This window comes from Helianthus annuus, chromosome 1, assembly GCF_002127325.2.
Source record: "Helianthus annuus cultivar XRQ/B chromosome 1, HanXRQr2.0-SUNRISE, whole genome shotgun sequence".
In the NCBI taxonomy this organism is placed as follows: domain Eukaryota; kingdom Viridiplantae; phylum Streptophyta; class Magnoliopsida; order Asterales; family Asteraceae; genus Helianthus; species Helianthus annuus.
In genome coordinates, this window is record NC_035433.2 from 70,288,852 (window position 1) to 70,360,940 (window position 72,089).

The 72,089-nt window shown below is 37.4% G+C and overlaps 5 protein-coding genes, 1 long non-coding RNA gene and 1 pseudogene across 6 annotated transcripts; 5 read left to right on the plus strand and 2 right to left on the minus strand.

Annotated features, from left to right (window-relative positions):
• Window positions 1–15,258: 15,258 nt before the first annotated feature.
• Window positions 15,259–20,125, plus strand: LOC110868366 (annotated as a pseudogene).
• Window positions 19,704–20,496, minus strand: LOC110868359 (17.3 kDa class I heat shock protein). The gene has a single exon (XM_022117494.2). The coding sequence runs from the start codon at window positions 20,483–20,485 to the stop codon at window positions 19,841–19,843; it is 645 nt and encodes a 214-aa protein (XP_021973186.2). The 5' UTR covers window positions 20,486–20,496; the 3' UTR covers window positions 19,704–19,840.
• Window positions 20,497–43,627: 23,131 nt separating this feature from the next.
• On the minus strand, window positions 43,628–44,668 carry LOC110904671. Its single transcript, XM_022150540.1, has one exon. The coding sequence runs from the start codon at window positions 44,666–44,668 to the stop codon at window positions 43,628–43,630; it is 1,041 nt and encodes a 346-aa protein (XP_022006232.1).
• Window positions 44,669–45,954: 1,286 nt separating this feature from the next.
• On the plus strand, window positions 45,955–46,973 carry LOC110904749 (F-box protein At3g07870). The gene has a single exon (XM_022150638.2). It carries the CDS (start codon window positions 46,035–46,037, stop codon window positions 46,971–46,973), a length of 939 nt encoding a protein of 312 aa, XP_022006330.1. The 5' UTR covers window positions 45,955–46,034.
• Window positions 46,974–48,634: 1,661 nt separating this feature from the next.
• Window positions 48,635–52,408, plus strand: LOC110868372. Its single transcript, XR_004866078.1, has 8 exons — window positions 48,635–48,811; window positions 48,980–49,148; window positions 49,221–49,281; window positions 49,426–49,583; window positions 49,655–50,263; window positions 50,609–50,963; window positions 51,046–51,131; window positions 51,804–52,408. It is a non-coding gene; the product is annotated as an uncharacterized LOC110868372 (long non-coding RNA).
• Window positions 52,409–63,144: 10,736 nt separating this feature from the next.
• On the plus strand, window positions 63,145–64,430 carry LOC110936867 (L10-interacting MYB domain-containing protein-like). Its single transcript, XM_022179284.2, has 3 exons — window positions 63,145–63,150; window positions 63,444–63,776; window positions 63,854–64,430. The coding sequence occupies exons 2-3, from the start codon at window positions 63,462–63,464 to the stop codon at window positions 64,391–64,393; spliced, it is 855 nt and encodes a 284-aa protein (XP_022034976.1). The 5' UTR covers window positions 63,145–63,150; window positions 63,444–63,461; the 3' UTR covers window positions 64,394–64,430.
• Window positions 64,431–64,579: 149 nt separating this feature from the next.
• Window positions 64,580–66,012, plus strand: LOC110905022. Its single transcript, XM_035987934.1, has 2 exons — window positions 64,580–65,207; window positions 65,431–66,012. Exons 1-2 carry the CDS (start codon window positions 64,580–64,582, stop codon window positions 65,892–65,894), a joined length of 1,092 nt encoding a protein of 363 aa, XP_035843827.1. The 3' UTR covers window positions 65,895–66,012.
• Window positions 66,013–72,089: the final 6,077 nt, after the last annotated feature.

Sequence of the window (72,089 nt, forward strand, 5' to 3'; positions counted from 1 at the left end):
GATAGAGTGCCATTATGTCGCCCTTGGCTTCATACTGGCCGTTGATTTGGCCTGCTACTAACATGGAGTCCACATGTGCTTCGATGTGTCGGACCCCCATTTTGATTGCCAAACGCAAGCCGGCCAGAAAGGCTTCGTACTCTGCTTCATTGTTTGTGCTCTTGAAGTCTAGGCGTATGGCGTATGTGAACTCATGTTTGTCAGGGCTTACTAGTCTTAGCCCTGCGCCTGCCCCATCTTCGTTGGATGCACCATCTGTGTACAGTAGCCATGGCTCTTCTGTTTGTTTTTTCTCAGCTTTCTCCATTGCCTTGCATTCTCTGTCTTTGTCGTCTGGCACTTCTGTCATAAAATCTGCCAAGACTTGGCCCTTGATTGATGGACGTGGTCTGAAAACCACATTGTGTCCCCCTAGCTCTATTGCCCATTTGGCCAACCTTCCTGATACTTCTGGCCTTGCTAGGATATTCCCAATATTGTAGTTTGTTAGCACGTGGATGACGTGATTGGCGAAATATCTGCGCAGCCTTCTTGACGCGTGAATCAGTGCAAGGACAAGCTTTTCCATGATTGCGTATCTGGTTTCTGGGTCGGTCAAGGTTCTAGACACATAATACACAGGTGTTTGGACACCTTGACGATCAACAAACAGTACGGCTCCGACTGCCTTGTCGGAAGCTGAGAGGTACAGGACCAAAGGTTCTCCTTTGTTTGGTGCGGTTAGAGTTGGCAGCTTGATGAGACAGTCTTTCATCTCGCGGAACGCATTTTCTGCTTCCGGAGTCCATTGGAACTGGTTTTTCTTCATGCAGTTGCGCAAGGTCTTGATGAATGGGAAAGATTTTGCAGCGTGGTTAGCTAGGAACCGATTGAGTGCTGCCAATCGTCCTGCAAGCTTTTGCATGTCTTTGACGTTTGCTGGTGAAGGCATCATTTCTATGGCCTGGACCTTTTCTGGATTCACCTTAAAACCATCTTTAGTGACTACGAAGCCCAAAAACTTTCCTTCTTCCATTCCGAATGAGCACTTTGCTGGATTCAGTTTGATGCTTACGCTGCGCAGCGTGTTGAAGGTCTTCTGGATATTTGCCAGCATCGCGCTCTCCTCCTTGCTCATGATTACCAGATCATCCATGTACACTTCTATGTACTTACCGATGGCGTCACTGAATGTTTCGTTCATCAACCTTTGGTACGTTGCACCTGCATTCTTTAAGCCGAACGGCATCTTGGTGTAGCAATACAACCCTGTTGGCGTGCGGAATGCGGTTTTGTCCTCATCTTGGACGGCCATTTGGACCTGGTGGTACCCTTTGTAGCAATCCAAGAAACATTTCCATCGGAATGTTGCCAAAGAATCGATTTTCTCATCTATATCTGGTAAAGCGTAGCAGTCACGGGGACATGCTTTGTTCAGATCCTTGTAGTCAACACACATTCTCCAACTACCGTTCGGTTTCTTTACCATTACTGGGCTTGCTACCCATGTTTGGTACCGGACTTCCCTGATGATTCCTGCGTTTAGCAACTCTAGCACTTGTTCTTTCATGGCATCGTGTTTGATGTCGCCTAGATGTCCTTTGGCGTGCACCACTGGCTTTGCATCTTCGGAGACGTTTAGACGGTGCTCTGCTATATGCCGTGGAACACCCACCATATCAGCCGGTGTCCAGGCGAACACGTTCATGTTTTCATGCAGTAATTTCTTGAGCGCCGCGCGCGTCAGGTCGGACATGGCGGGCCCCAGAGTGACTGTTTGTTCTGGGTACGCGCTATTCAATACCCATTTCTCTGCTTCTAAGCGCGGTGCTTGTTTGCTTGATTTTGCTGGCCTGATTTCGTCTGTTGCCAGCACTTCTTTGCTTGCATATATCAATGCAACGCCTGTTTCGGTCGGGAAACCTACGACGGAATGTGGTGCGGAACAGATCATGTTGAAATCTCCTTGTGATTCTCTTCCTAGGAGGATGTCATGCCTTGAGTGTGCCGGCAGTACCATGAATGTGACTTCTTCGGTTCTTGAATTTCTCCCATCGGAAAGTAATACTGGGAATGATATTTGTCCTAGGGGAAAAACGGCCTCGTTGCAGAAACCAGTTAATGGGTAATCGACTGGCTTTAGGCGCGCCTTGTCCTCTTGGTCAAATTGATTGAAGCACTGTTCATATATGATGTCCGCAGTGCTTCCGGGATCAATAAAGATGTAATCTGTCTGGTAGTGACCAATCACCCCTAGAATGACTATTGGCCGCTTTTCTCTTGGACCCCCTCTGACAACTGGGAAAACCACTTGTTTCTCGCGCCATGAATCATCTTGCGCGCGCTTGTTGTAATGTTTTCTTGGTCGCCGTGGACCTCCCTGCACCATGTGAGTTTCTAACTTTTTGAGCTTCTTATTGTCTGGCCTTTCGTCTCTTCTTTGTATCTGGCGGTAATCGCGCTTTCCACCTTTGACTAAGTGGGTGAGCTTTCCGTCTCTTAGAGCTCTTTCGATTTCTTGCTTTAGGCTAAAGCAATCATCGGTTAAATGGCCCGTATCTTTGTGGAATTCACAGAAGAGATTTGGGTCTTGACCCCTTTTGTTGCGCATCTGCAAGGGTGGTTTGAACTGATGGTTCTCAGTGGCTAAAACTTCAGAAGGTGTTTTGGTTAGTGGAGTCCACTGCTTTTCTCTATTTTCGCGCTTCACTTCTTTTCGATGGGCTATCTGATTGATCGTATGGCGTGCATCCTCCCGTGGGGGGCTTCTTTCTCTGTTCCCAGAAGCCCTCCAGGGTTGATTTCTGCCCCTTCTGTTGTTTCGATCGTTATGGTTGTGTGCGCGCTGACGGTGATCGTCACCGGTCAGTTGCCTGTCTGTCTTCGCGATAGTCTTGGCTGCTTCGATGAAGGTTTCCCAGTCTTTGGGTCCTCCATCTCGCCCTTTGATTCTTTTAACCAGATCGTCGCACTTGACTGCTCGCATGAAGTGTGCGCGCATCATTTTTTCTGGTATGTCTCCGATCTCTAGACATTCTTTGTTGTACCTTGTAATGAAATCTTCTACGCTTTCATAGTCTTTTCTCCATATGTTCAGACAATCACCCGGATCTCTGGCTTGTCTTCGCTGCTGAGAGAAGTGTGCTAGGAACTTCTCTCGGAAATCGACCCATGATTTGATTTTGCCAGCCGGTAAGTTGTCGAACCAAATGCGCGCCGCGCCAACGAATGTCTGAGCAAACAGGTGGCACCATGTTGGTAAGTTCCATCCGCCTGTTGCTCCTGCACCTTTAAACACCTGGAGGTGATCGTCTGGGTCCGTCAACCCGTTGTATTTACCCACGTTGTGTGGTAATTTCGTTTTGTCGATGGCCGCGCACGCGATTTCTCGAATGAATTTTGAATTTTCAGCCATGTCCTCAGGACGATAGCTCAAGGTGTAATCATGCTCTGCTTTGGGGTTATACCCCGCGCGCTTGGTTGGTTTGTATGCTTCGTGTTCCGGAGGAAGTCTGCTAAATACTGTGGATTCCCCCTTGTAAGTTGGGTCGTCTTCCTCCTCTTCCCATTCCGTATTCATGTTGCGCGCGCCCAAATGGGTTTGGATCGGCCTTCGTTGTAGATTGGAGGTTTGAACGAAGTTGCTCTCTGTTTCAGCATAAGTATCGCGCGTGTCTTGTACGCTAGGTCTTCTTACATTTTGCACTGGTCCTCTTTCTGGTCGTAAGTTCCACGCGTTTGTCTGCTGAGCCGTGTGTGTACTCAGAGACCTTGGTTGTGGAGTTACGAATGCTGATTGGTTAGCCTGTGCTTGGAGCAAGGCTTGTTGTGCGCTGAGCTGCGTATAGACGAGGTTTATGGACGCCATTTGTTCGGCATACCAGGAAGCCAGAGTTTTTCCCACGGGTAGCCCTAAAAGTGCAGAGTAGTTGAGTTGTGCTTGTTCCGATGGAGCAGAAGGGCCTGCTCCATGGCTTACAGTCTGCATCGGCGGAGGTGTTTGGTGTAATATCCCCGTTGGAGATTGGAGAGCAGCTCCGTTTGTGGTTTGAGTGATGATTCTTGCTGGTGTTTGGAAGATGGGTCCAGTTGTGGTTTGGCTAACAGCCCTGGACGCACTTCCAAAAATGGGTGGAAACTCGTTGTTCAGCTGACCCTCTTGGATGGTCTCGTTCCTTTGACCCCTTTGGACGTGTGCCGTGTCCGAAACGAGTTCAAAGGAAGAAACTTCTCCGTCAGCTGGGTGTGAATGATTTTGGTCTGCCATTTTCACGAGTGTTTTTTAGAAGAGAAAAAGAGGTGAGAGTGGTCTTGCAAAAAAGCGGATGGCGCCAATGTTGAAACAATGGTTAACGCAAGGATAACCAAGAGGATCGTTTCACTTATGGGTTCAACCTCTTCTCTTACTCGTATCGTTTCACTTGTGGAGTTACGCAAGGATAAACACCGTTAGTCTCGTTAAGAGGGGGGAAGGGGGTTTTCCCTCTTAACCAGGCTCCGGCGTGAGAATAAGTACTGCTCTGAGAGGGATAAAACAGCGTGTGTATAGAGTGAGTAAAGAGAGCCAAGATCCCGAACCTGAATGATGAAGGGTCCTATTTATAGCCGGAGGGTGAAGAAGGAGGAAGCAGCTATGCCAGCTGTGGGTGCGCGCCAGCTGTCCGACCAAGGGGAATATCCTCTTGGTCTGCTCTGTCGCGAAGGGTGTAGTGGTACACGTGGCGTCCTTGTATTCGCCTGTGCTGGGTACCTCGTACTGGTCATGTCAGCCCTGCTCCCTGGATTGTCGCAGGCCTATGTGGCCTTCTGTCAATGGTGACACGTGTTGTCCTTTATGTTGGGCAAAGCATCTTTGATGCCAGCTGTGAACCGCCTAGATGTCTTCTGGAAGCTTCTAGAATGTTCTGGTGACATGGATGCCTTGTGTGCACAAAAGTGGTGTGGTCCCTGCCATGTAGGCAGGGAATTGGGACCATACCTCTTCAGCGGGCGTGGGGGATGAGCCTGAAGGGATGGGCCTAGGGTGTGGGGGATGAACCCCTTTATATATACATATGTAATTATGTATGTATGTATAGTTGTGTGTGTGTGTGCTGGATATAGAAGTGAGGCCCCAGCAAGAACGTCTAGGGGGCGACGGAAAGCACGGGGACGACCGGGGGGGGGGGGGGTGCAGCCCCGTCGCCGCACCAGGCCGACCCGGGAACGGCCCCATACCGTCCAGCCTTAGTGTGTTATCAATTTCATGATTAAATGTTGAGACCAAAATACTTGACTAAACCATGATTCTTGAAATTTGAAACTTGATATTATATATATATCCACGTTGAGTAATGGTGGCCTTTGTTGATCCTAACCGTTGAAATTAGTCAAAATCGCTCATAACCACCCTAAGATTCAATCTCAGCCGTTTAAAGCTGGCAGTTGAGCCAAAATTTGGCAGTTATGTAATACCGTTTAGAGGTTACCTGCGGCTTCAGTAGTTATCTGTGATTCCAGGCCTCCATCGGTTGACTAACGTCTCCTCCTCACCCATAAAACTATTGTCCCATCCAAGAGCCTATCAGAATGGCATCAATCCTAGAGCCTTTTTAACCTGTAAGTACAATATATTTCTATTTATGGACCTGTTTTTGTGTATCTCGTTTATTTCCGAATCCATCACATTTCATTTGTTTTAATTTGATTGCAGCGTGTTCTACACAAATAATAAGTAATATTTCAAGCTCATATTCTAAATTTTCTCTGACATCTTCAAAACCTAATTGAATTATTACTTTGTTATTTGAAGCAAATTGTTGTTACACTTGCTAACTTTCAATATACTTGCTAAGCTTTTTGGCAGACAATTTGATTCCGTTTTCATCGTATTACATTGAAATACCCGGACAATCGATGGGTATAAAACTAGTTTCTATAGTTAATTGTTGATAACTAGTGGGTATCCTCGCGCTTCGCGGCGGGTTTCAGTCGGTGTTGGTTCGATTCGGTACCGTATCGATACGGTACAAACACTCTATATAGCAATCAACATGTGTTTTACGTCGATCAAAAACCAAAAAATCAAACACCGGTACTGGTACTGATATTCTCACGCTATCCATATTGTTGCTAGGAGAAGAGATGATGACATTCTTAGCAATACCCTTGTCAAACAAAAGAAACCCAAGCAATACCATGATCATAAAACAATTATAACCTAACAAACTACTAAAACAATGTACAACTCAAGGATTTAGTTTAGACTTAAATGGGGCAACAGTCTTGTCCTTAAAAAAGACACGAAACCACTCGAGTATTATCGTGCCACCAGCGGAACCATCCGATCATATCCATCTCTATTAGGCAATAACGCCTATACATCAATTCAGGAGGAAACCTAATAAATTTGGGAAAAACTCCTTTTGTGGGAATCGAACTAAGGAACTAATGGTCCCTAAGCCTTATCTCACCCTCAAGATGCCACTAAGCTACATTGTTATTAATTTCGTAATTGTTCATTTAAAGCCTTTGTTAACTCATTTTTTCTTGTTTATAATTCTTGCTTTCATTTGTTGTTGTATCCTTCTCAAGTACTACTCTAATTGTATTCTTATTATGAGTATATACATACACCTTTAACTCTTTAAGGCACACAAACATACATCTATGGACTTTAAAGCAACAAATATTCAACTAAATGCATTCTCATCCCAAAAAAGTTGGTCTGCCGGCCATAAAAAATATATATATATATAACAGAACCTGTAGTGTTTATAAACAACAGAACGTGTAGTGTTTATAAACAAAAGGGTTTTTTGGTGTAGTTGGTTCGAGCCCACGATAAGCCGTACTTTTTTTTTTCTTATTTTCAACTTCCTTTATATCCCTAAAAATATCTGGTAAGGAAATCGATATATTGGAATAAACAGCCTCAGTTTACGAAATTGAAAACCAAGGACTCTATGGTAACAATATAAAACTGTTAAAATTAAGTGCACATGTTAATTCATGTTGCTACATATCATATATTATTTTAGTTGTTATAAAGTTGTTACAACAGTTTTATCTCTGATCTTGTGAATGAGTGCAGTTTATATTACTTGAAGGGCTGAGTTGTAATATCTAAGGGGATAAGCTGTACAAGTATAAACTAGAAGGTTGATATTGAAAATTAAGATATTTTCAATATAAAAGGCTTCAACAGTTGCGTAATAGTTCATTCGGGAAGCTGCTGTCTCTCTCTCATCAGTCAAGCGATTAGGGTTTTGTTCAGATCAGTTGTGATCTGTGGTGTTTGTATTTGATTGATCTCTTGTGAGATCTAATCTTTGTATTGTTTTAGTTGTATAGATCAACTGATTTACATCAATTGATCATCTTCTTCATTGTATTGTTACAGATCTCACCGTTTGTGAGATCTAGGGTTTCTGGGGGGTTTTTCTTTGGTTTGGGTAATAATAAAAGTTTTGTCACCTTTTGTCGCTATTTCTTTGTGTTCTTGGTTTATTATTAGTTTTATACCATTTTTACATGGTATCAGAGCTGTGTGCTCTTGATTTTACGTTGTTCCGCTGTAGTTTGCTTATTTCTGATTATTGATTGATCTTGGGTTATTTGTTTGTTTTGAAGGTTTCTTATCTCAGAAACTGTTATCTTGTGAGTTGTTTAAATCTGAAGGTTGGAAACCCTAAATTAGGGTTGTGGTGACTGAAGGTTCTTTGCTGGATTATTGAAGATCGGTGTTGGTCTCTGTAACCCTAGAAGGATACAGAGCAAACTGACCGGTTTTGTTAGTTCTCTTGTCTTCTGATCTGTAACTATAGCCCTAAGTGAAGGTTGTAGTTCAGATCTTGCTTTGGAGTATTTTTGCACCCTCTGTAAGATCGTTTCAACTCTGTCTTTGTTTTTTATTGATTGGTTGAATAGTTGAAGTCGGGGTAGTGAGGACCGGCACTTTTGATTGCTTGTTATTGTTGATTGTTTGTATTTGTTTTTTGTCTGTTGGTAGTGGCTTCTGAGTTAAGACATGTCCAGGCACCTGTGAGTGATGAACCTGGAATCTTGACACTGACTCAGTTTCGCCTGTGTGTGAGTGTGTTATTTTTTGTGATTGCTTGATTGTTACTTGTTGATAGTTGTTCTGTGATATACGTGCTTTGGATAATTGATTGTGTAATTCTTGCTTGAAAATGGCTGGTGATACTGATACTAGTAGTATTTCTCATACTTTAATTGGGAAGTTGGATATAGGTGATCCATTATATCTACATCCTAGTGATTCAAGTGCCTTGACAATTGTTAGTGTTAAACTAAAAGGAACAGAAAATTATTCTGTGTGGTCTAGTGCCATGAAGTTGGCTTTAGAAGCAAAAAACAAGTATGGTTTTATTGATGGAAAATGTGTTAGGTCTGAGAGTGATGCTGTATTAGCTGGTCAGTGGGATAGATGTAATTTTGTGGTTCTTACTTGGTTGTTAAATTCTATATCTGAAGAATTGTTTTTAGGACAAGTGTTCTCTAAACTTGCTTCAGAAGTTTGGACTGATCTTAAGGAGTCATTTTATAGGGTTGATGGTTCAATTGTGTATGATTTGTATAAAAAGATTAATAGTGTTTCACAAAATGGTACTTCAGTTGCTGAATAGTATAATAAACTTACAACCATGTGGAAACAATTTGATGCCATGTTGCATCTTCCTACATGTTCTTGTCAGGCTGCAAAAGATTTTAATGATTTTTCAACCTTAATAAAATTAATGCAATTTTTAATGGGACTGGATGATGTTTATCAGTCGGTAAGAACAAATCTGTTAACAAGAGAACCATTACCCACTGTTAAAGTGGCTTTCTCTGTTGTGTCTAGAGAAGAGTCACATAGGTTGGCTAGTACTGGGTCAAAAACTCAGAATGTTGCTTTTGTGTCTAAAACAAATCAATCTTTTGATCAAAAGAAAAGGTTTAACAAAGGATCTAATTCCAGTCTAAAATGCACACATTGTAATATGTTAGGGCATACTGTGGATAGGTGTTTTGAGATTATAGGTTATCCACCTGGTTTTAAAAGGAGAAGTAATAACAGTAGTCAGTCTAGTCAGTCTGGAAGATCTAATATGTCAAATGGTAGTAAAAATAACACTGTTAATAATGTTACTTCATCTGTGGGTAGTTCTGGTTTTCCTTTTACCAATGAACAGATTGCAAAATTGTTGAGTTTAGTTGGAGAAAAAGGTGGTTCAGATAGTCAGAATCAGAATGTAGGAGGTGAGTGTGTTAATGTTCCAAACTTTGTTAGTTGTTCTAGTTCAGTTGTTTTTAATATGAATGGATGGATTGTTGATTCAGGGGCTAGTCAACATATGGTTAAAACAGACAAAGATTTAATAAATAGTGTTGATGTTTCAGAGTTTAATATAACTGTTAGTCATCCAAATGGCACTAATCTTAAAGTCTTAAAAATTGGTGATTTAAAGTTAACAAATGAGTTAGTGTTAAAAGATGTCTTTTATGTGCCAGGATATAGTGTAAATCTGTTGTCTGTGTATAGATTGTCAAAAGATAATCAAGTGAATGTTGTGTTTAATGAAACAAGTTGTTTTCTACAGGATTCCAGTTCAAAGAAAATCCTGATGAGTGGTAGTCAAAATTGTGGTCTGTATTTTGTAGGCAATTCTGGTAATTTGTTTAATGCCTGTTTCAATAGTTCTGTTCAGTCTTTTACTTGGCATAGCAGGTTAGGACATCCTTCTGATCAGGTTTTAGCAGTGTTAAAACAAAGTCTTAAAATTCATTCAAGTGAACATGGTCCATGTGATGTTTGTCATAGGGCTAAACAAGTTAGGGTTCCTTTTCCTTTAAGTGAACACAAGTCTAAGGGTCTAGGAGACCTGATACATTTAGATGTATGGGGTCCTTATAAAATAACCAGTTATGATGGTTATAAATATTTTTTAACTATCGTTGATGATTTTTCTAGAGCAGTCTGGTGTTATTTCTTAACTAGTAAAACTGAAGTTTTTGAAAATTTAAAGATATTCTATGAACTTGTGCTAACTCAGTTTAAAAAGAGAATTAAAATCATTAGAAGTGATAATGGAACAGAGTTTGTAAACAATCAAATGAAAAGTTTTTTTGAAACTAAAGGTATCTTGCATCAAACAACGTGTTCCTATACTCCACAACAGAATGGAGTAGTGGAAAGAAAACATAGACATTTGTTAAATACTGCTAGAGCCTTGATGTTTCAGGGTGGACTACCTTTAAGGTTTTGGTCTGATTGTGTTTTAACTGCTGTGTATCTTATTAACAGGTTGCCATCATCTGTGTTAAATGGTAGAAGTCCTTTTGAAATGATGTTTACTTTTAAACCCTCATTATCTCATCTTAGAAACTTTGGATGCTTGTGTTTTAGTACTATATTACATGATTCGGACAAATTTTCATTTAATGCTGAAAAATGTGTTTTTCTTGGTTATTCAAGTTTTAAAAAAGGGTATAAGTTGTGGAGTTTGGATAATAAAAAAATATTTTTTTAAAGAGACGTTAAGTTCTATGAAAATGTATATCCTTTTAAAATTAATCAAGAACTCACTGTAGATAGTCAGCTGAATCATGTAAACTTTTTTGATAATATTGTATCTGAAGTTTCTAACATACCCGATGATGAAGAGGGTACAAATGGTGCTCAAGATCCTATTAGTGATGATCAGCAACCATTGTTTCCCTCTACATCAGCCCCTGTTTCAGATGCTGAATTGACTCTGCAAACTGAACAGGAGGGCAGTAGTGGACAGGATACAAATGAGAGGGCAGAGGACACTATAGGGTCAAATGTTGAGACCAACCAATCTGAGGGTACTAGTGTTAGAAAATCTTCTAGAAAAATTGTTTTACCTAAAAAATTTGGTGATTTTGTTGTTGAGGGTAAAGTTAAATATGGGGTTGAAAAAGTTGTGAATTATGCAAACTTATCTTATGAAAATATGTGTTTTGTTGCTTCGTTGAATAAAATAGTTGAACCTACTTGTTATGATGAAGCTGCTAAAAATGATAAGTGGATTGATGCTATGAATAGTGAAATGGAAGCCTTGTATAGAAACAATACTTGGGTTTTGGTTGATCTTCCTAAAGATAGAAAGCCAATTGGCTGTAAATGGGTCTATAAGGTTAAGTATAAGGCCAATGGGGAGGTTGAAAGGTATAAAGCTAGATTGGTTGCCAAAGGGTTTAACCAAAGAGAGGGGCTTGATTTTGGTGAAACTTTTTCACCAGTTGTCAAAATGACTACTGTTAGAATAGTATTAAAGCTAGCTGTTAATAATAACTGGCCCTTGTATCAAATGGATGTTAACAATGCTTTTTTATATGGTACTTTGTTAGAAGATGTTTTTATGACACAGCCACAAGGCTATTGTTCAAAAGATGATAAAAAAGTATGTAAACTTGTAAAATCTTTATATGGGCTTAAACAAGCTCCAAGACAATGGAACGAAAAGTTAACTTCTGTGTTAACTGCTATGGGTTTTGTGCAACGTATTTGTGATTATTCATTGTTTGTATTGTCAAAACAAAGTGTGTTTGTTGTTTTATTTGTATATGTAGATGATATTGTTATAACCGGAAATAACAAGTCTGAAATAGAAAATGTTAAACAAAGATTAAGAGACAGTTTTCATATTAAGGATCTTGGTTTACTTAGATATTTTTTAGGAATTGAAGTATTATATGGTGATGGTCATATTTGTTTGTCTCAGCGAAAGTATTGTCTTGAATTACTAAATGAGTTTGGTTATTTGGGTTGCAAACCTGTTGCAACGCCAATTGAGCAGAGTTTTTTTAGTTACAAGTAAATGTAAAAGTGATCAAAAAGTTCTACAAAATGTTAATGGTTTTCAAAGGCTTGTAGGAAAACTGATTTACTTGTCTTTAACTAGACCTGATATCAGCTATGCTGTTCAGTTTTTGAGTCAATACATGCATAGTCCTACTCAAGTTCATCTTGATATAGCTTTAAGGTTATTGAGATATTTGAAATTATCTCCTGGAAAAGGAGTTAATTTTAAAAGGTCTGAAAATATGGAGATAACTGGTTTTGTGGATTCTGATTGGGCTAAATGCCTTAAGACCAGAAGATCAGTTACAGGTTATGGTATTTTCTTGGGAGAAACACTTGTTTCTTGGAAAAGCAAGAAGCAAAATGTTGTCTCAAGATCAACTGCAGAAGCTGAGTACCGAGCTATGTGCTCAGCTACCTGCGAAGTCATGTGGATTATCAACATCTTAAGTGAATTAAAGAATTCTTGTAAGTTGCCTGTTAAATTGTACTGTGATAGTAAATCTGCAATTTCAATCTCTCAAAATCCTGTATTTCATGAGAGAACTAAGCATTTTGAGTTGGATTTACATTTTTTAAGAGAAAAGATTGCTGCAGGTATTGTTGAGCCTGAAAAAGTCAGTACAGATGTGCAGGTAGCTGATATATTCACAAAGGGTTTGAATGCAAACCAACATCAAATTCTTTGTGAAAGTTTGGGACTTTATGACATGTTCGCCACATGAATCATGGGGGCATGTTAAAATAAAGTGCACATGTTAATTCATGTTGCTACATATCATATATTATTTTAGTTGTTATAAAGTTGTTACAACAGTTTTATCTCTGATCTTGTGAATGAGTGCAGTTTATATTACTTAAAGGGCTGAGTTGTAATATCTAAGGGGATAAGCTGTACAAGTATAAACTAGAAGGTTGATATTGAAAATTAAGATATTTTCAATATAAAAGGCTTCAACAGTTGCGTAATAGTTCATTCTGGAAGCTGCTGTCTCTCTCTCATCAGTCAAGCGATTAGGGTTTTGTTCAGATCAGTTGTGATATGTGGTGTTTGTATTTGATTGATCTCTTGTGAGATCTAATCTTTGTATTGTTTTAGTTGTATAGATCAACCTGGGAGGTTTTTCTTTGGTTTGGGTAATAATAAAAGTTTTGTCACCTTTTGTCGCTATTTCTTTGTGTTCTTGGTTTATTATTAGTTTTATACCATTTTTACAAAAACCATCTCAAAACAAAACAAATTCAAAGATCAGTTCGACCCGAGGGACTACATCCAAGCGGAAAAGAAGAAAACTTTTGACCGATCCTTATCGAAAAGGAGACATGCAGTTGAAGTAGAATTTACCAGAGTTTGGTAGCCTTTATCACCAGAGGGGGCACCTAGGGTTTCTAATCACCATCAATCTTCAACAAACATCACTACCGTCACCTGAAAGGTAAACCGACACCGCCAGTTGGGCTGCGTCTAGTGTCCACCCAAAAACCACCATCACCAAACTTCCGGATCTGCAACCCCACGATATCGCCGCTACTGAACCCTGTAACCACCTTCACTGTCGCTCTCCATTTAGTCTGACACTTCCCGTGCCGGTCATCGTCCTCATCCTACCATATTACCCTTCTCCCGTCGGACCCTAGAGCTTCGCCGTATAGTCGAACGTGAGCGATAATTCGGAACTCCGCCACCGTTATTGGTTAGTCCGCAACATCCTCATCATCGAGCTGTAGGTCTCTTCGGATCTGCCACCGCCCGTCAGTCACTAACGTCACCGAAGAAGGGTGGCCGGGCTCCGTAACCTTTCTTAGCTGCTCTCTCTCTAGACTTGTGGGTAGATGTAAAAAAGTCATCGACTCTTACTCTCTCTGTGCATAAAAAGTGATGAAAGGATAGAAGTCAAAAAGCTTGGTGGCCAGAAGATAAAAGTGAAAAGGTTAACTGGCGCAAACTCATGTTGTTAATTGATATATATAATAATTAGATGCTAATCATATGTTACTTGCTTTGATTTGAATGTGTATATAAGATATTATGCAAAGCATAAAATATCATAAGATTCCTATCACAATACTGGATCATGATTATAGTTAAAGATAAATAAACATATCAGCATGTGAGATGCATGAAAAGTAAAATATAAGTAAGTCAACATTTTTTTAATACACGAGGAGTTGGCTAGCTGGAATCATATAAGGGTAGCCTATACACCTTTAGTAAATATCCAATACCCAGTGGTGAAGCTTGATCAAAAGTTTCGAGGAGGCGTAAAGTGATGGGACCCAAAAGAAAAATTCATATCGTTATGTTTCGGGTCGGGTCGGCTATTCGATTCAGGTCGGGTCAAATAATAATAGTTCCAAATAAAACTAAAAAAGTTCATTTATTCAAAGGACCTCTTCTTGCACATAGAAAAATTAAATATTGTATAACAAACAAAAGACCTATATATATATATAATGATACGAGTTAAATGGAATCTGGACGAAGAATTACAACTTAGCCCGGAGACCTTTAAGATTTTTGAATTCATCAATTATGTCTTCCAAATCAAACTTATCATCAATTTCTTTTTCTATGTAAATCATAAAGCTATTTGTGAGATATTAAGTTTATTGTATGGTGGGTAATCTAGAGTTAAACAAATAAAATAAGAGTTAAAATATATTTACCAAACTACCCATCATTTAGGAAAAATAATCGGGAGGACGACCCTATATAATTTTAAAATTTTCGGATGAAAAATTGGACCATATACACTTCTAACCGAAACATTGGGGTGGGCGGGTGCACCTCCGGGCACCCATTATACTTCGCCTCTGCCAATACCTATTTTAGTTTTTTAAAAAAAATTAATAATAACAATGAGCGGCAAAAAAAAAAAAAAGTTTTAAGTTATGTATTTCGTTAAGGCCTAAGGGGCATGTTTACCTGGGCTCGTACAAGGAACCTAAATTCTTAGGACCGGTCTTGATGATTTGGTTCATACCCGTGATAGTCAAACCCATGTAAACATCAAACATGTAAGACGAAATGTCATGAATTGGGCCCTCACGGAACCTAAGATTGTCATGGCCTTGTTTTATGATACATAAGACATATAAGAATGTCAAAGGATGAACCCAATCTTTAACCTAGTGAAACAATTTCGCTCTTTCTCGTTCTTCTGGTCCTAAACTTCAACCATCCGACCTTATGTTCAGTACCCGTCTAGTAAGAGTAAGAGTTATGAATATAACATGTATATAATATGTAAAACCCTTGTAAGATGTTAATTATCTGTTGTTAAAATCAACATATGGAATATTATTTAAAATTCCAAAAGATAGAAAGACAAAAAAGTATATATGAAAAAGTCAACCAGGTCTTAGAAACATGTATAAATGACTAAAAATGTCTTAGAAAAGTAGATATGCACTAGCTAAGATTTGTATTACAACAAATAAAAATAAGACCAAATGTCTAAGAAATTGCCACCAACCATCCAAAATTCAACTTCTCTAAGATTATTTATAAGAAAGAAAGATATCTCACGCATCATACAACAGAGATGGCGGATAACGGCAGAAGACGATGGCGATTAGTGTTGGTAGCAAGTCCACTTCAAGGCCACATGACACCCATGCTCCAACTGGGCACTTACCTTCATTCCAAAGGGTTCTCCATAACTATTGGAAATCAACCCGCCTGATTCTTCCAATCATCCTGATTTCACCTTCCTCCCTTTGCCCGATAACTTATCGGGCCCTGGCAACTTTACCAGCTTCCTCCGGTTCTTGCAGGCTCTGAATGATAACTGCAAACCGCATCTGCAAGAATATCTTGTTCGTATCATAAACACGAAAAAAGAAGAATCTGAGAAGGAATCGGTTGTTATAATCTATGACAACCTCATGGTTTTTGGAGGATCGGTTGCCGTTGATCTGGGTCTGCCGTCTATCATCATGCACACCAGCGGTGCGGCTTTCTTTCCTGCATACAAGATTATCCCTCAGCTACATCGAGAAGGCCGGTTTCCAGTGCATGGTAATTTCTATCTTCCATAACATACATACAAAAGCTCAAAAAAGTAAAGGTTAGAATAACATCATAATTGATTTTTTTTTTTTAAATTTGAATGATTCATATATAAAATTTAAATACTATGTATATATATATTAATTATGTATGAAATAAGTTTTGAAATATGATATCTTGGTATGTGTTTCATTATGTTACTTTCATGATCCGGCTACAACGTCTAACAATCCGTTTGAACTTTCCTTGAAGATTCTTTAATGCAGGAAATAGTTCCAGAGCTCAAACCCTTGAGATACAAAGATCTACCCTTTATTAACCTCCCAATACAAGACGCCATTGAATCGGCCAACATGATCACCCCCAAGAGACCCCCTTCCGCCTTCATTTGGAACACCCTTGAATTTCTTGAACCATCGGCACTGACCCAAATCCGCCAATAATACCAAGTTCCCATTTTTACAATCGGTCCATCGCACAAAACAGCCCCAACCCCTTCCACTAGTTTTCTTGAAGAGGACATCGGTTGCATCTCATGGCTAGATAAACAAGAACCCAAATCAGTGATTTATGTGAGCTTGGGTAGTATAGCTAACATGGATCAAAAACTAGCAACTGAAATGGCATGCGGTCTAGCCAACAGTAACCAGCCGTTCCTATGGGTGGTTCGACCAGGTTCGGTTCAAGGGTACGAATGGGTCGAGTTTAGGAACGGCTGGTTACTGTTGGCTAGACCGCATGCCATTTCAGTTGCTAGTTTTTGATCCATGTTAGCTATACTACCCAAGCTCACATAAATCACTGATTTGGGTTCTTGTTTATCTAGCCATGAGATGCAACCGATGTCCTCTTCAAGAAAACTAGTGGAAGGGGTTGGGGCTGTTTTGTGCGATGGACCGATTGTAAAAATGGGAACTTGGTATTATTGGCGGATTTGGGTCAGTGCCGATGGTTCAAGAAATTCAAGGGTGTTCCAAATGAAGGCGGAAGGGGGTCTCTTGGGGGTGATCATGTTGGCCGATTCAATGGCGTCTTGTATTGGGAGGTTAATAAAGGGTAGATCTTTGTATCTCAAGGGTTTGAGCTCTGGAACTATTTCCTGCATTAAAGAATCTTCAAGGAAAGTTCAAACGGATTGTTAGACGTTGTAGCCGGATCATGAAAGTAACATAATGAAACACATACCAAGATATCATATTTCAAAACTTATTTCATACATAATTAATATATATACACATAGACCAGCCGTTCCTATTAGATGAAACAATTATTAAACTTAATTTATGATATGTATATGTATTCGTATGATAATATGATAACTAGAACTCGATATGTATATATGATAAGTCAAGGTGGATGTTATAAGCGGGTAATTTAAACTGCCAATGACAGTTTCCCGCTTGAATTAACCGCCAAGTTTGACATGTATATAAGTGTAAGGACCGGCATCATTTACCGGTACCAAGACACTCAATTTCCTTTCGTTAATTGTCTGTCCATTCGTTTGTTTATTATCTGTTAATTATGTCAAACAAGTCCGCTGCAAACCATTGTTTGAATCATCTGCAAGATGATGATGTTCAGATCAAACCTGTGTTAACCCCAACATGTGGTATCAGAGCCACGGGGACAACACTTCCCTGTCAACACTGCAATGACAAAGAATCCAGACGACCACTGAAAATGCATCGAACAAAATTATGTTATTATTGTCATCGTCCAGGCCATTTCATATACGACTGCAAATCAAAGGAGAATGATGAAAATACACAACTGATCTCTCAAGCAGTAAATGCAGGAATAAGAAAACAAAGAGTATCAGTGGAAGAAAGAAACGAGATGATTGTGACTGGTTCAGAAGGCGGTACATGGGGAGACATATGGTATGTTAGTCTTTCGTTTACACAACACTATGCCGGTAATCTAAATGTTTTTAAACGTATCAAACATTTAGTGGGGGTTGAAACCAACTCGGGGGAAAATGATTTCTTGTTTATGAGGGGTATAGGGATTGTGGAAGTCAAATCCAATAACGAAAAACTGTTAATTCAGGGTGTCTTATACACACCGGAATTAGACAGAAACGTACTCAGTCTGAATCAGTTAACTATGCAAGGCTTTACGGTTAAGAAGGACGGAGATACTTGCAAAATATTTCCTATGTTCTCATCTCCAATTGATAACACAGTAAATGAAATAACGGGGTTAACGAAGGAAGATGAACTAGGCCTAAAGGAAAAACAAAAGGTCATACGGCTAAATGATGTAAATGAAAAATATAAAGAGGAATATCTTAATTCCTATTTCGAAGATTTACATGTTTCCTCCGATGAAACGGATTGGAGTGTGATGATCATAAGGGCTTTGGAATTCAATGATTTCAAAGATTGTGTGAATCTGTTAAATATGTTAGAAGATAGCAAGTTTGTGTTCCATTACAAGTACGAACTCGAAAAGAAATTCGACGAAATGGTGTCTTGGTTTCTTATAAGTTTCCTGGGTATAACAACAAGGCCAATGCCTCCGGTTATGACCGAGAACAGGAAAGTGGATCTGCTGAGTTTATACATGATTGTGGAACGGGATGGGGGTTACAACAGTGTAACCGAAGATAATCTCTGGCCGATTATCGCCAAAGACATGGGCTTTGAATACAAGGATGGTGAATACATGCGGACAGTTTATGCCATGTATTTAGACATCCTTGTGTACTATTATAAGTTTAAAGCTGTGCAGACAAAAGCCAACGATTCAGAAAGGATGAAGGATAAGCAAGATGCACCTGAATGCAGTCTCGAAAGGAGCACAAGTGCTGAAGAAGTCAAGAATGTAACTGAAGTGGAATCCTTTGCGCTGTATGCAGAAAATAGTTGGGAAGGAGCATGGAATGCACACAAGAAACGAAGAAAGTTTAACTTTGATCATGCAAGAAAAGCGGTTGAAGAAGCAAATGCAAGCGTTCTCAAGGGTGTTTCTAAACGTAATTAAGTTTAGGGGGAAGTATTAGATGAAACAATTATTAAACTTAATTTATGATATGTATATGTATTCGTATGATAATATGATAACTAGAACTCGATATGTATATATGATAAGTCAAGGTGGATGTTATAAGCGGGTAATTTAAACTGCCAATGACAGTTTCCCGCTTGAATTAACCGCCAAGTTTGACATGTATATAAGTGTAAGGACCGGCATCATTTACCGGTACCAAGACACTCAATTTCCTTTCGTTAATTGTCTGTCCATTCGTTTGTTTATTATCTGTTAATTATGTCAAACAAGTCCGCTGCAAACCATTGTTTGAATCATCTGCAAGATGATGATGTTCAGATCAAACCTGTGTTAACCCCAACATAACATGGATCAAAAACTAGCAACTGAAATGGCATGCGGTCTAGCCAACAGTAACCAGCCGTTCCTATGGGTGGTTCGACCAGGTTCGGTTCAAGGGTACGAATGGGTCGAGTTTTTGGAAGAGGGTTTGGTGGCAGAGATTAAGGTGAGAGGTTTGATTGTGAAATGGGCACCCTAGAAGGAGGTTTTGTCGCATAAAGCGGTTGGAGGATTTTGGAGCCATTGTGGTTGGAATTCTACTATGGAAAGTGTTTCCGAAGGGGTTCCAATGTTGTGCCAACCGTTTAGTGTAGACCAGTTGATGAATGCTAGGTATTTGAGTCATGTGTGGAAGATGGGTATTGAAATTGTTGTGGGGAAAAGGGAGATTGAAAGTGCAATCAGAAGACTATTGGTGGATAAAGAAGGGGAAGAAATGAGAAAGAGCGCTATGGAGATTCAAGAAAATGTTAAGTTGGCTGTTAGCCATGGTGGTTCTACACAGAACTCTTTGTATAATTTGGTAGAATTCATTTTGTCATTATAAGTTTGTAATTCTGTATGTAATTTAGAAGCTAAATAGCATTTTATTTATCACCAAGTTCGAACACATTGTAGACGGACACAAACACTTTACATCAAAGAAAATCGGACTCGAGGACTTCATAAGTCCATAACATTTGTAAAATCAAAACACTATATTAACCGGAGATTTCAATAGACTTGACATCAGGTTTCTTCGCTTCTTCTTTAGGCACCGTAATTGTGAGCACTCCGTTTTCCATGGCCGCCTTCACCTGATCCATTTTAGCGTTCTCCGGTAACCTGAACCTCCTTGTGAATTTGCCGCTGCTTCTTTCAACCCGATGCCACTTATCATTCTTATCTTCTTTCTCCACGTTCTTCTCACCGGTGATTTGTAAGATGTTTCCGTCTTCCACTTCCACCTTCACTTCTTCCTTCTTGATCCCAGGAAGATCGGCCTTGAACACATGAGCTTCTGGCGTTTCCTTCCAATCCACAAGGGCGTTTACCAATCCAGAAGTTTCCCTTGAAACATCAGATGAAGATGAAATGGGGAAGTCTCTGAATGGGTCCCAAAGGTCGAGGGAAAAAGGGTCGAAGGCGCTGCTCCGTCGGCCACCGAACAAGCTGGGGACGATCGACATTTTCAAATGTTTTACTGAAACTGTGGAAAGAGTGAAGAACTTGATTACTGGATTGTGTAGGTATCTCACTGATTCAATTGAATTCTTGATGATTTTGGTATGGAATATAGGGAGCAGCAACCATTTATATATATTCCCAAAGGATGTTCGGGAACTTTGAACTTTCATGAATTCCATAGTCGCTGGAATCATGAAGAGGCTTCTTGATTCTTCTATGGGGCGTAATATCTATGACCCATTTAATGCGGTATTTTGTAAATTGAATTGAAATATAATCAAAAGGTAGACTGGGCCTTTTCCACATTCTTTGCATCTTTTTTTCTTACTTTTTTTTTTTTTTTTTTTGAGTTAACTGTCATTTTCGTCCCTGTGGTTTGGTCATTTTGGCCATTTCAGTCCATTTTTAAAAAATGTGCTATTTTCCTCCCCGACGTTCTGGAAAGGTACCATTTCAGTTCAAAAATCATAACCCAGTTAAGTCGGTTTGTAAATAAGGACTGATTATGTAAATTTGTTAATAAAAGGACCATTTAAGTAAAATGTATAAATATTTATATAATTATAAAATCTATATTATACAAAATATACACACATTCAGTAACCTGTAACCACACCATCACCGCCACTCTCTCTCTTTCTACTCTCTCTCTAAACCACCACCACCACCACCACCACCACCTTCACCTCCACCGCCGCCGCCACACCAAACCCCACCCACATCCCCTTCCAACACCACCACCATCCACCAAAACCAAACCTGTTCTATCTCTACACTCTCCACCACCTACATCACTAGTTCCCACCACCGCCACCACAGCCACTGCCACCACCACCACTCCGATCTGCCACCAACATCTCATACCACCATCTCCACCTCGTTCACCACTAACACACCACCACCACCACCACCACACCTGCCGCCTCCCTTTCTCTCCCTACTCTATATAAAAACACCACCACCACTAGCCCTGGCCGCCATCAACATCTCAGGCCACCGTCACCATCCAATCCATAACCACCGTCCCACCACATTACCCTTTGTCTCTTTACTCTCTCTCTCTCTCTAACTCCAGTAACAACAACATCTCAGACAACCATCACCAATTCACCACCCTCATTCACCACAGTCAACATCCCATCCATAACCACCGTCGCCATCACTAAAACAGCCAAACAAACCTAACACCTAAAACATTTCATTTCACACAGACATTTCATCAAACACCTTACCTGCATACTCACCACCGCCGCCGGAACCACCACCATCAACGTCATCATCGTCATCATCTGTTATCATCATCATCGATCATCATCGACCTTCATCATCATCATCGCGATCTTCATCATCATCATCAGACCTTCATCATTGACCTTCATCATCGACCTTCATCATCATCATCGCGATCTTCATCATCATCATCATCAGACCTTCATCACCACTGCCGCCGCCTGCAACTCACCGGAAAAACGGCACCCCCACCGTCGCCGGTTCTCTCTCCCGCCTCCTTCTCTCTCTCTCTCTCTCGTCGTTATCTCTCTCTCTCTCTCTCCGACTTTCTCCCTCTCTCGTCTGATCTGTGAGATGTGGAGGGGTGTGTGGTTAGTTTGGTTCGTGGGGGTGTGGGGTGTCGGAAAGATGGCCGGATTTACTCCGGTCACCGGAGTAGAGAGGTAAAGGTGATGGTGGTGGTGATTGCAGAGCATAGAGAGAGAGAGTAGAGAGAGATAGTGTGTGTGTGAACTGAACAGAGTGTGTGTATACATCATATATATATATATTATATTTTATAATTATATTAATATTTATACATTTTACTTAAATGGTCCTTTATGTTACAAATTTATACAATCAGTCCTTATTTACAAACCGACTTAACTGGGTTATGATTTTTGGACTGAAATGGCACCTTTCCAGAACGTCGGGGAGGAAAATGGCGCATTTTTGAAAAATGGACTGAAATGGTCAAAGTGACCAAACCACAGGGACGAAAATGGCAGTTAACTCTTTTTTTTTTACCCTTTCTTGGTTCTTCTACTTTATTTATCTTAAGGGTTTTTTTGACAACTTCTGAAAGGATAAGTACTGAACCCTAAACCATTAAGCGTTGTCTGAACCATTAAAAGCTAGTAGAATGCTTAACCATTCATAAGCAAATGTCTAACCAATTCATGTAAGAGGTCTTAACCATTCAAACTCAGTACAATGCTTAACCATTCAGACTGAGTATAATGCTTAACCATTCAGAGGCAAATGTCTGAATCATTCAGATATCTGCGCACAAAACAAACAGTCTGGACCATTAAGGTAGTGTTCGTTTCATGGATTGTAATGGAATTGGAATGAGAACTCGCGCAAAATGTGAAAATTTTATTTGTAATCTAGGTGTGTTTGTTTTGCAAAATGGAATGAAATTTGAATGGAATTGAAATGTAGATTCCCTTCCTTATGTTGTTGTTCAATTCCAATTTATTTTCATGTTGAAACCAACAAAATAAGGAGTGAAATTAACATTTCAATTCCATCAAGATTCCATTCTATTATGTGAAACGAACACTATCTAAGATTATTATTCTGAGTTGACCCGATTACCACTTTTTAAATTCACATTAGCATCTTTAAACTCAATTTACTCAAAGTCCATTGACGTAACAAACTCAACGGAAACAGAGATCGCCGGAATCCCCGATCGAACACTTTCCAGTCCCAAAAAAAATACGTAGTAATAAAAAAAAAGAGGCATGGTGTTTGCGAACACTTTCCGGTCAAGAAACGCAACTAATTCCTGATTAAATATGGCATCTGGTCGCCGGAGAATGTTATAAGCTAGCTTGAAATTTGATATTAAGATCATGTGCGAAGAGGCTTAACCGTTTTAGGTGGAACTCAAAAAAATAACAAAAGCAAGCAGAGAAAACCGATCACAAAATCTTAAATTTTCAAAAAAACCAAAGAATAAATGAAAACAAGTGAAATAATCGAATCGGCTAGTTTAAAATTAATTTTTCAAAGCCGAAAACTCAAAGAATAAATGAAAAATAAGTTCGAATTCGAACAAATAAATGAAATAAAGATTCACGAGCGTATGAAATGAGCTTGAAAACGAATAAATCGAATTAAAAACAAGAAATATTAACAAATAAATCAACAAATAAATAATCACGAAAGTATACACAAATATTAACAAGTATATACACCGATAAAACAATGACTCGGGTCGTTCCTAAAACTCGTCATCTCCCCGGCAACGGCGCCAAAAACTTGACGTGTGCGCGACTACACATATTTTTACAATGAAATTACACACGATTTGGTTTTAAATTTATAAAAGTGATTATTACTTTTACATCAAAACACACACGAAAGAGGCAAGTGTACCCCATCATATATGTAGTAAAGTATCGGTAAGAACCAAGTATCGATCCAAGGAAATGGGCGGAGAAATAATAATAGACCTTTGTCACTAAACTACCGGTAAAAACATAAGTTGTTTGGTTTTTAATAAACTAAAGTAAGCATAAACAAATACTTATAAAACATAGTAGATTTCAAATACTAAAATAGATAAATAGCCTTGCTTAGTATACAACCAAAGCATGTCAACTAAGTCGGTTTTGGCACTAGAAGCATTCGGTTAATTTTCCAATTTAAGACAATTAGTATCCCTTTCGGGAATCCTAACATGACAATCATTCGGAAAGCTAAAACGATAAACACACTTTAACTACCTAAAATTGTTCTTTAACGTGCAATTGATGAATGTCTAGAAAAATCTCCTAAAAATAAGTTAGTCATCCGTTAGGAGTTTTCTAACCTCAATTAATCAAGGAAAGAGACACCGATAAACACAATGCAACCACCGAGACAGGCATAAACTAGATTATATCACAACCAAGTTCATTTTACAAATCTTGCACATAATTTCACCAAGATAGCAATTTTGGCCGAAACTACTAACTAAGCTAACAAATTGATGTGTGTAAAATGCAACATATAAAACACATCAATTAAGGCATAAAACTAACCCTTTTTAAGTACTAATGTTGGAAAAAGAGTGTTTTTGTCTTCCTTTTGTATTTTCAGGATGAAATGAGCTCAAAATCACAAAAGAAGCAAAAAGACCACTAATTCTACCATAAATACAAGAAAAGGAACAAAAGTAAACTGCCCGGACCCTCAACGGCACCTCCCAAGACAAAGAGAAGAGAACAGAGTCTGAACACGCCCCGTGTCCAGTGAACACGGGGGCGTGCCCAGGAAGCAGCAGAAAAGACAAACCAGTAGAAGCTTCCATTGCTCACCACGGGGCCGTGCCCAGCGGGCACGGGGGCGTGTTGAAAGTACAGCAGGCGCATTAATTGTAATTCGCAATTACAATTAATGAAGAGAGAGAATGTCAGACGGGCACGGGGTCGTGTCCAGCGGACACGGGGCCGTGTCCAGCGTTCTGTTCAGCCTATAAATAGAGGAGCTTGGTTTCATTCTCTCTCATCCCTTGGCACACCACCTCTCTCACACTTCATCCACCACCCACCACCACCATAACACCATCATCCACCACCATCATCCATTGTCCATCGTAGAGTGTGTGAGTCGTCTCGGGATCCAAGATTGATCGTAAGAGTTCTTGACAATCAAGGCCATGGTTGCCTAAGTCTCTTACATCACTTGGTGAAGACAAGTGTTTAGTATAATACTTTTTATTTTTAATCTTTTGCACTTTTTATTTGGTTTTGTATTAATGACTTTAATAACTAGTTACTTATGTTGAAGGTGATCTTTCCTTATCGTTTGTCCGTGGTGTCTTGGCGTTATTTTACTGTCTATATAAAATAAAAGATTTTCACCATTCATATCTCCACGGTCTATATGGAGGTATGTTGGCTACCTGGTCGGGGGTTAAGGGAACGGTTTGGTAAGGGTCTTGCCCTTGTTCAGCGTTTAGAGGTCCTGCTTGGGACCTGGGTCAAATTTAGTAGGATCTCCTTCAATGCCCATAGGTATTGGATGGCGGGGATCCAAACTCTTTGACCCCCTCATAAGCTAACTACTATTAATACTATAACCCGGTTATTTAGGACTGTATCCCTGCTGACTCAGACTACTTAGCCGAGGGTAACGTCACCGCCAAAAGCGGGGCCTACCATAATTTGCATTAATAACTTAATTCATTATCTTTCAATAATCCGACCCTTTAGGATTGTATCCTTGCTGACTCAAACTACTGGGTTGAGGGTGACGTCGCCTTCAAAAGAGGGGCCTACTACAATAACTAAGATAATCTCTTAAACAAGTGCAAAAGTGCGAAAATAATCAAAGGTTATACTAATACACGTGTCGGATCCAAGTGATTCATCTTGTCTATCTGTTTTTATTTTATTTTATTTTTCAGCATTTAGTTAGTTTTTATTTTTCTTAGTTTAAAACATTTTTCTAACTTTTTGATTTGGTTAGACGTTGAGGATAAACCGGTATTAAAAGCTCTTGTGTCCTTGGACGACCTCGGTATCTTACCAACACTATACTACGTCTACGATGGGTGCACTTGCCCATATGTGTGTTTAGTGTTAGTAAATATCGTGTTTTATAAATTTAAAACTTGGCTAAAAGTGTAAAAAGGGCTTAATTATACATCTAAAATATATACACACCGACACGCATCAAGTTTTTGGCGCCGCTGCCGGGGACACAAGGATTTTAAGAAAGTTAGGAATCAACGGCCTAATCATCTTTTTATTTTTTTTTTAATTTTTCTTAGGATTTTTTTTAGATTTTTCAGCTTCTGCAGAGCTCAGCACGGGGCCGTGCCCGCTGAACACGCCCCGTGCCCAATCATTGGAACTGGCAATCCTGTTTTATATCAGACAGTAGGCTGAACACGGGGCCGTGTCCACTCAACACGCCCCCGTGCCCAAGATTCAGTTGCTGAAAACAGAACCGTTTGATCCCGGCGGTTGGTAACTTCTGATACAAACATGAGTAATAGTGATTCTTTTTACTTTCGGCACTCTTATGGTTTGTGGTGTCAAATATGTGGAGGCGAACACGAGGAATTAAAATGTTTCTTCCTCACTTATAGGCCACACTATATAGACCCACCAATTCCTTGTAACCTTAAGAGGGGCGAAAGTAAAAATAAACACTATTTCTCCCTCGAATGCGCCCAACCAGATATTCTAGGAGATATGCTCCTTGACGAGCTATTTCAACTAGAAGAACTACTTCTAAATTGGTCAAAAGAACTTAGGAAGGATTTCTTAGATCCATCCCAAGATGATGACCATGAGGAAATGTTGGAACCGCATTCTGACAACCTCGTTGCTCCCAAAAATACCTTTCTTCCTAAACAAGACGTGGACGATAGTCGTCCCTGTGCCGATTGTGCCGTGAAGGACTCCCCATCGACCTCGTTCGGTGCATACATAGACCTGAGCGATTCGGCATACACCTTCTTTAACGAGAGCCCGGGAAAGGGTTGGACTTGTCCACCTAGAATGAAAATAGGAATTACCCTCACCGACAACCTCTTGCGTTCTCGCCTTAGTATAGGACAATTAAGGTATCTTAGGCATTTTGGGGTTGTTCCAACAAGTCAGGAGCCACCCGATAAAAAAATTAGCTCCTTAAAGACAAAACTTCATAAATCAGCTTTTCGACACGGGGCCGTGCTCGGCCAACACGCCCCCGTGTCCATCAAAAGATTCCCTTCTGATCATGACGTCAGAATACGGACAAACTGTGTCAGAATTTTCTCTGCACACGGGGCCGTGTCCAGCGGACACGGGGCCGTGTTCAGCGGGCTGTCATTTTCTATAAATGCAGCCAAAAATCCTGCACATTTGGACCAACTTGGGGGCAGAGATTTGAAGGAATCTTCTCTCAAACAATCCTAGGTAAGTCTAAAAGAAGTTTCCAACAACCCATCTTGTCCTTTCCTCTTCTAGACATTTCCTTCTTCTTCATCTTTCTTCAAAAAAACCACCATGAGAAATTTGAATTTTCAATCTTTATGGTAGGAAACAAGGAATTTTGGTCATGGAATCTTGGTAAAAACATGTTATGTAACATTGTTTAGAGTTATTTACTGTCAAAAAGCTTGCATAAAATCAGAAAATAACTTAGAAGACCAAAATTCCTTGCTCCAAAAATTCTGCAGAAAGATGAACACGGGGCCGTGCTCAGTGAGCACGGGGCCGTGTCCAGAAGCTGTTTAGTCCTATAAACTATTTTTGGTTTATTTTTCGTAGAATGGCGAGTGAAAACAGCGAAACATCATCCGTTCATTCCTCAAACAGCCGAAGGGGAAGGAGGCCCTCCGTTGAAGCCACACTTGTGCACTACGTGATAGCACTAAGAGAGGCTCTCGACGAAATGACGTCCGTAGAGGAGGTCCTCATTGACCGTATCAACGATCTTACAATGGGATTGGAAAGCAGCTTCCAAGAGATTAACCTTTTGCACCAAAGGTTAAACATTTTGGTGGCACCTCCTATGGAACCAGTCCTTCCACAACAAGACTAGAACTTAGCACTCGGTATTAACAACCCTACCGGGTGGGGAGACATCCCCGCGGAACCTCCTATGGAAATCCCACAAGAAGTCCCGGCGGAAGTTGAAACTCCTCAAACAAATGCAAACGAGCCTTCCTTCCTCCTTCCAAGGGAGGTAGAGGAGTGGCTTGCCGACATATGAGGAGAAACGCATCCGAAAGGTGGAGCTCTACAAAGCCTTATCTAACCAAGATCAATAGATTCTTGGAAATTTTGCTAAAATTAAAATAAAACATAGGGCTAGAACTCCATAAGCTTACTATCTATGTAACTTTTATCTTTATGTATTATCTCTCTATTAGCAATGTTATGATGGTTTTTATGATTTATGGACTCATGGTGGTAATGGATGAAAAAGGGAACAAGAAAAAATGGAACCATGCAGAAGAACAGAACAAACCGACAAAATCTCCATAACAGAAGGCTCCACACGGGCCGTGCCCAACCAACACGGCCCCGTGCTGAGCCCCCTGCAGGAAATCACCCAGTTCAGGTAACTGGACACGAGCCGTGTTCAGCGGACACGCCCCCGTGTCCAGGCTTCTGTTTCAATTCTATAATTTTTGTTACTGGCACTTGACCACGGGGCCGTGCCCGGTCAACACGGGGCCGTGTCCAGAGCGCCAGTAACACAAATCTTTGTTTTCAAACACACTTTTACATATTCTAATCAACCAAAAACTTTATTTTTGGACACATTGAGGACAATGTGTAATTTAAGTGTGGGGGGGATGCTAAAACCTTGGAATTTTTGCAAAATCCTAAAACAAGCCTTACACAAAACTCTATTGGAACCGCTAAACACCCCAATTTTTTTCAAAAACTTTTTCATTTTTTTTATTTTATTTACTTGTCTTAGTTTAAGTTGGGAATAACAAGTTATAAAAGGGTTATATTTTTACAAACTTACAACCGATAGCGTCGTGATAAAAAGAACTAACATAAGAAAATTATGAAACGGTATAACAAGTCTAGCTAAAATTCGATTATATATGCTTGGTCACATTAAAAACCCATTCCCACAAAAAGTGAGTTTTGAGCCTTTATTGAGCATAAAAATACACATATTTAGATTAAATGCTCATTTTTCGTTTCTTGTGTGAATAGCCGCTCGGTCTTTACAAATCTAGAACTTGCCACGACGATACATTCCCGGTCCTTACCAACTTAAACCCAAGTAAGTAAATGATGGAGGCATTAGGACTAACTATTTTTCTTTCAAAACCATTATTTTTCATTTTTTTTACCTACCCAAAATCCCCCTAGAAAACCCCTTTGAGCCTAAACCTTTCATTTCATTACCCCCAAAACAATTTTTTTTTACCCACCAAAAACCTTTTTCATTTTTTCACCTTTATTTTAGTAACAAACTCGGTTTTTCATAAACATACCCTTTACGTGACGAAAAAAAAAATGAAGTCAAAAACAAACATAAGCTACAAAAAGCTTGTTTGGAGAAATACTTCAAAAATAAATGTCACCAAAAATAAGGTATTTTACGAAAACCGACACTTGTTACGATTTTCGCCCTTTTTACTAACCACTAACCAACCACCCACCTTTAAACCCAAGCCTTCACCCCAAAAGACCTCTTAATATTTACAAAGGTAAAAAGTTAAAAAGGAGGAGGATTGATCGCTTGGCAAGCATATGGAGAATGTAAATCCGTGCCGCTCTCGAGCGATTCACTTAAATATACACCTTCGGCCGAGTGATTGAGTGATCTCCCGTGAGGTATGTGAACTTGTATATAAATGGAATTTTAATAAGGCATGCTATGCCCAAATAAGTAGTTTATCTTATGAAAAGTTCAAAATAAACCATGACGAATAAGATTGTAAATAAAATAAAAATAGAACCTATACAAACCTTGGATTCCCGACACTCTAGGACAAGTTAAAAAAAAAAAAAAAACTTCTCTTCTACCTATTCCATTTGGGAGTGTAAGCCACATTAAAAGAGTTTTGCTTGAGGACAAGCAAAAGTTCAAGTGTGGGGGTATTTGATGTGTGTAAAATGCAACATATAAAACACATCAATTAAGGCATAAAACTAACCCTTTTTAAGTACTAATGTTGGAAAAAGAGTGTTTTTGTCTTCCTTTTGTATTTTCAGGATGAAATGAGCTCAAAATCACAAAAGAAGCAAAAAGACCACTAATTCTACCATAAATACAAGAAAAGGAACAAAAGTAAACTGCCCGGACCCTCAACGGCACCTCCCAAGACAAAGAGAAGAGAACAGAGTCTGAACACGCCCCGTGTCCAGTGAACACGGGGGCGTGCCCAGGAAGCAGCAGAAAAGACAAACCAGTAGAAGCTTCCATTGCTCACCACGGGGCCGTGCCCAGCGGGCACGGGGGCGTGTTGAAAGTACAGCAGGCGCATTAATTGTAATTCGCAATTACAATTAATGAAGAGAGAGAATGTCAGACGGGCACAGGGCCGTGTCCAGCGGACACGGGGCCGTGTCCAGCGTTCTGTTCAGCCTATAAATAGAGGAGCTTGGTTTCATTCTCTCTCATCCCTTGGCACACCACCTCTCTCACACTTCATCCACCACCCACCACCACCATAACACCATCATCCACCACCATCATCCATTGTCCATCGTAGAGTGTGTGAGTCGTCTCGGGATCCAAGATTGATCGTAAGAGTTCTTGACAATCAAGGCCATGGTTGCCTAAGTCTCTTACATCACTTGGTGAAGACAAGTGTTTAGTATAATACTTTTTATTTTTAATCTTTTGCACTTTTTATTTGGTTTTGTATTAATGACTTTAATAACTAGTTACTTATGTTGAAGGTGATCTTTCCTTATCGTTTGTCCGTGGTGTCTTGGCGTTATTTTACTGTCTATATAAAATAAAAGATTTTCACCATTCATATCTCCACGGTCTATATGGAGGTATGTTGGCTACCTGGTCGGGGGTTAAGGGAACGGTTTGGTAAGGGTCTTGCCCTTGTTCAGCGTTTAGAGGTCCTGCTTGGGACCTGGGTCAAATTTAGTAGGATCTCCTTCAATGCCCATAGGTATTGGATGGCGGGGATCCAAACTCTTTGACCCCCTCATAAGCTAACTACTATTAATACTATAACCCGGTTATTTAGGACTGTATCCCTGCTGACTCAGACTACTTAGCCGAGGGTAACGTCACCGCCAAAAGCGGGGCCTACCATAATTTGCATTAATAACTTAATTCATTATCTTTCAATAATCCGACCCTTTAGGATTGTATCCTTGCTGACTCAAACTACTGGGTTGAGGGTGACGTCGCCTTCAAAAGAGGGGCCTACTACAATAACTAAGATAATCTCTTAAACAAGTGCAAAAGTGCGAAAATAATCAAAGGTTATACTAATACACGTGTCGGATCCAAGTGATTCATCTTGTCTATCTGTTTTTATTTTATTTTATTTTTCAGCATTTAGTTAGTTTTTATTTTTCTTAGTTTAAAACATTTTTCTAACTTTTTGATTTGGTTAGACGTTGAGGATAAACCGGTATTAAAAGCTCTTGTGTCCTTGGACGACCTCGGTATCTTACCAACACTATACTACGTCTACGATGGGTGCACTTGCCCATATGTGTGTTTAGTGTTAGTAAATATCGTGTTTTATAAATTTAAAACTTGGCTAAAAGTGTAAAAAGGGCTTAATTATACATCTAAAATATATACACACCGACACGCATCACAAATCATGGCAAGAATTCATAACAACACCATCTAACCCGTTAGGGTCCTTCCGTGAGGGCAAGCTTTCTTGATTAATAATAATTACATTTTATTAAACCACTAACCATTTCTAGTATCATGATGCCCACATTTTAACCAAGTTAAACTAGTTAACCAAATTAAAAGTTTACTAATACATGATTAATTAAGCTTCATTTTTCAACTATCTTAACTAACCAAGTACCAATCATCCAACACAATTACTTATAATCAAGAAATCAATATCAATAAAAAGGTTGCAAACTAATCATCAAAGATAATCATAGAAAATACTTCAAAATGTCATTACAAACAAAGATTAACATACTAATGGCTATAATCAAGCAAGGGATTGTTGTGTTTTTGCCCAAACGCTACAATAATACATAAATAATCAATCTAAATGCTTGAAACTTGACAAAAATATGGAAAGATTTAAGAAACCAAACCATAAACAAGCATAAGAATGAGAATCCAGATAGTAATCGAGCTAAACCGAACAATGTGGCTTGAATCCGGGCTAAAGCTAATGCTTCCATAGCCTGAAAATCGCATGTGAAGCTCTCCAAAATTCCAGAGTTGCGAACAGAATGCTTCTGTTCGCTTTTTATATTTTTTCGATGTCACACGGTCGTTCACCGATCGCACGACTGTTCACTTTTTGCATTATTGGAGTTACTGTTCATGACATCAGCAGAGTTGACTGGTCTTCGGTCTCGCACGACCGTTCTTCATATTGCACGACCGTGCGTTTCCGGGATCTTGTTGCACGGACTGAAGCACTGGTCGTTCATCACCGGGAATTGGCTGATCATCGGATCCGCACGGGGTTCAAGGAATGGCACGACCGTGCTTCACTGGAAATTTCTTGAACGCCTTGTTGCACTGGTCGTTCATCACCGGCTGGTCTTGATTTGTCGGAGATGCACGGTCGTTCCTCAGACCGCACGACCGTTCTGTATGCCTAGGTCAGTTTTCTAACAGAATGTTCGCAGCTTCGTCGTTTTATCCGGAAAGTCCTCGTTTTCACTATCATCTTGTCCGGTATGCTGTTTTAGGCCTGTAAACAAAAGTATACATAATTAAGTATCTAAATGACGATTTTACAGCCGAAAACGCATAAAATGGGGATAAAATGGGGGACTAAAATATGTGTAAATTAGCGAATATCACCACCGCCTTGAAATCCGCGCCCAAACTCTACCGGTCGATGTCATCGCTCCACCACCGGTCAAACCTAGCACAATACCTAAAACACACTCCAGGAAACGTTCTCGTGTTAGAAGAAAACATAAATTGGATCGTACCGGTGCTGATGACGTAGGAAACGACGGAGGATTATTCGGTTGCGGCGCTGGTCCGTTTGGTGGTGGCGGTTATAACGACAATGGTAACAGATCCGACTTTTGATTTTGTTTGTGAGGCGCTTACGTGGTTTGTGTTGTCAAATTGCTTGAACTTTGCGTTTAAGCGAGTTGTTAGGATATTTGTTGATAGATCTGCTGATCCATGGTGTTTAATCTTTAAACCCATGTGGTGGCCACCATCTAGGACCAGGAAAAGTCAAACCCCTCATCTTTGCAGTCTCCACAAAATTAACATCATCATCTTCATCACCACCACCCCTGCTTTCCACCATTTTCAAAACCAAATTCAACGAACTGTAAATTCGCCTCTTGTGAGGCGGTACGACGATAGTTAGGGATGATCGGTGAGCGGAATTTGTCGCCTTCACCAGAATTCTTCGTTGTTGATTAGTGATTAGACGTGGTGGTTTGAGATAGAAACGGTAGAAGGTAGAAAGAGAGAGGGGGGAGAGGGTGTTTGTATACAGAGAGAGAGAGAGTGAGACATATATTATTTATTTATTTATTTTTTCTCTAAATCCATGTCACATTGCCACTTATAAAGATTATCAATCAGTATAATTGACACGTCATACATGCCACATCAGCTTAAATTGACACGTAGGCTAATTTTACTAACCATGTTAGTGTTTATTTAACGACGGGGTGACACAGCAACCCAAGTGTTAAGTTGGGAGTGGTGTGAGCCAAAGTTAAAGTTGAGAGTGCCAACGGCCAAATGGCCATAGTTAGGGGTGTTTAAATCCATTAACCCTAAAATAAAAGACAAACAATAAAAACTTCATTACTTCCCGCTATCAAGAACCACCACACCCACTTGGTTTCCGGTCAAACTTCCAGTCAACTTGAACACACAAAAAAGAACACTAAAATCTGCAACACCCACTTGTAGCTTTTGTTAATTTCTTGTATAATATGAGAACTTTGCCAAGTATGATAGAAAAAATGTAAAAAAAAAAAAGAAAAACCAGTGAATTTAGAGAGAGAAAAGGGGATGAGAGAGATAAAGGGTGGGGATTGTTCGTGGTTTTACTTAAAAATATAATATTAAATAAGGATTTGAAAACACTAAAATACACTCACATGGTTTGCATGTGAGGTGACTTAACCAAGAAATTAAATAGAGTTTGTGTCAAAAGTTGACCCATGTATCAAAACGTGAACATAAAGTTTGGGTTTCGCCGATTTTATAATAAAAGGTATGAAATGCAATTTAGCTATAACATAAAGGTTGATTTGTGCAATTTTATCTGAAATAAATAGTTGTTTAGTCCATTTGGTTAAACTTTCATTATAAAGTAGGAAGACCTGGATTGCATGGATACAAATGAATAAATGATATCAGTTACCACTAGACCCCGCAAACTTCTTGGTTTAATCTCTATATGTAAATATATATTCTAATGCTTAACATAAAAAAAATTACATTGTCTAGAGACACCTCTTGCCTCAGCCAATATCAAATGAAATCACTATACATCCTCTTTGAAATTGTTATAGTTAATTACATTGGCTAGAGTAGAGACACCTCTTACTTCAGCCAGTCAAATGAAATCACTATACATCCTATTTGAAATTGTTATAGTTATAATATAATATAATATAATATAATTATAATTTGATTTATTAGATGAACTAAGTTAGTTCCCCGTGTGTTACACGAGTTGACAATTTAAGCTTTATAATAAACATTTCTTGTAAATGTAAACCAAAGACGGAGATACTTATATACCAAATGAACATAAATGAATTAATATCAAGATAATGTATGTTAATATTATAAAATTAACCAGAGAAGCATGTAATCAAACTGTCGTTGAAAATAATACAAAAATAAATATATTATATAATACTTATTATTGTATTTACGTATTACATTACATTTAATGAGAAACAAAAAGTTACAATTATAATTCGCACATTACCGAAAATAATTTAAATCCAAAAAATATTAACATAATTCATAAATATCTATATATTTATTTGTATGCAACATTACATGTTTTATTCATAACTTTACCATCTCTATCTAGAATTAGTAGTTTTACCCCGTCTCTACTTTTAATTCTTGATAATGCCACTTGCAATTGACCATGGGTGAATTCAATAGTGTTAAAAACAAAACAATCTTGGATAACGATTGACCTTGGCTTATATTATTTGTCGCTGCAAAACCGACAAGTAGTGGAAGTGAAGATATGTGGATATATGGCCACAATGCAACCTAACAACATTAGGTTTTGATAGTAAAATGCTTACACACTCTCCAAGACCGTACCGAATGCTTACACACACTCATAGACCGTACCGCACGACTTTTCAAGTAGCCTGATTAAAATCTCATACACAAATATATCAATATCAGAATGGTACAATAATAATAATAATAATGTTATAAATATATTATATTATGTGGTTATCAACTCCATAAATAGATTGACTTGTTCTCCAAGATTTCATCTCTTATATATATTGATTGTAATTCTTTGTTAAAGATATACCTATCAATGAAATATTAGTTCTCTTCTTCCTATTATTTTCTTCTTCTTTCTTTGCTATTAGGCTAGTTTCACAACACGTTATCAGCACGACTTGCTTTTGAAGTTGGACTCGCATTATCACAAGGATGTTGAATCAAACTATCCTACAGGTAAGTTTTATTTTAGTTTATTGAATTTAATTTGTTATTCATTAATCTCGTATTTACTATTGATAATGATATATTGGTATTTTTGATGACTGGTTGAATTCTCCCATCATCCAAAAGAAATAAAAGAAAAATACATCGTAAATTTTATTTGATTTTTTTTATTTATTTATTTTCACTTATTAAAAAGAAAGAATACTTGGTTTTCATTATTGTGATTCACGAAGGAAATAATAATATAAATCACAATGTGCTCCTCATGCATAATCAAAGACTATAATATACGGGGGTTCGTTGTGAGTCTCAACTTGAGCATCAGATTCTTCTATCTTGTGAGCCTTTTTTCAATTTTTATGTGGGGTTTGTTTTACCATTGAATTCTTGACTATTAAAGGGTTTTGAAAAAAAAATTCAAACATCACAAAATAAACTTTTGGATCGAACTTAAAGCCTAAAATCAATGAGATTTTATTTGACTTTTATCAAGTAATGTATTCTGAATTTATGAAGAAAACATCAAAACAATTATAATCAAGAAACGCAATGCGTTCGGAATTTGCTTGTAAAACTTCACATTCTTTTATTGATTATCTTTTTTCATAGATCTTTTATATCTTAAACCTTAACTATGGCTTTTTCATAAATCTTTTATATATTAAACCTTAACTCTAGCTATTGTATTAGCTTATGGTAAAGATCCGGATTTTAGAATGTCTTAGATTTGTTTATAACAAATACATTAATTTATTAGAAGTATAATTTAAAGACTATTATTAATTAAGTCACTCTAGCTTTTGAATAAATTAAATCAGTATAATTAATCAAATCTTTATTCTTATAAACTCTTATTATATTATATAGTTTTTTATTATAACAGATTATATGAGAATAAAGTTGTTACGTACATGACTAATAATCTACTAAATGATATTACAAATTAAGATTGATTTGTTAGTATTTTAGTGGACATTATCTTTTGTTTGAAAATTTGTGACTTACATCCATCATCTCCTAGAAATTCTTTTTACTTCGTATTAATTGATGTCCATTTATTTGATGACAAATGCCTTTAATATGCATGCATTATATGAGAATTGAATATATGAAATATTTGTTTTGCAAAATATATGTTTCTAAATTAATTTAGAACCTTAGGATACCTTTATAACAGCTGGAACAATAAAATATATCATTATCAACTAAAATATCATGGGAAGTTGAACGAGAGATATTTGTTTATGATTTAAATTAATGGACAAATTTTAATATGTGTGATATATTTTTGATTGGTTATCCCATGATAGAAGATTAATACATGAATTATATATTTGTTTGTTAGTGATGAAAGAACATATTTTATAAAGTTTTAATAAACTTTATTTATATGATCACATGTTATTATATTGTGTTTTGAATAATTTGAGTTTATATCATACATTGTATTTTATATGCTATCATTTATTTATATATATTGTATTAAATACATATAATAAAAACCAAAGTTGGTTATTATAATATCACTCTCATAAAAGGATATAAATATGCTTAGATACTAAACCCAAAGTATCATACTCCTCAAATCTCATTATCAAGTTATAAAAGGTCATAAGATTTTAGACCGATAAAATTATATGACTCATATGTAATTACTTCTCAATGGATATTATGTGAAGAGAAGATTATTTATGTGGAAAAACTCGATAAAATTTTTTCATATATCACACGTGAGATATGCTCATGAAGTAGCAATATCATTATTAGAGTTATAAAAAGTTTGAAATGATTTTATACTCGTGTGACCAAGTAAAGAATGAAAAGCTATAAGGCTTGTACTGGTTCTACTCCATTCCTGAATTGAATGTAACTATATAACGATCATTGAAAATATCATGATCATGGACATATGGAGAAATTTGTAATGACAGTCATAATAATAATGAGATCGGTCATCAAAAGTGCAATGATAACCAAGTTGATAATGAGATTGACCATATTAGAATGTTATGATAGCCAAGTTAATAATGAGAATCGACTATAAAAATTGTAATAATGGTCATAATAAGATTAACCACTTGAAGTGGTAAATTATGGGAGTAATTATATGAAGATAATATTCGGAGAGGATGCAAATTGACGTGACACTTTGAAATGATAGTTAATTGTTATATCGTATCTTACGTTTTGTATTCCATACGTGCAAGTGATATATATATGATCATAAACCACAAGTTTATGGATCATAATTATTTACTTTATTAGCATGACCGGTTAGACCACACCGAATCAATGATGATGTGAAACATAATGGAGAACTTGAAGATTCTTCTAGCTGATAGCATGTATTGTTTGCTCTTAAGGAAAATTATGTATTTGCCAATTAAGGGTGTGTATCCCTAAATATTCTGGAATTGATTAAGGGATATGCATATCTCAACATGATACCATTTAGTGTTTTAAATCGATGCATCGTCTAAATGGTTATCAAATCAACAACCTGAAGTTTGTGTGATTGTAGCTTAAGCTAATGTGATAGCAAGCATATTATTCCAGATTAGTATATTTATTTGGTAATAATGAATTTGATTCCCAAGTTATTAACGATCATTGGAATAAGTGTTATTGTTGAGATGATCACTTAACGTCTACTATTGATTACAAAGATAATGATCATGAGAGGAGCAAAAGTTCATTTAGGTACATGTAATTTTACATATAGTACCATTAATTCACATCAAGCCAATAAGTTATAGTTCTCCCCATACAGTTGGTTTTTGGTCAGGAACCAAAGATGTCTCATCAAAGATTTTGGTTGTGTGACATATATTGAAACTCATCCACCACACCGCACAAAGATGAGACTTATAAAAAGTTTGAGAATATGTTGGGTATGAATAATCGTCTATTATTGAATACTTAAAGCCACTAGGGAGAAATTTGTTTATGGCTCATTGTTTTTCACTTTAGTGAATGAATGTTCCCAACATTAGGGGGAGAAAACAAGCAGTTGGAAAGTGAAAACTAGAATGAATTATCATGTTATCTTGATCCTTAGACTATAAACGGTGAACCAGAAGTTCAAAGGATAATTCATTTACCAATATTAAAGAACAAATTACCAAACAAGTTCACTGACCTAAATAGAGTGACTAAGTAAGTCACATAATCAACTGTTTATGCTCTAGTTATATTTGTGTCCCAAGAGGATAACCACATAGTTTGTAATAAGTCTATTGCACGCCTAAAGCATGGTAGACTAGTTGACTCCAATAATAAAATTCCTCGAAAATTGGAGCAAATAATTAAGATGGTCAAGTCAAGGTTATAGTAATAAGATCTCCTGAAGAGACAATAGACATGATGGTTCAAGAAGAACCTCAGGTACCTCAAAATAAAGAGATCTCGATAAGTGTATCATGTCTAAGATATGTATGGAATCGAAATAAAATCGACGTCGTTATACTTTTGTATATAATGTAGCGCTTGAAATGATGAAATGATGAGGATCAAGATTTAAGATATGCCTATGAATGAAAACATATAAATGATTGGCCAATGGAAAGGCACAAATAAGGCAGAGTTGAATTCTCTAAAAACATGGAAAGTTTCTGGACCAACAATCCGTACAACTGAAGTTGTGAAATATGTTGGATACAAATGGGTCTTTTATGCGAATCATGTGAAAATTAAATAAAGTGATATAAGGCAAAATTGGTGGCACAAGTATTTTCGCAAAGACCTATGACTGATTATGAGGAGACGTATTCTCCGGTGGTGGATGTATTGACTTTCTAATATTTAATTAGTCTGGTAACATAAAGAGAGAATTGATATGTGTCTTATGAAAGTTATGAAGCACTGGATACTAAAAGTTTACATGAAAGTCCCTCAAGGATTTAATTTATTAAAATCATGTAAAATAAGTTCTCGAGAACGATATGATCGTTGTATACAGATTCATATTTGAATACGTTGAATATAACTGGAACTCCTCATGAGTATCCTAAAGCATTTATGTGCTTATAAGGTTAAGTGGAAACATCTTATGGATGTAATTCTTGTGCACCAATAAACATACATAGAATACATGTACTTGGTGATTATGACATTTCAATTATAGTGTACAAGCATGGTACAATTTGGATCTTATAAATGAAGCAAGTGTTCAAAATATCCTTGCATATAATATGGAAATCAATAAGGTGACTTATGTAACAGAACCCCTAAAAAGTATATGCAAATATGTTGTTCAAAGTGAAAGAAGTATGTGAATGATGGTAAATGCCTGAGGCATTGGTTTCAAAACCTTACGAATGTATCTTTTTAAATTTTGAAAAGAGATTATGGAATAAGGGAGTTGGGTTGAGTGTCATACAACTCATGATATGTTATGATAAAGAACAATATAAGTTTGATATTATTATCCATCTTTATCAAAAGTCCTCTCATAAAAGTTCACTATAATAGCAATTTACAGTGATGATGTCTAAGCATCAACGAGAGAAATTATCAAGCTTTTAGAGGGGGGATTTCTTAATGACCCTAGCACAGTCTAGTTATTACTCAGGTTGAGTATATTTGTGATCGTATTTTTATCCATCGATCAAACTACATCTAAAAGATGCTGGGACATTTTATTATGGACAAAGCTCAACCTTAAAATATGTTAAAGATTGTTCAGTCACTTGTTATAAGAATAACTATTATCATCTTGTACCAAAGTAGAGATTCTTAGTCTATAAACACCATAGTTATGCATATGTGCATTAATATGTCTTGCTATATATGGATGATTATAATATCTTCCATTTGAACCTATTGTCATGATATAGCATGTGTTAAGCGAGGAGACACTGGAATGAGTTAAAACAAATATTCCAGATATGAACAATATTTGTTTATATTTTACTAACCCATCAAAACAAGTTTGGTTAGTCATATAGATGCATGGAATGTGACACAACACAATCATAGATCATATGATATAATTTGATAAGAAGCACCTAAAGTCTCATTTGAAGGCCATACCACATTGCTCAACATAAAGGATTGTACTTCAAGGGATCAAGCAGCATTTCATTGGCTATGAAAGCTTTGAGCAACTTTCAGGGAAGATCGACACATGTCACTTAAAGGCTACATATTCAAATGAGGGGGAGTATCATACAAGTTGCACTCTTTTTTCCTCACTAAGTTTTGTCCCATTTTGGGTTTTCTTAGTAAGGTTTTTAATGAGGCAACATACATAATCCAGAAGTATCAGGAGAAGAAAATACGCACTGCACTCTTTTTCTCTTAGCTGAGGTTTTGTCCCACTGGGTTTTCCTAGCAAGGTTTTTAACGAGGCAGCATCTCAAAGTGTATAAAGTTGATAACCAAGGGGGAGTGTTATAAATATATTATATTATGTGGTTATCAACTCCATAAATAGATTGACTTGTTATCCAAGATTTCATCTCTTATATATATTGATTGTAATTCTTTGTTAAAGATATACCTATCAATGAAATATTAGTTCTCTTCTTCCTATTATTTTCTTCTTCTTTCTTTGCTATTAGGCTAGTTTCACAACAAATAATAATAAAACAATAATATTTTTTTTGTCATATATATATATATATATTAAAGCTATATTAAAAAATATATTATAATTTTATGACTCACCTTTTTATCTAATTTTGACTATCTTTGATGATCTTGAATTTAATTGATGTTTATCCAACTTGCGTGATTAAATATATTATTAATTTTATTTCTTTTTGAATTTAGATTAACTATGAAAATAAGGGGATTATGCTTTTGTGGGAAAATAGAATTTTAGATAGTCTCAATGATTGCCATGTGTCTTTGATTGGTTTACTTTATTATATGTATAGATTCAATTGTATAATTGAATATAGGTATAGCTCATATTTTAAGTAAATTATCTCCTATACAATTGTATAATTATCTTTTAATTTAAATTGGTGGAAAAAATAAAAAAATAGATGGCTCCAATGAATGACACGTGTCCCTCATTATGTTCTTTTATTATATAGTATAGATATAGACATAGGTGCCAATGATCTCTAGATCAAGTGGTGGAGGACTTGTATTTCTCTTGAGAGATGCATGTTCAACTCCCACTTGGTGCAGAGTGGGGCATTGGTGGGCAATGATAGGAGACCCAGGGAAACCTGAGTTGGATCCTTGAGCCAAACGGGTTTTACCGGTAATTTCACTGTCGTGCCTACGGGCGGGTGGGTAACCGGGTTTTCCCCGAAATTGGTGGTGGACTCGGGTTACTCTCGGAGTACTCCGTTTGTCCAGTGGGTGCCCCGAGAGTACTTGGGATTGAGTTTGTTGGCCGTTCAAAAAAAAAAGATACAGATATAGGTATAAATAATTACAAAAGCTATCATCTAGGCTATTGTCACAAAACATGCCTCTACAATCTGAATCATTGAATTTCTTATTTATCTTTCTTACCTTTTCTCAGTTGGCATTACCCTTCTGACTAGAGTTTTTAGATCCACGATTCTTACCACTCTCTTGGTTCTGACCCGTATCACACCCTTGACATAAATCACGTCCACGTCCCTAACCTTGGTTATTTGAACGACCTCGCCCACACCCCCTGTATTCTCATAGGGTTTTGATTCAAGGACAATTAACAACTGGCGAACATTAATTTATTTTAATTCTGTCCTGAAGATTCAATACCCTTAATTTTGTCTTCAAACGTTTTCAGTCTACGATAGCATTTAGGAACATCAAAGATTAAAATTCTTCAAATTGTTCGATTGACACCACAATTAGAATACACCTGGCCAGAACCGATCCTAAAATCTTCGTGATTAGCTTTTTGCCTTTATAGATTGTTCCAAGGCCTACCAATTGACTACTACTGGTTGCGAACAAATCAATCCACTATGTCTATTTCATCTTTAGAGATTCGAACTCACCCTCTGACGATTCAATCCTTGCTTCCCATACTCGTTCAACCCTAACATGCCGAGTCTTTAACACCTCCCAGATTTTCCTTATCGTCTTATATTGAGGCACCTGGAATACATGCTCATTTGGAATCGCCTGGAGCAATAGAGCTACTGCCATGTCATGCTTTTTGTCATCAACTTGTTGAACCAGGTTCGAGTGCTTGCAAGGTTCGAGTGCTTGCAATATCCTATGTACTCTGAATATTGTCCTTAGTATAATTGCCCAAATGTTGTAGTTTGTTGCAGTTAACATTGGAGACATCAATGATGTATACAACGAATCCTATGTACCGGTGGCCTTCCTTCTACAACCTCAGCTATTAATCTCTTCTTTCGCCGACTATACGTAAGAGTCAAACTACCGTGTTTGAGTCCTGCGGAACCAAACCAACCATGACCAGTCCTGAACTTGCTCTCCGAACTAAACAAAAAAAAAAGTTTCACCTTAACCCTAGCTCGAAACCGGTTACCACCGTTAGACCCAAACCCAAATAAGCAACTTTGCTGCCATTGCTGATCGGAATCATGTGTGCCGCCGGAAATAAATTATATATACACAAAGTTGATCTGTAGCGACTTAAAGACACAAGTTATATATTTCGCAACGAAATTATTCTAACTAAAAAATTAATCACCAAAGGGCCGATGGTCTAGAGTTACTCAGGAGTCGGATAAATTTTGTCTTTTTGAAAGGTTAGGCTATAGGGTGTGGTCATGACCTTTATGGTCACCATGACCCTCCATATCAGCGTCATGTCACCAACTTCTAATCTATCATTCAAAACCACTATCCTAAGGGTATGTTCATGACCAAACCACTATTCTGTTATTATAATTTATTTTTGTGAAAAGGAAAAGAAAATATTTAAAAAGGAAAGTAGGCTCATGGTTGCCATGGTTTAATTCATGCCAACCATGGTGGATGAAGCAAGGGGATTATATAATAATCTATTAATGGTCCTATGTGATATTTTTTTTGAACGGCCGACAAAATTTTATTCATTATAGCAAGGTGCTATACACCATAATTACAAGGTACACCAAATTATACAAGATTACACAAACAATTTAGCCAAATAAATTGAACCTACACCAATTTTCCCATGTGAGCTCCGCCTCCCTTGATCGATTTTTAATCCACAGATACGCCATAGATCTCACTTCATCCAGTACTTTAGTCGTATTTGGAATAGCTTGTCCAAATACACTATCATTCCTTATTTTCCAAATGCACCAAATGACTACTAGAACGATAGCATGTATTACTTTTTTCTTTTTCCTCGAACCCGGACCTAAACCATGTAGCTCCAAAAGATCTTTAATATCAAAAACAATAATTGGGGGAATTTTGCACCAATCCGCTATGTATTGCCATATAACTTGCGCAAAGTGACAAGCAACGAATATATGATCACTGGTTTCTTCATAATTACCGCATAACGAACAAAACCGGTCCTGAATAACGATATTCCGGTTCGAGAGTGCGCACTTAGTTGGTAACCTCTCCATTACCGCCCTCCACGCCACTATTGCCACCTTTTTGGGTACCCAATTGTTCCACTCGAAGACTCGACTAGGCCGAATTCTATTATGCATACTAATAAATTTTTTAAAAGAGGATACTCTAAACTCACCTGCATTATCATATTTCCAGCTCCGTTTATCACACCCCGACGTCAAATTAGTCGCCTCTAGATCATTTTCCAACTGTTGTAATTCCGTTTGCTCCGAAAAGTTAAAATCCGGCCTCGACCACCTCCAATTAAACGACATACCACAACTGCCCATAACCAGTCGATCCGCCACCGAACACTCCTTCTCTATTTCCAGTTTAAACAGATTCGGAAATAGCTTATACAATGGGCCAGAGCTGGCCCAATTGTCTAACCAAAATTCAGTTGTGAGTCCATTGGTAATCTCTGTTGATACAACACGATTTAGGTCCACATCCACATTATCCATATTTAGCCGAATGTTAACAATGTTCTTCCACGGCCCGGGCACCGAAATCTTCGCAGGGATGTCACTCCATGCTCTTGAATTATGATGTATAGCCCACACAATCCTCCTCCATAATCCTTTTTTTCCGTCTTGAACCTCCACCACCATTTTGCTAGCATTGCCAAGTTTGCGTCTCTGAGTGAACCGAATCCGAGTCCCCCGTACTCGATAGGAGCAATGGTTCTATCCCAAGCAACCCAATTCATCTTTGCCTTCTCTTCCGATCCTCCCCAAAAGAACACCCTCCTAATTTTGTCCAGAGAATCCAACACTTGAATTGGAGCTTTATATAGCGAGAAGTAATAAGTGGAGAGAGAATTAAGAACCGATTTTATAAGTGTTATTCTACCACCATACGATAATGTCTTTGCCTTCCAAAGCGAGAGTCGATTTCTGAAACCATGCCTCCCATGCCTCCCACACCCTTTAATTTTAGGGTTTAATTCGCATCATTGTAAATTACACTTCTAAGGCTATCCGTAGTCATAAAGCCCCTTGTGGGGCGTTATACGACACGTGTCATGCCACGTCACACGGGGGTAACATGAGTCGTTATATCACTAGAGCCCGTAGTCATAAAGCCCCTACCTATCATTACCTAATTATTAATTTTCAATTTTATTAATTAATTATAAAAACCTTGCTTCATTTTGATTGGTCCAAACTTTGAAAACAACCCCTATCACCGGCGCTATATATATGGCGCCTCCCCCATTTTTTAATCTCATAAAGCCTTTCGTAATGGTGTTTGGGGCTTTATAAGAGCTTTATGTGGGTGCATAACGCCCCACTACACATACAGTAAGAGTAAAGTTGCGTTGCTTTAAGAAAAAAGAAAAAGCTAAAGGTAAAAAGTTGGACTCATATTTATAAATAACAATTATGTTCTCATTAAAAGTCACAAGTTAAAAGAAGTGAGCATATAGTTTATTTATACTATTTGTAGTGGTTAAACAAAATAATGCCTCCATCATGGGGATTATTCGACATGTGGCAGTCCAGTCAGCATGGGGCGTTATTGTAAAAAGGGCGTAGTGGGAATAATGGCTGATAATGCCCCTTTCAATCATTAAACAAAAAAAAGCAAACTATTTTCTCATTGGTGGGTCAAACCCAGTCAACCATTCTACAAACCATGTTAGGCGTTTTATATATAATGCCCCACCAATTTTTTTTTCAAAAATAATGCCCTATGTAATGGGGAAGGGGGCGTTTTTTTGCCCTATAATGCCCCACTACACATAGTCTTATAGGAAGTTGACCCAACTCACGACATGGTCAAAGATGATGGCGTATTTGAACAAGCACTTGTCAAAAAAAATTTTTGTGTCTTCCAAGTAGATGACTTGTATAATTTTCTTCAGTATAAAAGCAATACATATCCACAACCAGCAACACCACCAATGACCAAACCCAGAATCAATATCTAATTGTTTTGATACCACCCTCAAATAGTAGTTTTCATTTACCATCAATGGAGGACTTACCATCAAACATCATGGTTGATATTCTTTCAAGACTTCCGGTCAAGACAATAATCCACTGCAGGTGCGTATGCAAGAAGTGGCGAAATATAGTTTCGGAGTCTCACTTTGCTAATATTCACCTTTCGCGATCACCTGCTGGTTTGATGATCTGGCATCAATCTGAGCAGCTTATGACCGGTTACTGTAAACCAGGCGTATTGAAGTGGGTGGAGATTAGTGACGATGACCACCGTTTACTCCATGACCCTGTCATGAGCCTTGATCTGAGTCTTGCACCGGTTTTCCAAAATGTTCAAATACAACAGGTGGGCTCAGTCAATGGTTTGCTATGCTTATGGAAATTTGGTCCTGAAGGTGATAACACTTTTATATGCAATCCCATTACCAGAGAATACATGATCCTCCCTAGGCAAAAATACTATAGAGAAGGTTATGCCATAATCGTTTATGGTTTTGGAGTCGGTTTACAGACGAAGGAATACAAAGTTATACGGACTTTCCAAGGGGATATTCCACCAAACCAATATGGAAGTACGTCTCGACCAAGTCTATTAGAAGCCGAGGTTTTCACCCTTGGCACGGGCCAGTGGAGGAGTCTTGGCCATGTCCCATATTGGCTCAGTGGGTGGGATGGGCCATTTCTATACGGCAAAGCTCATTGGATGGTTGTTGACCAGGATGCCCCAGAAAAGCTTTGTACTTTCGATTTCGACAAGGAGACATTTCAGTTATTTCCATCTCCCCCATCTGAAGCTATAGAAGATAGTAGCATCCATTTCCAAAGTTTGGCAGTCTTAAATGGTTGTTTAAGTCAATCTGATACCTACGATTCTCAATTTATGATATGGGTGATGAAGGAATACGGGATGAAAAAGTCGTGGCATAAAGAAGTGGTGACCAAGCTGTTGGGAATCAGTGTATCATAATATTAGCGGAAGCGATTTATATAATTTACCAAAAGCCGATTATATAAATTTGATTTATTAATCCGATTAATAAATATTCCCAATCAGGATCAAGGTTATACGCGTATAAACAAATAAAAGGAATAAACAACCATAGAGGGTTTTAGTAATCAACCTTTGACGACTACACCGGAATTGTAACACGCGGGTTACAACGAATCCTCGCTAGTAGGAAGTTCACAACCGAGCACAAGATACCCGAGAGTAGAACCGGCCAAGAAGGAGGCGGCGGCGATGCTTGGTTGACGGCAAGAGGATGGCGGCCAAGCTTAGGAGGGTGGCTAGGGTTTTGTGTTTTATAAAAGTGTGTCTAGGGTTTCCACCTTAAACATCCTTTTATAAAACCCAATCTTACATTAAGGCCCTTTAAGATTATACAATTATAATCCTCTTAATAATAATCTAATTAATATTAAGTCCCTCGGGTTTAAACTATTATTATTTCACAAATAATAATCTACCTACTCGTGAACATATACGATTCGTGTACCAACGTGTAACTCTTCGGATCGTACCGAGTTAGTTACGTTGACTTTAATTAACTTCGGACATACATATATCCAACAATCTCCCACTTGGACGATTTTAATTAAATGAGTCAACGTGTGCAGAGTTGGACGCCTAGCTGCATCGCACTGCTCTTAACACGGCATGACACTTTACAGTCGTCAACTAGTTCTTTGCGTTCAAGTAACACTTTACTTAACCAAATACTATAGCCCTGATAATTCTATCAATAAGTCCCTTCTGTATAGAACATTCGTTGATCATAAGACATGGATCATTCATTCTTATATAGTGATCAACCATTCTCTATTCTCGTCTTTAATTCAAAGTGGTCTAACGAACTACTTTTAGTTCGAGCGTGGCCACGCGTTTATTCCAGTTTGAGTTAACGAGGGCGCCAGAATGTCTAAACTTCTAATCCTATAGAAGTACAGAATTCCATCAGCATCATACAACTCCCACTTGACCTTGGATTCCTCCCAACACTACCCGGATTACTACCCATGTTTCAGGACAGTGTTAGATAACATCAAAGATTGTCCTTGATCAATGTAGTTTAATATGTGCCTAAGGAAAAAGGACAGATTGAACATTTCTATACTATATTATAATGCAGGAGGGAAGGATTCCCAAAAGTTAAGAACTTCTTCTCCCTTTATTTATAAATAAACCCCTAGAATGAGGGTAAATTGGTCTTTTAAACCATAATTATTTTTTAGTCCCTCAATCTCTTACATTTAAATCCTTTACATTTAACATAATTATGGGTAATTAGTTACACTTTCCCCCCTCTTTAATTCTTTAACGTATTCCTGCGATATGTTACAACCTGTAATGTTTTAAAAAAATCTAAAGGTACCATGACGATCGGCACATTTTTTTAAACGTTTCGATAGTTTTCTTTTTTTAGTTTCGCTGTGCGTTCATAAAGTACAAATAGCAGATGCGTAAATGTACAATTGATTAAAGCCAACATTTTTTTTATCCAAACCCGCTTTGACTATGTAAATGTACAATTAATTAAAGCCAACTTTTATTAACTTTTAAAGCTCATGTGCAAGCATTTCAAGCACATCAAATTAGGAAAAAGTCATAAAGCCCTTCCCTTCAAAAACGCACAGTTAGGTGGGACAAGAAAAACCCATAATCATATTTTGAATTTCAAACCCACTCTCAGATGATAACCAGGATCTCGATCTGCTCTCTCTCTCTCTCTCTCTCTCCATCATTAAACCGAAGAAGAAAAAGAGCATCAGTTTTTCCAGATTAGATCTGAAGGTACTCCGGCTAAGGTAAACCTCCAAACCCTAATCGAGTTCCCGTTTGTTTAAATGGTAAATAACCACCGACCTGTGGTTGTGTGGTCATTAACGTGGACAACGACCAGCGTTATGGAAGGCAACACAGACGGTGGACAACGACCAGGGTTAGTATTAATCTCGAGTCTACATGTGTTTCAGGTTTGACAATCTTAGGATACCTAGAGAAAACTTGTTGAATTCAGGCTGCTACTATGATCTCATCATTTGCCGACCATAGCTTCTCAAACGGCTGTATATTGGTGAAGAGATTAACACAAGACAATCTGACACATCAGCTTCCACGCCATCATTTTGACCCGGTAAACAGGTATGCTATTTTAAATTTAAATGTATGCAATTTATATGTAATTGTGTTAACGTTAAGGTTTTTGGAATGAAGTGATGCAGATTAGCATGGAGGTTGTCTGACAAGAACTCACACTTTGAATCCTTTTAGGGAGGTAATATATGTACATATTAGTTGAGGCAATCATAACTGGTCCTCTTATGTACTTGCAGCTAGCACCTTGTATTCTTTGGAAAGTCTGTGTTGCTGGTTAAAAACACTTGAGTTTATTCTTTTCTCACCACAACTTGTTAATCAGAAGGCAGGAAATCCGATGGTGAAGACGGATTGGGCAAGCTATAAACGGAGGTAATGATTCGGCTAGAACTTTCCATACGGTGGTGACGATGGTGGTCCTTAAGAATCACGTAAATATTATCGATAGATTCCAAGGGTTCCGGCGAAGACGATGGTCCGGTAAGTCTTTCTCCACTTCCATTGGTTGTTAGATTGATCCGTGTAATGACGATTTTGACTGGTTGTTACAGCTTTCCGACAATGGTTTCGACACCTCTGATGAACTCCGGTGGAGGAGACTAGGGTTTCGTTGAAGGTAAATAAAAATATGTTTTATGATACTTTGAATTCATCATGTATTTTGATTTGCTTCGATTCTGGTAACAATAAAATAATAATGTTTTCGCTCCCACTGGTTGCCCATTGATTGAATGTTTTGACATTGCTCATGTTTCCGGTCATAAAGTATGGAGAGTTGAAAGGAATCATGCAATATATTGTTGCATATTATGATAAAAAATAAAATGGATGAATTTTCTCCCAGAGCAACCCAGCCTCCCATATTAAAAACGAACAATTCTGACCCGTACTGAACTCACTCGACCTACCCATGTTTCTACCCTCTACTATGTAAAAGTTTGTATTTTTTAGACATAATGTTGAGATATATCATCCAGCTGAAGGAGAAGCATATAGTGTATTTACAAGAGTTGATGTTGATGAAAATGAGGAAGGATTTGGTGATATCGACAATGAGTTTGATCTATCAAATGGTGTTTCTGACTCGCTTCTTTCTACACACCTTGATTATAGGCGGTGACCATATAATGCATACGATTTTCCCACTTCATGGTCAAGAGGTAGGAATATCATGACATTTTATTTCTGCAATTCAAATCATGTGTAAATCAGTAGAAGATAGGATACAAAAGTTTCCTAATTTTTATCATATATGGTTAACAGGTGTTATTATAATGACAATCCTCATTTCTATTTTTTTTTTTTTTGATTAACATTGTAGTGTCATTATACACTTTTGCACTTTGATTTTAATAACCTGGTATTGAATCTGTTAACATCTTTTAAATTATTAGGTCAGTAGCATGATCCACATCTTAAGGCTCATACTTGAACAATATTGTTAATGTGTACCTTCTCACTTAGTTTAATTTATGTATTATTTATTTATTGCTGGCATCTTGCAGGAAAACACATGTTATGCAGACTATTCAATATCTCTTGGAACATCTTAAGTGGACCTGGCAAACGGGTCGGGTCGGGTCATGAGTCAAAACCGATTCGGGTCAAAACGGGGTAATTAAAAAGGGGTTGTTTTGGTTCGGGTCGAAACGGGTTCCGGTCGGAACGGTTAAAAATGTTTTTTTAAACAGATTGTACATCAAGGGTCAATTTTTTTCGGTTCGAAACGGTACTGGTCGAAACGGTCCGCGTCGAAACGGTTCGATTCGAAACGGTACGGGTGATCACTTCAACCATAGAGACGAGCCGGTTCACGGTGGGCCAGTTTATATATGGATCCAATATGTATCTACAAGAAAGGTATGATATACAAGTCGTTAATGCAAAAAGTTACAAGTTGGAAATGCATCTCGGGCTGTTGAAGTTTCGGTTTCTTTTGCAGGATATGGAGATGGATTAGAGAAGTGGAAGAGTGGTTAGCAGCTAATAATGGCACATCTGTAAAATGTGTAATTATTGATATGACTGGTAAGTTATGAATTCCAAAGTAAAGTTTGACTAAAAGAGACCCGCTAAATATAAAATAGTGAACAGCGTGAATCGCATTAGACGGTCATTTAAAAAGGTACGCGTTGAAACGGTTCGTGTCGAAACGGTACTGGTCGAAACAGTACGGGTCGAAACGGTTCGCGTCGAAACGGTTCATGTTGAAACGGAAAGCGTCGAAACGGTACAAAACCCGTCTCGGCCCAAAACCCGCTGCGATCCGAAACCCATCCCGTGTAGAAACCCGTGTCGGCCCGAAACCCGACCCGAATCGACCCCGTTTCGATCCATATAGTAAAAAGGGATCATCAAAATCATATTCTATTTGCTCGCCCTTTAGCAATGTAGTAAAAAGGGATTACCAACAATGGCTTTAGTTCCAATTTTTTTTAAACAATTAGTGATTATAGCTGGCCAGCTATGTAAATGAATTGTGGTTTTTAGTGGTCAAATGGGTTGGAGTGGGTTCAAAGGAGGTGACATATTCCTATTGGTTGAGTTTATAGTTGCCGTAGACTTTCATTAAACTTCAAGGCTAATTGTCATAGATTCAGCTTAGGCTTAGATACATGTGTTTACTTGCTGATGCAAGTAAATAGTTTATACAAAAGTGTATAGGCAGGCTAATAAGAAAAGTTTATTTGTGTGGAACAGGCGTATGCACGAATAGGCATGGCTAAAGACGCTGCAAAAGCTGCATCACAGAGTAAAGATGGAGAGTTATTGGAGCGCCTTAAAAACACTTGGCAACAGGGTCTCTGAAGAAGAGGTGTTTACAAGGAAGATGAGTCATGTGATACGATTATAACTAGCATCAGAAGAAGATATGGCGCTGCTAAAAGTTTTAAGTTCTTTTCAAACTTTAGTAAAAATAGGGATGACAAACGAACATTGATAAGATCTGTGTCAATCTTCCCAATTTCATCTTGTTTAAATTCAAGAAGATTGGAACTTGAGGCAAAAAGAAGAATACGTGTAGCAACATCTAAGTTGCTGGCTAGGGGCACTCAAAATAAGCATCTGAGTGCTTGTGTATATTTCATCGGATGATGGAGTCGTTTGCTTCTGTACATTACAAGTGCGTGTAGCAAAAAATTACATGCAAGCAAAACTTAATTGAAAACATGTTTTTATACTTCATAACTACAGACTTAGGCGGTCAAACTTCTCCTTTTTAAACATATCCTCTTGCATGTGATGAACACCAATCGTACTTGTGCTTGATGATTTATCTTACATTTCCTATTTTATCTTTTTTTTTCAGAAACTTAATTGTATTCTATGTTATAATTCGTTTGATATTGTTTTTTAAACTAAACAATTAAGTTATTCAATAAATCTTAGAGTTAAAATCATGTTTATAAATTACCGTTAATTGACCATATATGGCGCATCCCATTTTAACATCGTTTCAGTGCCATCAAATCCCACTTCACCATTGAATATATAACTCATTGATTGTAACTTGGTATTATATAATTATAGTTCTTGATTTTGATGGTGTATGTTTTTTATAAGCGACGACGTTGCCATGTGTACTTTAACCTTATAACCTGATTTTTAAAATGTAATAAAGTTCTAAATTTTGGATAGGGATAAAATTTAACAATTTTCACATTATTTTTAAGTTAAGTTCGAAAGGTTTCAAAACTTGAAGAAACAAATTAGTATATCCATCAATATTTGACATTAAAAGTCAGTAAGTTAGTTAACTGTTTTCCCTTTAACTTAATTACGCTATCCTACATCAACTTTAAACTCATAGTTTATCAAATTGGTTAAACGTATCTAACAACCTCAAATTTTCTTCGTACTCACTTCAAAAATTCCAAAAACATTCAAGGCAAGATATATCATGCCGAACCTACAGCTAAAAAAATGAACAAAGGTATATCGCAAAAGAATTGATAAACTAACAAAAAAACGAGTGCCAACATATCACGAATATGAAAACTAACTTAGTACTATTCAATAAATCACGAGACGACTAATAAACTAACGCTAAATGAGTATCCTATTGTAAATCGCCACACCCTTAAAATTACTAACAAGTGTTGTGTTTTCCTTTGCATCGCGAATTTGGTTTTGGTTATGGCATAAAACCGAACCGCCCTGTACATAGCCCTAAACTCACCAACCAAAGTGATATGTTTCGCGCCGCATCGCGCGGGTAAACGACTATCTACCACAATGAAGTTACTTACGTAAAACCTTTCGGAAAAATTACAAAATAAATCATTCGAAACAACTACCGCAATGCAAATGTCGCCCCCGCCGCATCGCGCGGGCACCCCAATAGTCAATATCAAAACATCTCATGACTTAGATCCATGGAGATCGTTTTGAAGCGAGTTACATCCAATATCATTCCCTAGTGATATCTGTGAATTTTGATTTTCAAACTCTTGAGTTATTCATCTCATGAATACAATCATCTCAATTCACAATAGTCTTACATTCAAATTCATTCCCATGTAATTTGATCGACTACGGATATTTTAGAATACGCTTATTCAAGGATATAAACATACAAAACGAACACAGTTACAAAATAATTAAACTTGCATTTAACCAATAAATCAAATAACTATTTTAATGTAACTGTTTTAGTTCAAAATTAAAACACCAATACTAACTACAGATCATGCCCACTGTCTAGCAAATCTAAGCCCTATTTTTCCAGCATGCTCCTCATGTTTAGCTTGAGGTAGAGGCTTAGTAAAGGGGTCAGCCAGATTTAGATCCGTATGAACTTTGCTTATTACGATGTCTCCACGCTCTATTATCTCTCTAATATAGTGGAATTTTCTAAGTATATGCCTTGTGGTTTGATGCGACCTTGGTTCCTTTGCAAGAGCAATGGCACCAGTATTGTCACACAACATCTCGATTGGTTTCTTTATGCTAGGCACAACGTCGAGATCAGTAATGAACTTCTTCATCCAGGCAGCCTCCTTAGCAGCATCCGATGCAGCATTGTATTCCGATTCACAGGTGGATTGAGCAACCACACTTTGCTTCGAGCTCTTCCAAGTAACAGCCCCACCATTCAGAATGAAAACATATCCCGTCTGTGATCTTGAATCGTCACGATCAGTCTGGAAACTTGCATCAGTATAACACTTAACTGATAGCTCCTCATCCAGTCCTCCATATATTAAGAACATGTCCTTAGTCCTTCTTAAGTACTTAAGAATGTTCTTCACTGCAGCCCAGTGACTCTCTCCTGGATTCTGTTGATATCTACTCGTCATGCTAAGAGCATACGAGACATCAGGTCTAGTACATAACATGGCGTACATGATGGAACCGATAGCAGAAGCATATGGAACTCTTTCCATCTTCTTCTTTTCCTCTTCGGTCTTAGCACACTGCTCACCATTAAGAATGGTTCCATGTGCCATGGGCAAGAGCCCCCTTTTTGAGTCTTGCATTGAGAAGCGTCGTATGACCTTATCAATATATGTACTTTGACTTAAACCTAATAACCGCTTTGATCTATCTCTATAAATCTTTATTCCTAGAATATAAGCGGCTTCACCAAGATCTTTCATTGCGAAACATTTTCCCAACCAAGCCTTAACATCTTTTAGCATAGGGATATTGTTTCCAATGATTAGTATGTCATCTACATACAGAATTAGAAAAGTGATACAGCTCCCACTAGATTTCTTGTAAACACATGGTTCATCTTCGTTTTTAATGAAGCCAAACTCTTTAATTTTCTGATCAAAACGAAGATTCCAGCTGCGAGATGCTTGCTTCAATCCATAGATGGATTTATTTAGCTTGCACACATTATTAGGATTATTTAGATCGACAAAACCTTCAGGTTGAACCATATAGACGTCTTCAAGTAAGTGTCCATTAAGGAACGCGGTCTTGACATCCATTTGCCATATCTCATAGTCATAATATGCAGCAATGGCAAGTAGAATTCTAATAGACTTAAGCATGGCTACTGGCGAGAAAGTTTCCTCATAATCAATTCCTTGAGTCTGAGTGAACCCTTTTGCTACAAGCCTTGCTTTGTAGGTTTGCACATTTCCATCCATGTCGGTCTTCTTCTTGAAGATCCATTTGTTTCCTACAGTCCGACCTTCGGTAGGAAGATCAACCAAATCCCAGACTTGGTTATCATACATGGATTGCATCTCTGCATTCATGGCTTCTTGCCATTTCTTGGATTCTAAATCCAACATTGCAGCTTTGTAAGTAGCATGTTCAGCTTCATCAATCATGAAGATATCGTCATACCTTTCAGGTGCACGACGATCCCTAATACTTCTTCGAACACTTGGTGTTTCTGTTGTTTCTTGAGTCCTCTCAGGCTCAACTTCAACAACTAGATCAGTTACTTCTGGTTCTGTCTGAACAACTGGTTCAGTCACTTGTGATTCTCGAATTTCTTCAAGATCCACATGGTTTTCTCCAATCCCTCGTGCCAGAAGCTCTTCCTCCAAGAAAGTGCCTCTGCGTTTAGTGAAAATCTTATTTTCAGTGGGATGGTAGAAAAGGTAACCGATCCTTTTAGCGTATCCGACGAAAACCACTTTTTCGCCTCTGGGATCTAGTTTATCCGAAGATTCTAGAGTAACATAAGCGTTACATCCCCAGACCTTGAGATAGGATACTTTTGGTTTCTTTCCATGCCATATCTCATAAGGCGTTTTGTCAACCTTCTTCGTTGGAGCTATATTCACAAGTTTTGCGGCAGTTTCCAGAGCATAACTCCAAAAGGAGCGTGGAAGAGTTGTTCGACACATCATTGATCGAACCATATCTAATAGAGTTCGATTTCTCCGTTCAGACACACCATTATGTTGTGGCGTTCAAGGCGGAGTGAGCTGTGAAACTATTCCACAATCCTTTAGATGGTCGATGAACTCCTGACTAAGATATTCACCGCCTCGATCTGATCGAAGCATCTTAATAGTTCTATTTAGCTGATTCTCTACTTCGTTTTGGTACTCCTTGAACTTTTCAAATGTCACATGTTTATGCTTCATAAGATAAACATAACCATATCTACTGAAATCATCAGTGAATGTAACAAAGTATCTTTCTCCATGTCTTGACATTGTTCTGAATGGACCACATACATCTGTATGTACAAGTCCCAACAGATCATTAGCTCTTTCTCCAACATTTGAAAAAGGTGCTTTTGTTAACTTTCCACTTAAGCATGATTCGCATTTGCCAAATGTTTCCGAACCCTTAGAATCTAAGATTCCTGCGGTTTTAAGTTGTTTAACACGGTTCTCGCTTATGTGACCAAGTCTACAATGCCACATATACGTATCGTTAAAGTCCAACTTATTACTTTTGTGGGAGATGTTGCATAATATGTTATTGTTTTGGATTTCTATCTCATAGATTCCATTGTTTGGTTTTGCATCAAAGTAAAATACATCATTAAAATAAGCAGAAATAAATTCACCATTAAAATGATAATTGAAATCTTGTCCATGCAAAGCAGAAACTGAAACAATGTTTCTAGTAATACTAGGAATAAAATAAACATTGTTCAAAACAAGTTCTAAACCAGAAGGAAGTAAAAGAACATATTCTCCAATCGCCTTCACAGCAACTCTTTGTCCATTGCCAACATGGACCTCCAAGTCGCCTTGTTTCAGCTTCTTAATCTTTCTTAGTCCCTACGAAGCATTACAAATGTGAAAACCACATCCTGTGTCAAACACCCATGTTTTGCCAGAAAAAGAAAAGATTTCAATAACATATATACCTGGGGACTCTCCTCCTGAAGCCTTGGCTTGCTTCAGTTCAGCTAAATACTTAGCACAGTTCCTCTTCCAGTGCCCAATTTCATTACAATGAAAACACTTGGCATCCTTCTGAGGCTTCTTGTTTGCAACTAATTTGCCTTTGCCCTTCCCTTTGCCCTGATTGCCCTTTTTCTTGGTGTTAGGTTTCTTAACATGACCCTCCTTGATCATTAGCACTGGTGCAGTCTTGCTAGGTATATTCACCTCAGCAGTTTTGAGCATCTGATGCAGTTCTGCAAGTGTCTTCTCCATCCCATTCATATTGTAGTTCATAGTGAACTGATCATATGACTTAGGTAATGAGTTGAGGATGATATCCCCAGCTAATTCATCACTCAAGGGGGATTCCAGACGAGCCAAGTGATCAACATATGCCTTCATTTTTAGCACATGAGCGCTAACTGATGTACCCTCTTGCATACGAGTGGTTATGAGTGATCTCATCACATCAAACCTCTCATGACGAGCCTTCTGTTGGAACATTTCAACCAGGTGCTCATTCATCTCATATGCCATCATGTCATCCATGGTCCTTTGAAGTTCAGGAATCATGGATGCTAACATTAAACATGAGACTTTCATAGAGTCATCAAAGTGCTTTGCATAGTTTCTATATGCAACAGTTTGTTGATTGATGGGTTCACCAGGGACTGGTGTTTCAAGAACATACAGTTTGTTCTCCGCCTTGAGAACAATTTTCAAGTTGCGGTGCCAGTCCATGAAGTTGGAGTGGTTCAGTTTGTCCTTCTCTAAGATGGACTTGAGAGAGAATTGGGAGGAATTGTTTTCAGTTGACATCTACAAAATTTAAAATTAATTAATTAGTATTTTATGTTTTTAATATCTTAATTTAATTTTATGACCCAAAAACAAAATTTAATTAAGATGAGATCCCGATTCATCATATGACAGTGAATTGGCTTAAGCACTATCCACTGGTATGATTATGTAGGTAAACAACGATTGTTAATTGTGTCCACTACACAACTCTCCATTTGGGATTATCGCTTAAAACGATGTATGTTTAACCCCAACTATGCCCACTTGATTAACAAGCGATGTTTTGTCCTTTACTGTTAACTGTAACACCGGCCTATGTTACACAGGAAACGCGATGATTACCTTCTTTCATGATGGACGCCCAGATGCAGGGTATAGCACTAACATTTGGGTTCGATTTAGAATGAAGTGTTAACTCGTTAAGGGTGGCATAAAACATCAATTTAAAATTTGGGATTTATTTTAATATTTACCAAAATATTTTGAATAACTCGTAGCATGTGGCGAGTTACACAATAGTTTATAAAATCCGATTTTATATAATTCGTGATAATAGAAACTCCTTTCCACGCTCGCACGATATAGTTTTAAATACCCTATTAAACTATGTCGGTCGTTTTATCGCGAATGATCCTGTTTTAAATATTAATAAAAACCTTTTATTAATTATACTTTTCAGTTTTATAAAACTTGTTTTAATAAAACCGTTGTCTTGATTGTGAAAATTTTATTTATTTTGGGTTATCTAGATTATTTACAATAAATAAAACACAACCACAAAACACAGTAAAAAAAACGAATCGAGCCCCTAATAGGTTGGTCGTTTCGTTTTAGCCAGAAACGAAACGAACTAGTCAAAAAGGGGTTCAAAAGCTAATTTTTGAAGGCTCCCACTTGACCCACGATCTCTATCTTCATGGTACCTGTTCGCCATTTATCTTGATCTTGATCTTGTACTCGAAGGATTACATTAATAAATTTGAAAATACAATAAAACCAAATCTATTCTAATCCTATCTATTACATCGGATCCAATATCCGCAACAAAATACAAATAAAAAATACTATTACATCGGATCCAATATCCGAAAAAAAATACAAATCAAAATAAAACCATAACCAACACAACCATGACAAAGGTCATAACCTAGGGCTCGATTCACATCACAATCCATAGACAACCAAAAGTTTTTGATCTTTTGTCAAAACAAATAATTTTTGACAAATAAAACATAGATCAAAATTGAAACTTTACCATCTATACGCGTGTAACCGTGGCTCTGATACCACTGTTGGGAATCAGTGTATCATAGATTCATAATATTAGCGCAAGCGATTTATATAATTTACCAAAAGCCGATTATATAAATTTGATTTATTAATCCGATTAATAAATATTCCCAATCAGGATCAAGGTTATACGCGTATAAACAAATAAAAGGAATAAACAACCATAGAGGGTTTTAGTAATCAATCTTTGACGACTACACCGGAATTGTAACACGCGGGTTACAACGAATCCTCGCTAGTAGGAAGTTCACAACCGAGCACAAGATACCCGAGAGTAGAACCGGCCAAGAAGGAGGCGGCGGCGATGCTTGGTTGACGGCAAGAGGATGGCGGCCAAGCTTAGGAGGGTGGCTAGGGTTTTGTGTTTTATAAAAGTGTGTCTAGGGTTTCCACCTTAAACATCCTTTTATAAAACCCAATCTTACATTAAGGCCCTTTAAGATTATACAATTATAATCCTCTTAATAATAATCTAATTAATATTAAGTCCCTCGGGTTTAAACTATTATTATTTCACAAATAATAATTTACCTACTCGTGAACATATACGATTCGTGTACCAACGTGTAACTCTTCGGATCGTACCGAGTTAGTTACGTTGACTTTAATTAACTTCGGACATACATATATCCAACACAAGCAAAGTATGAGCCCTGATCTGGATTGGCTGATGTGGGAGCCTATGTATCTTGTAGAGGGTTTAAGTGATGGAAGTATTTTGATGGTCTATTATGAAGACTGGTTGTTGAAATATTGTCCACAGAAGAAAACATTTGAAAAAGTTGACATTTTTGACCGCTATTTCAAGGGAATGGCGTATCGTCCTAGCTTTCTTAAACTTCACAGCTTTGAATCAGAAAGAGTTCATTTTTTTTAAACAAAGTTAATATTTTCTTGAGATCGTTTGCTTTTGCTTCAAATTTGACTATTCTTTTTTCTCAGCTTTTGATTATTGCTACCAGCTGCAATGATGTAATTTACTCCAGTGATGCAAGGAAACAATTCTTTTTTTTATTGATTTGATCTGTTGATTTATTTGGATTTGTTGAATCATATATTCTTTCTTTATTGGACCATATATACTAACTTGAAGTATTTGGAAATTTGGATCAAGGCATATAGGATCATACTCGCATGTTTTGTTACTACAGGCGAGTTTAATATAATCACGACTAATATAATTCAAGGGTTTGAGTTATAATACAAAGGATTTAAAAATAAAAAGTGAAGAAGCTATTAGAGAGTGACAAATGTTATAGGAGGAATCAAGTAGGAAGGGTAATTTTGTCTACAAGAGAAAAAAAAAATATGCACATGCAAATCACATGTTATTCCCCCCATTTTTAAAAACAAATGATGTATAAAAAGTTACGGGCGTTTAAAAAGTGAGGGGAAAATAACATGTGACTTGCATGTGCGTTTTATTTCTGTTCTCTTAGACAAAATTATCCTTCCCACTTGATTTCTTTTTGAAAACTTGTCACTCTATGGTGACTTCTTACCCTTATTATTTTTAAATAACTTTGTATTATAACTCAACCAATTGTTTAATAATCATGTCGAGTTTTGTTCATGAATACAACATTTTAATAGAGTGTTAATTTATTTTTGATTTTTAGTCTATTTAATACGGTAAATCGGATCTTATTGTTGTTAATTTTCTAAAGTTTAGTGTTGTTATGTTATGTGTTTGACTGTTTGTGTAATGTTTCTTAATGGTTATATTTATGTTAATAATGTTTTTAAATATACTTTTAACTAGCCTAAGATCCCGCGAGTTTCGCGGGTGGCTTACCACAAACATATAATATCTACTGGCATTGAAGCCCATGTAGATCATCAATTTTGTTCTAGGCCTTTTCCAAACTTAGGCTTCACGTCTAAGGGTTGAAACACGTCCCAAACAAATAATACGCGACCTTAACCGGTACAAACCCATAACCGAACAGAGTGATCACTTCCCTCTGCAAAAATCTGTTACATACCAGCGAACCTTTAATAGATCAACGAAAAGTCATGGTTTTCTAACCTTTTGATTGACATGAAGTTTATAAAAAATTTAATATCTAAATTCTTATTTAAATTCATATTAACATACCCAGGGATGATATCCTTGAAAACTTCAAACTTAAATAAATTCAACTTGTAGTCTTTGTGACGAAGCAAATTTTTAGAAGACAATATGATAAGCGGCTTATGGAACTCCCTATGCAGCTAAAAAACAACAATAAAATGTAAGCGTTAAAACTTAAACAATAAAAATAAGTTTGATGAACACACATGCCGATGTAACACATGGAAATAATTTGTTGGCATTGTAACATTAACAATATGCATATTGCATGTTTGAATTTGATTGCTAATCCCACACCATGCTGGTGAGCAACACCATAAATGTCACATCAATAGGGCTCGTTGTGCTAGTAAAGCCATTAAATATCTCATATTGTTGGTGCAAACTGAAATTGCATGTAGATCACAGAGCAAACCCGTTCTGGATTGTTTCAGTATTCTAAACCCATTTCAACTCTTAAGTATGAAAATTAAGTTATTTTATTTGTCTAATGTCTAACACTTCTTATTAAAAAATATAGATTTAGTAATCATATAAATCACATAGTTTAATTACATAATTTAAAAACTGGACAAAAAACTAACTTTTGTTTTTGAGGAGGTCGGCCCAAACTAACTTGACCTGTGTTTCAAAAATATAACGTGGCTCGTGTTAAAGTTTATACAGGGATGAGGTCGGTAACACATCGGTATCAAAAGCAATGATCCTGAAAATCGCCAATAATGGGTACCGATACTGTTGTGGAAAATGTTTGGTAAGGTATCGGACTATCAGTATAATACGGTATTCAAAGGTAAAACGTGGGTGAAATATTGTACCGTACCGAAATTACCGATCCCGAAAAATGTCAAAAATAGATACCAAATTGAAACCAATAGATACCAAATTGATAACTTTAAACTTTGATTACTATTCCATTACCCAAATCATGACCCACATGTCCTCTTTTAACTTTATATATTGTTTCTTATTGCATGAAGATATGGCACCCTATTCAAAATATAATTTAAATACCATTTAGGGTATATTCGAATGAGATAATATGATAAATATTAGAAATTATCACTTCACTTGTTTATCAGTAGTCAAAGTCCTATGATATTTGGTAAAAAAATACAAAAATGTTAAGCACTAATCTGGTAAACACTAATAGCCAAAGCAATAAAAATATACTATAACGTAGTTCTTGTCGGTATGAGTTAGTATGAGTCGATGTAAGGCCCTTAAAAGCCATGGTTTAGGTTTAGGGACCTCGTCTGCCCAGCATGATTGAAATCTAAAGTGCAAAAATGTAAATTTATCATTAAGAAGAAAATAGCCCAACGAACATTCAAAGTCCATCAGTTTAAAACATATGTAAGCAAAAAACAATAAAATACTTGTTTAGTGTTTTTGTTTGGCCCCAGGTGTCCAGTTTCCATATATCCTTTTCATTGGATGAGATATTAAGCCAAAGGTTGAGTGTAATTTCATAAAGTTGGGGACTAAAGGTGAAATTTTGACAAACCATAGGGACTATCCGAGCATTTTACTCAACCTAATGGTAACCAGGATAACCTTTACAACCTAACAAAACAACATCAAGTTACTAAATGATCATGATTTTGCATTGAATGATCAGCAAGTGAATAATATTTATCAATTAGGGGCTGTTTGGCAACCCTCTTAATGAATCATTAAGAGGTGGACCTCTTATTCGGACAGAGGTGGAGCTGTTTGGTTGTGCCTCTTAATGGGAAACCTCTTAATGATTCAGTGCTGAATCATTCAGATATTACGACATGCTGAATGAAAAAAAAGACCGTAGTTGCCCCCTTTCACCTCTGATGGACAAGAAACCCTAACCTCTCAAAACCTCTGCCCCTACCCCGTCTCCTCACCACCTCCCGCCGCCCTCCTCCTCCTCTCCTCGTCTCCTCACCACCGAACACCTCCCACAGCCCTCATCCTCCCTCTCTTCCACCGAACAACCCATCTCCTGCCGACGACCGCCGCCCTCAGCCTCCCTCTCCTGCCGACGACCGCCGCCCTTCCTCCTCCTTCTCTTCCACCCAACAACGACTCCACCCAGGTTCGTTTTACCTTGGTTTTTTTTTTGTATTAAACTGATTTTCATTTATATTACTCATTATTATGATGTGTTTATTTTTCTGATTTGGTTATGGTTTGGTTTTTTTATGGATTTGTTTAATTTTCTTATATGTTTATGGATTTGCCCCAATATCGAACTAGGCCCTTGTGTGTTTATGTGTGTGTACCCATGTTTTCTTTCTAGATATTCTAGTGAACACTTTCAGATAGTTGTTATATTAGAAATATTGGATAATTGGTATGATTGAGGTGGTTTAAATCCCTAATCTTTAGGATCCAAGAACCAAAGACATGGCAAAAAGGATTAGGATTAATTGGAAGCAAGAATGTGTTGAAAAAACCTTTCTTGAAGCATGTGTTCATGAAATAACCGTTAATGGACGTGAAGGAAGCAGTCTTAAACAAGCGTCATGGAAAACTGTAGCTGAAAATTTGAAAACACAACATAATTTCATAGTGGAACAACGTCAAATGAAGAATCACTATGATTTTCTAAAAGGAAAATTTGCAGCTTGGTTAAAGCTTAAAAACAAAACCGGGAATGTCTATGATCCAGTTACAAACAGTTTTAACTTGTCAGAAGAAGAGTGGCAGATTGAGATGAAGGTATCTGTTTTATACTAATAATTAGTAGTGGTATATTTCATTAATTTTATAGTATTTTAAAATATTTATTCACACAGTCTAACAAGTATGTAGAAGCTTTGAGAAGTGTGCCACTTGCTTTCCCCGAGCTTTGTTGTCAATTGTATGAGGGGTCTACTTCAAATGGGTTTGATAGTTGGGGGCCAAGTTCTACGCTTCCTCATCCTTCTGAGGAAGTGAATGAGCACAACTTGGATGGTATGGATGTCGAATGCACTCAAGTGGATTCCCCAGGTAAAGGTGTTAGTGAGGAGTCAAGTATTCGGTCCCAAAAAAAAGAAAAAGGAGAGAAACGAAAACATAAGGCAACATTAGAGTCAAAGCTTATAGAAGTTGGTGAAGATATTAGCAAGTTGGCAAAGATGATGATTGAGAAACACACACTTTCTGATGATATGAATGCATGTTTGGAGAAGTTGGAGACATTGGGTTGGGATGAGTCGGATGCGAAATACGAAACAACGCTTTTGCTTTTTGGTGAGAGTGCCGATCTTAGGAAACTGTGGGTACGTCTTAAGCCGCAGAATTGTGAGAAATGGGTTAAGAATGCGGGAGCGAAGTATGGATTGTTTAACTAAGATTGTGCTTTGATTGTTTTTTTTTTGGGTTAGATGTTATGTTATGGATGTTATGTTTCGGATGTTATGTTTTGGATGTTATGTTATGGATGTTATGTTTTGGATGTTATGTTTTGGATGTTATGTTATGGATGTTATGTTATGGATGTTATGTTAATGTGGATGTTATGTTTTGGATGTTATGTTATGGATGTTATTGTTATAGATGTTAGTGTGGATGATATAATTGTTTATTTATGTTATGATAGGTACCTTATGGATCCGGACGATGAGATTATAGGTATCATGATTTTTTGTTGGTATTGGGTTTCATTAGCCTCGAGAATAAATGTTGAAAGGATAAGAGACTTGAATTCGGCATTAACCGGTCATGAATACACGCAAGAATTATTGCATGGTACTTCTACACAATGTCATGAGATGATGCGTCTTTCACGTGATGCATTTATACTATTGTGCAATCATTTTAAACAAAAAAATTGGGTGCAAAGTAGTAGGTCAATAAGCTTGGAAGAAAAGTTGGCTATGTTTTTGATCGTCATTGGACATAATGAACGTTTTCGAATGGTTAAACGAAGGTTTCAACACTCAACGGAAACAATTCATAGATGTTTTCATGAGGTCCTAAAGGCAATGATGAATTTCGCAAGAGAAGTTATAGTTCCAACATCTTCTAATGTAAGCGCAAATAATTCCGAACGACATAGAAGGCTAAAAGAAATATTTCCTGGAGCAATAGGTGCCTTAGATGGAACTCTTATACATGCGATCGTGCCTGTTGATCAACAGACTCGTTACAGGGGAAGAGGAAAAGGTGAATGCTTTCAAAATGTATTAGCAATTTGTGACTTTGATATGATATTCACATTCGTATGGGCCGGATGGGAGGGCATTGCACATGATTCACGAGTTTTAAAAGAAGTTGCGTTCAACCCAAATTCTGGCTTTCCTTTTCCGCCACCAGGTTTTTAACCATTCTTCAATGTTCATTTCATACATTATTTGTTTTTTATATGATAGTTTTGATACTGATACAGATAAGTATTACCTTTGTGACGCTGCATACACCAACACTCGTGGATTTATGACTCCCTACCGTGGTACGAGGTATTGGTTAGCCGATTTTCGACGACAACGTGCGTTAACTAAGGAAGAAAGATTCAATCATGCTCACGCACAACTCAGAAATGTCATTGAACGTGCATATGGTGTTGTAAAGGCGAGATTCCCAATCCTAAAGCAAATGGCTCCCTTTTCTTTTCCAATACAAAGAGACATAGTGATTGCTTGTTTCGCCATCCATAATTTTATAAGGAAATGCAATATTTATGATCAGTTATTTATGGACTATGATGAGAACATGATGTTTCATGAAATGCAAAGTGGGGAAAATGATGGCCTGCTAGTTCAAGACATAGAGTGGGGTTCACAAGGTATTGACTACATGACTTCTTTACGTAACCAGATTGCTAATCAGTTGCTTTCAAATGAATCAATTTAAAATTGTATGTAGAGTTGTGTTATTTGTATTTGGATTTCGTATGTTGTGTTGTTTTGTATTTGGATTTAAAGGATTGATGTGTAATTTGGATTTTCTATGGCGTTTTGTATTTTTCTTTTACAAATTTTCATCAATCTGTACACTATTCAGAGCTCTTGCCAAACAGATACATTTCATTCAGCACATAATAGTTCAGAGGGGTAAAATAGTCATTCTACACAGTCATTCAGAGATACAACCAAACAGCTCTTAATGGTTCAGCACTTACTGGTTCAGAGCCTCTTACCCATTCAGGCCTCTTACTGGTTCAACACTTACTGGTTCAGCACTTGCCAAACAGCCCCTTAATGAATTCTGCATTGACATTATGAGCAAGTTACTAAATGATCATAAGTCTTTTCATGTAAGGGCACCATGAAAACCAAGTTCAATATCATAAAAAGAACTTATATGTGACTTACAAACTTATTTGACATTCCCATTTATGAACTTAAAACCATTCAGAAATCCTTGTTCACGCTACCAAATGCTGATATATGATTGGAAAGACTTGAAAAATAAAAAAAGAGCATTACCTAAACGAAAGGCGAACCTTTGACAACTTCTTTAATAAGACCACATGGAAAATCCATGATCCATAAAGTATACAAACTGCATGAAAACATAAAAGTTGAAGATGAAATTCTTAATATGGAACTTCATGAAAACATAAAAAGTTAAAGATGAAATTTATATAAACTTTCAAATCCAAATTCAGAGATGGATAGACAACGAAGTTTATAAAAGCGACACATGATTTACCTGTGGTTGAGGACAAAGAGGTCATTTTCCAACAAAATACAGGCAGTTATCAGAGGTATGATAAAACGAAGCTCGGATTCAATTGAGTCGCCCAGTTTTCCCTTCAAAATAGCATTGTCATTAGCCATTACTTTACATTATACGGGTGTAATGCATCGGGACGTGTTATGAAAACATCCAATCTAGAGAGAGCCTCTGTAAAATGGCAAAAAATGTTGTATTAATGTTCAACATAGCGCAAAAAATGCACGATTAATGTTAAAATCTACGCTTAATGTTCAAAATAGTGAAAAAACCCTACCACCAACATATGCAGTGGCGGAGCTTGGCCAAAAGTTCCGTGGGAGCCAAAAGTCATTGGACCCAATTTTTTCCCTTATCGCTATGTTTCGGGTTATATGTTCGAGTCGGTGATTCGGTTCGGTTCGGGTCGGGTCGGGTCAAACAATAATATCTCCAAATATCTAATTAATCTTCATTCATTTAGACTTCCAATGACCGTTCTTACACATAAAGAAAACTAATATTGTTTAACAAACAAAGACCTAAATAATTGGTGGGGGCCGACCTCTATATTTATAAAAATTTCGGACGAAAAATCAAAAAATTAACACTACTAACCGAAGCGTCGGCGGGGGTTGGGGCACCCCGGGCCCCTTGAACATATGGTCATGTTTTGAGTCAGAGAGTTGTGATTGTTCGATTTAAGAGATAGATCGAGGGTTTCAGTTGAAGCTTTTGATCCGAAAATAAACAACACTGGGAGAGAAGGTCTAGTGGTCTCAGATGCTTACCTCTTTTTGAATTTATCTATTCACAAGTTCAGTGTAGTTGCTAATTTTAGGAAGCAAGTGAACACCTCCTCTTTTTAATCATGTGAAATTGAAAGAATATGATTACAAAATTTATAAAACGGAGAGCAAAACCCAATTTGATTAATATAGATAATTTCGACGATAATGAAACGATAAAGTACGATTACCTACAAAAGAAACAAATTGAAAATTTAAAAGTTGATAGAGTTCACACAATATTTTAGCCTTTATAATCTTCAAACCCAAGTAAGAATTTTTTAGAAGTTCAATAAAAGTATAAAACCCAAGATAACTAACTAAAAACACCAAACTTTAAAGATCGCAATAATTAAAATCCACTGGGCTTTACGTAAACCCTATGTTAGAAACGATAAACCCAACTCCGATTGATAAAAATAGGTTGAACAATAAAGAGCAAACCCAAGAAGGGTAAATCAAGAAAGCTCACATGGATATAATAATCTCCTTGGCGTCCTTTGTGATGGACCATTGGAACTCCATAACACCCATTAAGGGTACTTAAAACAAAAATATTAAGAAATTAATTACCATTTGAGAATGCATTATATGTATTTTATAAAACAAATTATAAAAACGCTAAACTGTAGACTTGCCACTTATATGGAGAACAATAACCACATCCCTTGCCATTTCTATGCTCCAATTTCAAAGCAACCTGCATCCTAATATGTTGATAAAATAAACCCTTGAAATACATATACAATAATAACTGTTAAATTTTTGTACCTCAACAGGGCATGTGTTTCCCCAACTACCAATCACCTTTCTTCCTACGCAAACTTGACCAAAGCCTCCTTTACCAACTTTTCTTTCTAACCTGTATGTATGTAGGAGAATTGCCAACTTTAACCTGAAACAATAAACCAAAATCTTGAAAATCATGAAAAATCTGAATTTCCTAATTCAAATAATATAAATACTTTTAGCGTTTATGATACTAACAAAAAAAAAATATATCATGATTTCCAGTTGAATAACAAAGGTATCGGATCCTACCATTACACATAAACATACATATGGGTAGGGTTCAATATATTAACAAAATAAGCAGAAACAAAAACACTTTTATTAATATGTATAGATACAGATATTGTCTCACCAGCATATGCATAAACGTTGTCTTCCCAATGCCATTATCACCAAGCATTACTACGATTCAGACTTGTCCCCACCGTAATACAATTCAAACTTTTTGTGAGCAAATCAATAGGCAAACCGCGAGTTTCGACAATCGCGGCTGCTTCCAAACTTGGCATTAACGGTCGCATAGTTCATGATCTGACCCGGAGAGTAACTCATTCTAGCATCATTTGACAATCCCGGCTGCTTCTGAAAAATCGCCGCACATAACATAGATTTCACTTGCAACCCAATCAATCGGTTTCTAAAATTCATCTGTCTCTCCGCAACCGATTCTAAACACTTAGAAAAAAACAATCCTAAAGTGAGATAATAACCCTCATGCTCAAATGCCTGCTTCCCTTGACAAAACTATATAAAAGCCCTTAAAATTATCGGCCACGAAGCCAACGAAATCACCTTAATTGGTGCGAACAACTCCGTGATCACAGGCTGTTTTGAGTTCGACTGCCACACAAACAAAGTGGACAACATAGACGGATCACCCGCCACACTCTCGGCCTTTCGTTTCTCCAATATTTTCATGAACTTTGAATAACACGTTTCCTCTCTATCCACATGTTGCAGCTTCGGGATATCGTTCGCATGAAGAACTTTCGTTTTTTCCTTTTAACAACAGCGGATTAAGCCACCAGAAGGTGAGCATACTCAAATTTCTTGTTCTAGCCTTCGGAGTAACAGCATCAGTATAAGTTGTAGGATCGTGATCTGACCCGAATGAGTCGTTCAGAGGCGTTCTTCTCTGTTTCGGGTGCGGAATAACAAGAAACAAAGGTAGAAACAGCTGATTCTTCACTTTAACTACTGTTTGTATTGATTATAACACGAATACAAGTAGTTCTTCACACCGGCAGCACCTCGGTATGGAATTCGACAACGTTACAAATGATTTCGTACATGGGGTATATATAGTTGCCTAGATTTCGCTCATAAGGACATGATGTCCGTAAGAGCGAAATCAGTAATGTCCATATAAGCGAAATCAGTGATTTCCCACATATAGACATCAGTGATTTCCCACATATGAACATCAGTGATTTCCCACATATGGACATCAGTGATTTCCCACATATGGACATCAGTGATTTCCCACATATGAACATCAGTGATTTCCCACATATGGACATCAGTGATTTCCCACATATGAACATCAGTGATTTCCGACATATGGACATCAGTGATTTCCCACATATGAACATCAGTGATTTCCCACATATGGACATGTCCATATATATGAAATCAACTTTCTCGGGAAATCACCACTACTACTCTATATTCCCGTACAATGTACAATCAGCCCTAAACTAATACTCGAACGAAGATGAAGTCGACAGACAACTGCACCAACAGACTCCCCCTTGAATGTTGACGGAATCTTCAGTGAAAGTCTTCAACATGATGATTCTACTCTTCAAACTTGATCGGTCTTCTTCAGGAACCTTTCCTAGAATCATGTACCTGGATCTTTCTCTGGCTCTAACTCTCGTCAGACTCCCCCTATCATCAAGCTGGGATCGCCGTCTGGAATTTGTTATCACCTTTTAAATCAAATCCTGGCTTTTTCAGTTTAAGCTCTTCTCAGGTTCTGAATTGCATCCTGGCTTTCCGAAGCAACAGGATCAGAAACCTACACATCTCAAACACTCAATTACCACAAACAGTATTGTAATTCAACTAAATGAATCAACTAAACATTTAAAAATTTTTCACATTTAAAATTTATCAAAATTTGAAACATTCCAAATTCTGATTCAACATTTCAAACCAATTAACCAAACCATCTGTTCATCACGTTTAGCCTTTTAGATTTTGAATATCAGTTTTCCAACATCAGTTGTCGAAAATCTTTTTGGATTTTTCATACTATGAAACATAAATGCAATAACAGAAATTAATTGAAGAAATGGAATATGTACAAACATATTTTTGTGAGTTTGCGAAAGAGGATTATATCAGTTTTTGAGACAAATCACTAGCACCGTTAAGCTTTAATAATTTTAAGTTCTAAACGATTCACGTTGATTGACGATATAGTTGTCCTCTTAAGCTCAATCTAAAAAATTTCGAAATGCTTACCGATACGTTAAGGTATATTAATTTTGCACTAAATTCTTATGGATCCCACGATCTTAGCATATCCCCTCATCATGCAATACACTAACACAAGTAATGCCTTTAAACTTTGATCAACTGTGATTTATGCGAAAACAATGCAGAATGTTTAAACATTAACAATCAGGTCGATACTTCTGTATACGCAGAGAAAGTCCAATGTTTAAACAAAATAAGAAAAATAAAACAAGTTGAAGTTGTTTAGGCTTTAACCACCAGGTCGATACTCCCGTATACGCAGAGGTGATCCAAAGCTTAAACGAAACACCAAAGAAAATAAAGTAGAACGTTTAGGCAATAACATCCAGGTCGATACTCACGTATACGCAGAGGATGTCCAATGCTTAAACAAAATAAAGAAATAAAACAAGTTTAAATCTTTGCAAAATGAAATACACAATCACAGTGTCATTTTTAGTGAAGTTGTGAAAGCTCACAAACTTAACCAGTTTTTATGCTTTTGGCATTCAGCAATTACTGAGCAGGCATACAATCAAGAAGGACAAAACTAAGTACTATGCTTTCAACCGTGTTACCCACTAGAACTAAGCTTTTTCATTTAAGTTTTTATCGTTATCGCAAATCTACTAGTCTAGCAGAGCCTATCGTCACATCTTTAGTGAGACCGTTTATCACTTTTAGACTTTACATTTCTTTAGCATGCTGTGATAGTCCACTGACTTTCTATCATTTCCTCTTGTTTCAGCAAAACTCATTTTTAAAATTTTCAATGTTTTTTGACATTTTCGAATTTTCTAATTTTTTTAAAATTTTTCTCCCCCTAAAATCAAAATATGTTACAATTTTGATTTTCTAGGAAAATTTGAAACAAACTGTACAAACTCGACAACATGATGAGAATCACTTCAATTCTCCATCTACATAGCGTAAACAATCAGAACTCCCCCTTACAACAAACTATTTTCCCATTATGACTTCAAAACACTTAAGTTTGTTTTAATCAAAATGGTTTGTCCGGAAAAATTAGTTTGTTTACCAATCATTTGTAGGTTCGGGGTCACTTCATCACATTGTTTTCTTCATATACATGACAGATTTTACAATCTCAGTTTTAAATCTCAAACATCACATGTAGAAAATCAAGTACAACTTAATGTCCTTGATTAACCACTTGTAAATCGAAATATCACAGTTACCAATCCTGTAAATTTCTCAAGAAAGATGCCGATTCCTACTCCCCAATTACCAACCTGGGAGTTCCGGCAAGTCAGGTTTTTTCTATTTAAACAGATTCACCCAAGCCTGACGATCCTTGGGTGATTTTGAATTCTTGTTCAATAATGGT

What these genes read in the sequence shown, in the direction of transcription:
- LOC110905022 (XM_035987934.1), top strand. Translation starts at nt 64,580, where the DNA reads ATGGATGTTATTGTTATAGATGTTAGTGTGGATGATATAATTGTTTAT. An exon ending in TTACAGGGGAAGAGGAAAAG is followed by an intron (nt 65,208 to 65,430) that starts GTGAATGCTTTC and finishes ATACTGATACAG; the next exon opens with ATAAGTATTACCTTTGTGAC.
- LOC110936867 (XM_022179284.2), top strand. Translation starts at nt 63,462, where the DNA reads ATGGCAAAAAGGATTAGGATTAATTGGAAGCAAGAATGTGTTGAAAAA. An exon ending in AGTGGCAGATTGAGATGAAG is followed by an intron (nt 63,777 to 63,853) that starts GTATCTGTTTTA and finishes TTATTCACACAG; the next exon opens with TCTAACAAGTATGTAGAAGC.
- LOC110904749 (XM_022150638.2), top strand. Translation starts at nt 46,035, where the DNA reads ATGGAGGACTTACCATCAAACATCATGGTTGATATTCTTTCAAGACTT.
- LOC110868359 (XM_022117494.2), bottom strand. Translation starts at nt 20,485, where the DNA reads ATGGAATTCATGAAAGTTCAAAGTTCCCGAACATCCTTTGGGAATATA.
- LOC110904671 (XM_022150540.1), bottom strand. Translation starts at nt 44,668, where the DNA reads ATGGTGGTGGAGGTTCAAGACGGAAAAAAAGGATTATGGAGGAGGATT.